General features: G+C 49.4%; 1 protein-coding gene across 1 annotated transcript; it reads right to left on the bottom strand.

Moving 5' to 3' along the window:
• Positions 1-7,420: 7,420 nt before the first annotated feature.
• Positions 7,421-40,084, bottom strand: TMEM72 (transmembrane protein 72). Its single transcript, XM_036908766.2, has 5 exons — positions 39,880-40,084; positions 22,310-22,376; positions 19,570-19,641; positions 18,187-18,326; positions 7,421-16,947 (listed from the first exon to the last, which is right to left on the bottom strand). Exons 1-5 carry the CDS (start codon positions 39,947-39,949, stop codon positions 16,475-16,477), a joined length of 822 nt encoding a protein of 273 aa, XP_036764661.2. The 5' UTR covers positions 39,950-40,084; the 3' UTR covers positions 7,421-16,474.
• Positions 40,085-66,335: the final 26,251 nt, after the last annotated feature.

Raw genomic sequence — 66,335 nt, 5'->3', positions numbered from 1 at the left:
CTGAGGCTCATTTTAGTAACAAGAAACCTTTTCTGCACCAGGCCACCTCTCTTCACTTCTCATTGGTCAGAATGGGATGTGGCATGCTGCCGAGGGTGGATCCTCTGCACAAAGGGGAGGAAGGCAGATTAGCTGTGAAAATTGAGGCCACTGGGACGAAGCCTAGCAATGCCCATCTACAGGCCCATCTAACTGCGGTCTGCAGATGAGGGGTTCCATTTCAAGGGGACAGAGCTGCTGCCTTGTGATGAGTGAGCAGGGTTTGAAAGAGAAGAAAGGGACCAGGCTGGAGAGAAGTTCAGGAGAGCAGCTTCTCTGTAAGAGGGGTGGAGGCTCTGGTAACCAGAAGAGGACCTTGGCTAGGGAAGAGTAGGGTGACCATAGGCACAGGGAGCCACCCAAGTCAGAGAAGTGGGAACTGAAAATGCTGGAGGAGAAATGAGACTCCTGGGACCTGAGACCAGAAAAGTCTCCACCAGCCTCTGCGGAGGAGGTGAGGGCGTGCTTAGCCAGCAGCTCTGTGGTTCTGGGAGCAAGGGGCCTTGGGGAGGCTGTGCTGGCTGGGCTGTCTCTGCTGACCTTTATAAACTCTAGGACTCGAATGCAGCAAGCAGTATCCCCTGGAAGGAAGCTGGAGAAATGGCATTTATGCTGTGCCCCTGAGTGTCGAAGTGAAGTCTGCTTAGCCACTTCTTACTTGCATGGAGCCGTAGAGACTCTGCTGAGGCTGGAATCATTGTCCTGGGCTTGGAGGCAAGCCATGTTGGGAGGGCTGGGCACAGATCCTAGGCTCTGCTGGGTCCATCAACCATCTAGGGAAACCCAAAAGGTGCTAGGCCCCTGGTAGTGTGAGCAACACGATGTTGATGTGCTGAGGGCAGAAGACCTGTCAGGTACTCTCCTTTTTTTTTTTTGAAACTATTTAACCATTTATTGATTACACAATGTAATGGATGATACATAACTTCAGTCCCATCTATAACTTTATCTGGCATCATAATTCAATTCAGATATATTGCATAGGATGTGCCAACAATCATGTCAACAACCAAATAGACCCCTGACTTTACTTGGGTGACCCTTTTGACAGTGTAGCTCCAGGCTACAGCACAGTGGCGTCAGCTCAACTACACCAAGGTTCCTAAAGACAACCCCTCTGCCCCCACCAGCAGGTTGTAAATGATCTCAAATGGAACCTGACATCATCCTGACGGAATTCCAACTTTACGCCTTTGGGGCAGTTTACCAGGATGGCCTCAGAGCAGACTAACTGTTGGGGTGGGATGCTTAGTGCTTAGAACAGTAACTGTTCCTGGGCATACAAACACAAGGGCAAAATAGGAGGCCAGTCATGACCCAAGTGGGAAGCTGGTCGTCTGCCTTGTTCCACCTGAGCTAGTTCTCCCCATTCTTATTTTCTTTATTCTTCCCTGTCCCTTTCCTCCTCTCTGCTACCCTAAGAAAAATTAGAGTTTCAGATGACTTAGTTGAAAGGGACCTTAGAGTCATCTGATCAGCGCCCTTCTCATTCAGAGGATGAGGGAAGAGAAGCCCAGAGGAAGGGGCATAGTCAAGGAGATGCGCCCTGAGGTCTGTGGCCAGTCTGAGATTTTGGTCTCCTGGCGGCATTGAGAATCCAGCTGTAGCACCTGGAATGCATCCTGGTTCTACTGTATCTTAGCTTCATGGCAGGGTGCATGTTTCTAAGTCCTCCATACCAGGAATTCCCGTCTACAGGTGATCACAGTCAGCCTTATTTATAAGTGTTTGGATTAAGGGTGTGGAGCCTGTGGAACATGGTGGGCCCGGCACATGCTCAGTATTGATGGTCAGTGCTCATTGTCACTGTGGTAGATGCTCCTGTCTGCCTTATACTCTTCCTGCCACAGAGACATCTTCTTTTGTTATGCATGGAAAATATATCTGCTGGCTTCACACTCTGGCAGACTTGTCCCAGGATAGACAATTACATAGCTGATAACATTCTAGTCCTCAACAAAGATCCACCTTCCTAGAGTTCCCTCTGAATCCACCTCTTAAGGCACGTTGTTTGCAATTTTTTTTGTAAACGTCTCTGCATCTTTATCTCTGCATCACGTCAGCAACACTCAGTGACCATCTTTGAGCTCAGTGCGCCCAACTCACTCCTTCAGCCCAGCTTCTTGCATGGCACCTAGACCATCAGTGGGCACTTAATATTTGTTGAGATAAATTAACTCTTGTCCCTAGTAACCAATGTTACTAGGATTTATACTAGTGCTGCTGGTTTAAAAGAAAGGGATGTGTTTCCCTGTGGAAAGAGGCACTCAAGACTTGGGGCCTGCAAACCTCTCACGGAGGTTCCTGGGAACTGGAAACTGGAAACTGAAATGATGGAGGACTGGTGGCACCTTTCCCCCCATCTGCGGCCATGCACAGCCTCAGACAGAAGCAACTGTTTAGGAACAAATGAGTCATCCATTCATCATCCATTCATTTAGTCATTGTCTTCTCTTTAAAGGGAAGTTGCTTTGAGATGGACAGAGGCTTTCAACATCCATTAGGAGGTAAATATTCCATTGAGTGGGCTCTTGTACCTGCCCCAGTATATTCCTAACATACTTCTCCAGTTTTAATGCTCTACACTTTTCTAGACCACTTTCCTAAGAGACTGTGCAAATTCCCCCAAAGCTTAAGCTGCAAAAAAATTACACAGCCTATCTTTAGGTGCAGTGGTGCATTCTCCTTGGGCCTGCTCTGAAGTCTGGGCAAATGCTCCTGTTAGTATGCAGAGCTGGGTGTCTCTCCCTGAGGCCTGGAGCTGGCAGCACCTGGAGAGAGAGCCTCCTTCCCTCAAGTTGTGTTTGAGGGAATGACCCGAAGTCCAGAATCTCAGCAGAGCCGAGGGGAACCGCACTAGGCCTCCTGGAGGCTTCTTCTCTCTATGAAGTTGTTTTCAACCTTGTCATAATGTGAAACTCGGGGCATAATAATTGACTTACCTGAAACTTGGTTTCTCTGAATTCCATTTCTATCGTGTGCAAAGGTCTTGACTTATCAGTTCTTCCTTCTTCTTGTAACAATGAAAGACAACAGCCAGGCAGATCCCATGGGAGTAGCCCCTAGCCAGCCAGCCAATGGGGACAGTCCTGTTTGTTTCCTAAAAGCATTAGATTTTCTCTTCTCTACAGGTGATCCTAGGGCTTTGAGAGGAAGACACAGGCTAAATGACTGATTAGTTTATGGAGAAAGCTGAAAATTTTGCCCAGGCAGGGAATGAAACAAGAAGCTTTGGACATAGCAAAGAATACTCTTCCTTTGAGAGGTTAGTAGCATGTGGGTCCAGGTAGAACCCCAGGAAAAGTGGCTCAAGTTTGTTCCTAGGACAGATATGCCACTGGCAAGGTATTGGCTCCAGGCTGAGCTGAAAGGAGCAGGTGGGACTTGTCAAGAGTAATATGCAGCCTACAGAGAAAGCTGCATCCCAGCAGAGCTGACCAAGGAGGGAGAAACAGATCCCAGAATGGCTGTAGGCACCCATGTTCCAGGAAAGGAGCATTTAAGAATCAGGAGGACCAGGGGGGCTGATGTTTGCTGAGTGCCTGTCAGCTACTAGTCAATTCTTGGAGGTAATTATTATTGCCTTTTCTTTACAAATGAGGAAGTGGAGCTCAGAGGAGTTACATAACCTCTGGCGATGTAGCTGGTGGAAATTGGATCAGGGTTCAAGCTTAGGTCTTGAACACTTGATGGTCAGTGTTCTCATCAGTGTGCTCCATTTCTTCATGGTCATGGCAAAAAAAAAGACTACATATATATGCATATATACACATACATATACATACATTAGGAGGAAGACTTCTTGGTTGACAATACAAGGAGCATGGGGAATGTTTTCCTCAACCAAATAGTGATTTAATGGGAGAAAATTATAAATAACAATTATTAAACATCTCTGGAAATTGTCCAAAGGCAAACAGTAAATGTGAGGTAGGGCAGGGACATGGAACAAGCAACATGATTAACTTTTCCTGCCTATGATGAAAAATGCCAAGATATAAACAGTATAGTAAGAACCAGAGGAGCTCTATCTTAAGGCTAAAATTCTATTTTAACAATCAAGGAGTTAGGAGGTAAGATTCCTAATGTATTCTTTGGTAATAAGCCAACAACCTATCTTAAGGCAGGGCAAGCAGTCCTAACTGATATGTTCCAGTGCTTGAGGGTAACCATTACCTTTGAGAAGAACAGGATCAATAAATTCCTTGTGTTAGGGTTATCTTACATAATTATCTGGAGGACTGACTGAGGTTGGTGATGTCTCTCACTAGAAAGAGACATCATGAGACCACATATCAACCCTACGCTCCCACCCCCACCCACTGCCCTTCACCCCATTCTTGAAAGCCTTAAAAGACAGAACCCTAAGCCCCTGAAGTGCTCCTCCTCTCTGAGGTTGCCTACATTCCTCTTTCTTTGAATGTGTACTTTTTGCCTTAAATAAAACTTCTTACTGCTCAACTTAACTGCATTTTGTCTCCACTCTTCCAGTGATAACCATCTTTGTTACTTGGATATTTCATTCAATTTTCTAGACTTAAGCACAAGTCTTCACTCTCTCTGTCCTACGTCAGAAATGTAGGGAGGGGCTACTGAGATCTCTGGATTGGGCTTGTAAATTTCCATCACCTGGGTGACTGGGACAGGACTGTAGCTCTACGGTCATGCTCTTTAGTAGCCTGCCCAAAAAGTCTTTCCTTGCCTTTGGGAAGTTCTCAGAACATAATCTCACTCTGTACAGTGTTCTGCAGCTCCCCCAAATCCTGGGCTGTTAGGGGCTTAGTTCTCAGGCCATGCTGATTCAAGCAGTCACTGGACACCAGGTGACTCTGGCTTCAAGGGATTTGCCCTGTGCTGAGCAGGAATTCCATGAACTTCCCTTTCCTCCCTCTGTCATTCCTTTCTGCTGCCTGCACGCCTGCTGCCATTTACTGCTACTCTTGCTTTAGTGAATTCCTCCCTTACCTACAGTCATCTCACCTTCTTGAGAATTCTTCCTTGTTCAGCGTCAAGAACCCTCCCCTGTCCAGCTTGAGGTTTCACCTGGTGTGCAGAGAAAGACATGCCCAGTGTGGGGAAGTGGGGTTCCTATGGCCAGGATCCTCACTGACCTAAACCACCTGATGATGTAACTGGCCTGTTGCTAGGTTACCGCTTCCACACCTTTAGGCAATAAACTATTATTGCACTGTAGAGAGAGCTTAGCCCAGAGCTCTGCGCAGACGCAGAGATGTGATTTCTCCCATGTGGCCAAGTCCTGGGCTACAAGTCCATGACAGATGATGGGGCTGTGGAGGTATCCTTGTGGAAGGATGCTTAAAGTTCATTGTCGTCCTTCCCACATGAAGGCAAACTGTTCCTGACTTTCCTGCACAATGTCAATGGAAAAGAAGGCATTAGCAAGATCTGCCACATAATGGTATGTTCCTAGTTCATGGCTGAGGGTATCCATCAAGCCTGAAATAGAGGGGATCGCAGCATGCATAGGGGGTGTGACTTTATTCAGTTCTCTGTAATCCACAGTCATACGCCAAGAGCCATCTGGCTTTTTTACTGGCCACACTGGGGAATTGAAAGGACTGTGGGTGGGTTTTATAATACCCACCTTAAAACCTGTGTCTTATTGGCCCTAAAGTCTTAGTGGATTGGGTACTTCCTCTGACTTCAGAATTATTATAATTTTTGTTAGGAACCTCCTCTGGCTTGAGGATTATTATAATTTTTGTATCAAAATCTTGCTGTATCTTAATTTTTATTATCTCTAAGTTGTTGTTATCCTCCGTTGCTATTGTGGAATCTGGTTACAGTGCTCCAGCTTTCTTTCACAGGGACCATTGCAGAAGATTGAGAGCATGTAGATTGTTTAAGGTGAGAATCCTGGAGGGGTGGAGTGTGGGGAAGTTGGGGTTCCTATGGCCAGGATCCTCACTGAACTTAAACCATCTGATGATGTATCTGGCCTGTTGCTAGGCTACTGCTTCCACACCTTTAGGCAATAAGCTATTATTGCACTGTGTAGAGAGCTCGGCCTAGTGCTCTGTGTGGAGGCAGAGATGCTAGCTAGTGCTTGACCTACCGCCAGGAGAACAAGCCAGGTAATAAACCCTTTCACCACAAAGAACTTTATGCTGTCCATTTCTTTGGTCACATTTAATCCATAGCAAACTTGCTGGGGCTGAAACCCATTGAAAAGACACCCAGACACAGCTGCCTGGCAACAAATGGAGAAACTCATTTAGAAAATCTAAATTTACTAAGAAGAGGTGGGGGTATGAGACATTTTCACCTTTACCCACCCCTCACTCTCACAGAAATGACTCCAAATGCTCTACCCTGGGCAGGTGCATGGACCTCACACCTGCTTCCTCCCTACGGTCTCCACAGGGCTCCTTATGCCTTTGACTCTCAGTAGAGGTTGCAGTTTTGCCTGAATGACAAAAAGTTGATGTTTGTCATCCTTGAATCCCTGTGTTACAGAAGTTCTATTTAGGGAGGCACAGCCAAGATGACTAAGGCCCTTCTCTCACTGAGCCCTCACTCATCCAGCAGAAGCTCTGCTCCAGATGCAGCAGGCTGAGAATACTAGGACCTCAATGGCCCCATTCCACTTCACTCTGAGGGGTGCCTCCATGCTGGGGGATGCAAGCCTAGAATACCAGCATATATCTCCCACCCCAGGATCTTCTTGTAAAGCAGGAATGTCCCTGCTGATATCTGTCCCCATCTGTGGCTTGAATGCAATGCCACAGATATTTTGCCTTGGGAGAAAGCAGACAGCAAGGAGGAAGGCTCACAGCTCTGCCTTAGGGGACTGACTTTATTTAGAAGAGAATGTGGAAAATTCCATGCATCAGGGAGTTATTGAAAACAATGGAGCTCTTGGTGGATAGCAATGAAAAGGGGGCTTATAACTCCAGGGCATTTGAACAACAAACAACAAGCAAAAGGACAGAACAACCAGAAGTTTACTTGAGAACTGAATAAGGGGACAGCCAAGAAGATCTCTCTAGGGATCCCAGTCAACTCTGGGAATCAGGAAGGCTGTGTGCAAATGCTAGGCTGCACCCACTCAGGACCACTAGCAGGATGTGCGGCAGACTTGAAAGCACTCCCCAACTCACACTGATCCATCAACAAATGGTAGATGGCTCCCTGGCACAAGGGACTTCAGCATACTCTCTAACCAAATACTGAGCCATGGCAACTCAGAAAGCCAGGCTTTACAATAAAATCACACGCATCTCTGACAGTCTGGCACTAGCTTTGTTTGCCCAAGGTTGTGCCCTTTCAGGAGTGATCAGAACATCCAAGCTACAAGTCCTTGGCTAAATTTGGGGGAAAATATAGATTCTTAGTGAAGGGGACTTAGTTTTTTCCCCCCTTAGAATAAGTGCTGCCATTTTAAGGATCCTACCTCAGCCAATCAGGACCTGGATCCTACCTCAGCCAATCAGGACCCGGATCCTACTCCAGCCAATTGGGGCCCGGATCCTATCTCAGCCAATCAGAGCTTGGGCTCTCTCCTCGCCGGTCAGCAAGAAGCCCACCAACCACCCTTAGACCCTGCCAATCAACCAGAGCCATGACCTCTCACCCCACCAACAGCCCCTAGATCCCCAATAAAACCTTTGTACTTTTGAAACTTGCTCACTTTCTCTGGCATCTTGCCACTGCGTTGGTGCAGATGAGAGATTGAACTCGAGATAGCTCGAATAAAGACTCTTTGCTTTTGCATCGGTGTTGGCTCCTTGGTGGTCTTCTGAGTTTTGCAACTTTGGGCACAACACTTAGAACTGTGATAGGAGCCTCCAAGTCACATACATGCACAATGGTGAAAGGTAAGTATCTTTGCGACCAAAGACGCTCAATCACAGCTTTTGAACAGTAAGTAGCTTATGCATTTCCCCTGACCCAAGGGAAACCCGTAAGGAGCAAGTCTGAAAGATTAAACAGGGAAAAAATCTGAGCAGGGACATAAGAGGCTGAACAGTGGAGCAAAACTAATTTCACAGAATTTGTCCATGCAACTCAGTTAACAAACAGTGACAAGAAGCCACACAAATGCATAAGCAGAAAACAACAAGAGACCTAAGTAGGGATAGGAGAGAAACTGTATCCAGAGTAGTTACCATATACTATCTAAAATGCCAGCTGCTATAAAAATATTTTGAGATACACACACAAAAAGAACATGTGATACACAAGAAGAAAAAGCAGGCAGTAGACACAGTGTGTGAGGGGACCCAGATGTGGGACTTAGCTGATGAAGACTTCAAGGCAGCTATTATAAATATGTTCAAAAGAAAACATATTTAAAGAATTAAAGGAAAGTATGGTATCTTACAAAACAGGGAATAAAAATAAATAAAGTCAATGTTTAAGTGAAATAAGAAAAAAAAAATACAGAGCGAGAAGGTACTTTAAAAGAGCCATGGAAATTATAGAGTGGAAAAGTACAATAAGTGAAATGAAAAATTCACTCAACTTAACAGTAGATTTAAGATAACAGGAAATAATCAGCAAACTTGAAGATAGATTGATAGAGATTATGCAATCTGAAAAACAGAGAAGAAAAAGGAAGAAAAATGAAGAGAGCTGCAGACTGACGTGGGACACCATTAAGCACACCAACATAAGCATAATAGGACTACCAAAAAAACTACTTTTTAGATTATTCTAAAAAATAATGGCTGAGAAATTCACAAATTGATGAAAAACACTAATGTACACACCCAAACAGTGCAATAAATTCTAAGTAGGATAAATTTGAAGAGACTTACATTCAGGCAAATTTCAGTGAAAATGACTTATTATATATAAATAAAGCCCAATAAGAATAACAACTGACTTCTCAACAGAAACAATGGAGGCAAGAAGGCAGTTTGAGGACATATTAGAAGTATAGAAAGTTAACCCCCAAATTGAAAAACTGTCAACCAAGAATATTATAACCAGTTAAATTATTTTTCCAAGATGATGGTAAAATAAAGATATTCTCAGAGAAAGAAAAATCTGAGCAAATTTGTTGCTAGCATATTTGTCTAACAAGAACTACTAAAGAAATTAGCAGGCAATGACAATAATGGCACAAAGGAGGAGGGGGAAATAAAACTATTTTGCCATAAGGAAATGACACCAGATGGTAACCTGAACTCAAAGGAGGAAATGAAGAGGACCAGAAATGGTAAACAAGGAGACTAACATAATGAATGATATACTTACTGTCCTTTCTTCTCTCAGCTTCTTTAAAAGACATATGATTGTAAAAGGTAGTGATTACAACAATGTATTGTTGGGTTTGTAGTATTTATAGAACCAATATATATAAAATGTTAGCACAAAAAATGGGACAGAATGGAGTTATATAGAAGTAAAGTTTCTGTATTTCAATGGAATTAAGTCTGAATACATTTAAACTAGATTTTAATATGTTAAAATGTGCATTTTATTCCCTAGAACAACCACTAAGAAAATAATTTAAAAATGTAATTTAAACAAATTATTAAAGGAATTAAATTTTACATTAGAAAATACATATTTACTATAAAAGACATCAGTAGAGGAGGAGTAGAGAACAAAACAATATATGAGACAGAAAACAAAAAGCAAAGTGGAAGCCATAAATCCTATCATATCAATAACATTAAATATAAATGAATTTAACAATATAATCAAAAGGTGGAGATTAACAGATTGGTTAACAAAAAAAGATTTATCTATATCCTGTCTATAGGAAAATACTTTGCTTCAAAGACACAAATAGGTTGAAAGAAAAAGATGAAAAATATATGCCATGCAAATAATCATAAGAAAGCTGGAGTGGATACAATAATATCAAACAAAATCTATTCTAAAACAAAAAATGTTACTAAAGATAAAGAGGGACATTTCATAATGATAAAGTTACTGCATCAAGAAGATATACAATTATAAACACATATGCATCTAACATCAGAACCCCAAACACATGAAGCAAAAACTGACAGAATTGACAGGAAAAATAGACAATTTAACCACAGCAGTTAAAGACTTCAAAACCACATTTTTAATAATGGATAGAACAACAGCCAGATGATTAACAAGGACTTAGAGGACATGAAGAACACTTAGACTCACTTAGACCTGCATAGTATACTCCAACCAACAACTGGAGAATACACATGCTCCTTAAGAGCATGTGGAATGTTGTCCAAGACAGACCATAGAACAAACTCAATACATTTAAAAGGATTGAAGTTTGTTCTCCAACCACAATGGAATTGAATTAGAATTTGTGTAAATTAAATAACATACTTCTAAATGGCCAATGGATCAAAAAAGAAATCAAAGGAAACTAGAAAAATCTTCCAGGTGAATGAAAACAAGAACTCAACATACCAAATCATATGGGATGCAGGTTGAGCAGTGGTCAGAGAGAAATTTATAGCTGTAAATATAAATATATATCAAAAAATAAAAATATCTTATTTCAATAACCTAAACTTTCACCTGAAGAAACCTCAAAAAGAAGAGTAAACTAAATGCAAAGTAAGCAGAAAGATTAAAGATTTGAACAGAAATTAATGAAATAGCAAATATAAAAAACAATGGAGAAAAATCAATGAAACTAAAAGTCCTTTGAAAAGGTCAACAAAACTGACAATCCTTTAGTTGACTTACTAAGAAAAAAAGAAAGAAGACTCATATTACTAAAACTGGTAATAAAAAGAGGGGAGATAACTACTGATCTTACAGAAATAAAAGGGAGTATAAGGTATTATTACAAACAACATTATGCCAACAAATTAGATAACTTGGATGAAATGGACAAATTCCTGGAAACACAAATTGCCAAAACTAATTCAAGAGGAAATTAAAAAAATTTTTAAGAGTTTGAAGTAGGTTCAGGCCCAAATAACGTTATTGCGAGATTATAATAAAATGTAAAGAAGCATTGATACCAGTCCTTCATAAATTCCTTCAAAAAGTAGAAAAAAGGGGTTAATTCCTAACACATTCTAGGAGGTCAGTATTATGCCGTCACAAGAATAGAAAACTACTGATTAACATCCTTTATGAATATGGACATAAAAATCCTCAACAAAATACAGCAACTAGAAAACCGTCCAACAACATATAAAAAGGATTATATACCATAAACAAATGGGATTTATCCCATGAGTACAAGGTTGGTTGAACATTTGAAAATCAATGATCATCTTTCAAGATGCAGAAAAAGCATTTCACAAAATGCAATAATGTTTTATAATAAAAACATCTAACAAACTGGAAATAGGAAACTTCCTCAACCTCATAAAGAGGGCATCTGCAAGAAACCTAGCTGACATAATACTCAGTGATGAAAGACTGAATGCTTTTTCTAGCATCAGGAGCAAGACAAAAATATCTACTCTTGTTCTACTCAATGTTGTGCTGGCAATTCTAGCCAGGGAAATTAGGCAAGAAAAGAAATAAAAGGCTTTCAAATCAGAAAGGAAGAAGTGAAGCTATTTCTATTTGTAGATGATGTGGTATTTTATGTTGATAATGATAAAGAATCCATTAAAAAACTATTGTAAAGTAGTGATTCTATAGCATCATACTATGCTGATGGACAGTGACTTTAATGGGGTATGTGGTGGGGACTCGATAATGGGGGGAATCTAGTAACTACAATGTTGTTCATGTAAGTGTATATTAATGATACCAAAATAAATAAATAAATAAACAAACACAATCTAATAAACTTTACCACATTAAAAAAATACTATTGTAACTAATAATTAGTTTAGAGGCATCACACTTCCTGATTCCCAGCTATATTACAAAGCTATATTAATTAAAATGGTGTGTACTGGCACAAAAACAGACACATAGGTCAGTGGAATAGAATAGAGAACCCAGAAATAAACTCATACATATATGGTCAATTACTTTAAACAAAGGGGCCAAGAATATGCAATGGAGAAAGGATATTCTCTTTAAAATATGGTATTGGGAAAATTGGACAGCCACATGCTAACACCATATACAAAAATCAAATGGATTAAAGACTTGAATGTAAGACTTAAAACGATAAAACTGTTAGAAGAAAACAAGTTCCTTGATGATGGTCTTGGTTATGATTTTTTTGGGGATTTGACAATTAAAATAAAGGCAACATAGGGAAAATAAACAAGTGGGACTACATCAAGCTGAAAAATCTTCTGCATAGAAAACTATCAACAAAATGAGAAGGAAACACACGGAATGGGAGAAATATTTGAAAATCATATCTGGAAAGGGGTTAATATAAAAAATACATAAAGAACTCATACAACTCAATAGCAAAACAAACAAAAATTTTCAAAAATTAACAAGTTGATCCTAAAATTCACATGGAAATAGGAGGGACCTGCTTAGCCAAACTACTTTGTAAAAGAAAAACAAAGTTGGAGGCTCACACTTTCTGGTCAAAACATACTACACAGTTATATAATCAGAACAGTGTAGTAATGGCATAAGAGTAGATACACAGATCAATAGAATAGACTATCAAGTGTAGAAATTTTTGACAAAGGTGCCAAAACAATTCAGCTCAGCAAATGATGCTGGACCAAGTGGATATGCACAAGTTAAAGAATTAAGTTAGACTCCACCTCACACCACATATAAAAGTTACCTCAAGATAGATATTTCTACACTGAAGGGCTAAAACTATCAAACTCTTAGAAGAAAATATATGAATAAATCTTTATGACTTTGGTTAGGCAATGGTTTCTTAGATTTGACCACAAGAGAATAAGAACAAAAGAAAAAAAGTAGATAAATTAGACTTCACCAAAATTAAATCTTTTGTGCTTCAAAGGACACTGTCAAGAAAGTGAAAAGGCAATCCACAGAATGAAATAAATATTTGCAAGTCATTTATCTGATAAGGGTTTCTAGTAACTGGAATATGTGAAAAACTCTTACAACTCAAAATAAAAATACAACCCAATGAAAATATAGGCAAAGCATTTGAATTGATATTTCTCAAAGAATATATACAAACATATGGTCAGCAGTTCTCTACACCATTAGTCATTAGGAAAATGCATATCAAAACCATGATGAATGGATGACTGTAATAAAAAAGACAGATAAGAACACGTGTTGTTGAGGATATGGAGAAATCAGAACCTCATATACTGTTGGTGGGAATGTGAAATTGTGTGGTGTCTTTGGAGCAGTTTGTCAGTCTCTCAAGGAGTTAAACATAAAGTTACTGTTTGACTCAGCAATTCTACCACTAGGTATATATCTAAGAAAAATGAAAATATAGGTCTACTCAAAAACTTGTGCATGCATGTTCATAGCAGCACTGTTCATAATTGGCACAAAGTAGAAACGGCCCAGATGTCCATCAGCAGATGAATGGATAAATACAATGTGGCATAGCTCTATGATGGAATATTATTCAGCCATGAAAAGGAATGAAATAAAGATAAATGCCATAACATGGATGAAACTTGAAAACGTTATGTGAACCAAGTAAGTCACAAAAGACCACATATGTGATTCCATTTATACGAAATGTCCAGAAAAGAATAAAGACAGAAAGTAGATCAGTGGTTTAGGGTGGGGGTGGTTGGAGGGTGATTGTTAAGGGGTATCCCTAGTGAGGGGGGTGGTGATAATGTTGTGAACTTAGATTATGGTGACCTTGGTTATGAATATACTAGAAACCATTGAATTGTGTACTTTAAATGGGTGAATTTTATGGTATGTGAATTACAACTAAACAAATATGTTTTAAAAACTAAAAAAAAAAATAAACCCATAAGACTGATGGGAGACTGAAAAGACATACTGGGTGACCCCTAGGGCATGGCTTTTCATGTTGGGGGTCCACTGTGGCTCTCTGTGAACCCTCCCCAGGCTCAAGCACTAGAATCTGGAGTTGAGCATGGAGCTTTTGGATCTGCACTGGCCATGTCCCAGAAACAAATCTTGGTGGTGTCTTCTCAGTGCCTGCTCACGCTGGGGCTTCTTCACTGTGACACCCCACAGTGACAGGAATGTGCCCTCGACCTGACCTGGGTGATTTGCAATTTCAAAAGCCCTTTCCCTAACTCCCTCTTTGAGTCATTGCCCCATCCTGAGAGAAGTGCATTATTCCCATTTAATGGGGGAACCGGAGACCAGAGGGGAGAAGGGGGTTGGCTAAGATCAATCAATGTATTACCAACAGACTTAATGATCACAGCCCATTGCTCTTCCTGCTTCCAAGTGGGCTGTCCCATGTCTAAAGACTATGGGACATTTTCTGCTGAGAAGGGGTAGGATGCTGGCCCTTATAGTCTTTCTGCAGGGATGAGGGTGGGTAACCATGTGTCTGTAGAGCATGGTGGGCTGAGGCTCAGATGGAACATGACCTTGGACAACAGGAGCTGCCAATTTTTTTGCCTGGTACACTAACAGGGGTGACAGTCCTGGTCTGTTTAATTTCAGCTCAGCTTCGTTTTTCTCCCCCAGCAATAAGAGTGTTTTAGAGCTTTACTTTGCTAACTTAGGATCATATCCCAAGCCCCTAATGCTTCAAACCCTGCAAACTGATGACAGGCATCAGAAAGCCTAGATGTCTTGGGATGGCAAGTGCGTCATGTCTCCTGAAACTCCGGACTTGCCTTCACAGCTAAGACACATCCCAAACTGCTCTTGTGCTCTGGCTCACACAACTGTCTGCTACACTGACGTCACACTTCCCGGTTTGCTCCTTGGTCCATCCTGCTCTGCTGGCTTGGGTCCTGAGAACAGAGCCGGAGTGCTGGGTGCCCCAGGGGCCGGCCACACTTGTGCTGTAAGGTGTCTGTGCCCATCACATCTCCCTGACACAACAGTGCGAGACCCCGGCTCCTCTCCATTGGGGTGCCTTCTGTGCACAGGGCCTGCCTGGGATTTCTGGCCCATTAGGACTTGAGTGCAATCCCCATCTACCCAAACCCATGTTCTATGTTAATTACTCTGCCCCAACTGTGGGCTCTCAGATTCTGGAGTCCCTCCTTGGGGACAGCTAGAGAAACAGCTAGCTCCACTGCTTCCAGCACTGAGGGCTTAGGGGGATGGGATTGTGCTTTCTCACTTGGTTGGACAGAAGAACTGGGATATTGCAGGAAGAGATCTGCTTACTTGGGGCACTGGCTGCATTTAGGCACCAAACTGATACCAGCTTCTGGTTGGTAATTATTCCCACACATTTGCAAAAGTAACTGGCAGGGAATGTTGGAAAGTATACAAGAATGAGCAGGTTTCTTATGTAGACCTAAAGTATGTTTTCTAAGGCTTTCTCTACAGAAACCCAGCCAACTAGAAAACAGCTCAACTGTTTCTTTAGATTTCTCATTTACTGAGATTGCTTACGAAGAACAGTGTGTCTGCTCTTCTTGGCAGCAATCCCAGGGACCAAAAGACACTTTTTAGAAATAAAAACTATATTGCAAATCCTCCAAGGAATATCTGGTTTGAATTTTTTGGTTCATTCTAGGTTAACTGTGACTTCTGTAGGCCTGTGGCAGAAAGCTGCCTGCCTGTCCACTTTCCTCCTATCCCCAGTCTTTCCTTCCCCTTACTTCTCTCCCATTTTGAACACACATATTTATTGGCCTTATTCTGCTAGCAGGTAGCTAAGCCTGCTGGAGCCACTTTTCTGTGCTGTGAGTCTCTGGGGCACCACCTCCATGGCCCCTGCCTATGCTGTGTCCTGTGCTGAGGCATTTACTGCTGAAGACTGCCATCGGCATTCAGGATCTTTAAGCTTCCATCATCTACTTGGAATCTGGGAGGAGTACGTGTATTGCAGGGAGGGCTCAGCGATACTTCTGGAACTAGTTTCACTCCTCTGGCCTGCTTTCCCTTGGTGAGCACAGAGTGGTGCTGTTCCTCCTGCTGCCCAGCACTGCAGACTGCCGCCCACTGCAGGGTGGTGCTCCACAGAGGGTGGGAGGAATGGAGTGTGTGTGTGGATTTTTCAGCCTTGCCTACCTCCCCATCCTGAGAAGTCCTTGGTTGGGGGTTGGACCCTAGGGCCACCTTCAACACCTGCCTTTGAGATGCCTAAGTCACCAACCATCATGGGCCTTCAGAGCTGGATGTCACAGAAGAGGTGGGCCATGAGTTCTTGCTGAGTACTGGGCCCGTGCCGGGCACAGAAGCCCAGTGGTTTCTCTCTGGGCTGAGGCAGCCATGTTCTCTGTGTCCAGAAGGGAGGAAGCTGTGCTGGCTTCAGGCAGCCTGAGTGCCATCTGTGCCTCCCTCAAGGCCTCTGTATGCCCTGCAAGCCCTTGATGGCCCCAGAGGCCTAGACACTCTGAGGATGTCTGGTCACCCCTCGGAGTTGACCTGTGGAGACCATGAGCTCCTGGACAGGAGACTCCAGGCAGGGGCACCAATCTATGCAGAACCCTGGCCCGGCATCCCTAAAGCTGGAGCACACCACTCAGAAGAGGCTGGTGTCTGCGAGAGAAGATAGGAAAATCGGGGCCTGGCGGGGAGGGATAATGGGGGTGGTGTCAGCAGTGGCCTCCTCCGGCTCACTGTCCCCATCATCCATGCTTTCCAGGGACAGGATGATTCTGACCGCACTGTCTTCAAAGTGCACCTCTTTCTTCTTGGCTGGTGAGCCCACTGGCTCCACAGTCAGCTCCGTCAGGGTATCTGGGTGCTGGGGGGCACTGGGCTTCTTGGCCCCCTTCAGGATGCTCTTCATGTGGATGAAGAGGGAGCCAGGCCCTTCCCTGAGTGCCCCCTGGAAGGTGTAGGTTTGCTCAGTGTCACCAGAGCTGGTGGTAGTCATGGTGCTGCTGGAGGCGTCTGTGTACTGCTCTGGGGGGACTGTAGCCTCAGGGGCAGCTTTGCTTTTCCGCTTGCTCAGGAGGAAGTAGGCCAGGCCAGTGATGATGAGCATGGAGCCTGGAAGAGACCTGGGATGTCAGGAAACTGGATGTGCCCCAGACAAGCCGAGGCTGGCCAAGGCCACTGTCCAGAGAGCCGTGGTGCCATCTGTGCAGCCACATTGGGGCCCCTGCATTCTAGCTGTCACAGCTGACTTGTGCTCAAACACCTACTTCAGATTTGGGGGCAGGCTTGTTGCCTGGCCCAGGGGTGTCAATGGGGCTGGTGCTGTGCTGAAGCCCCACCCTGATCTGTAGCCAGGGACCCTGGGCCTGACCCTTTCCTGCCTGCCCAGCTTCCCTCTCAGAAAGTTCCTGAGGAGCCCAGCTTTCCTCTCAGGAGCGCTGCCCATGGGCCTAGACTCTGTCACAGAGACAGAGCCTGGTCTCTTTCATTCTCAGGAGTGGGGAGGCCCCCCTGAACTTGCTTGATAGACTTGAGACTCTGGCAGACCCCTCTCTGTCCCCCCATCTCCAGGCCATTTCCAAGCCCGCATCCCCTGCTCTCCTGGGAGCGGGAGGTGGTGGCTCCGTCTGGCCCTGACATTGCTGAATCCTTCTCAGGAGTCCGGGAGGGCCAGATAGCATGGCCATGAGAGGCTGGGCAGGTAGGTTCAGAGAAGCCACCAGGAGGAAGAGGAGGCCCTGCCTCTCAGCTTTGCTCCCTGGGCATTTCCAATGGGTCATAGGAGGGACACAGTTTTGGCAGCTAGGGAGGAGGGAGCACAGGGTGCTAACAGAAGAGGCAGTGGACAAAGTCCAGGAGGTGGCGTTGAGTCCTGGCTCCTGGGATCAGAAGCTGGGCTGGCTAGTAAGGTCTGAGGTGGACTGGAAGGCGACGGTGAGCTCTGAGGGTCCACCGGGGGCCTGTCACGGTTTGCCTTCCCGGCCAGAATTAAGGGTTTGGACCTGAGTGGGTATGCACTGGGGAGACATGGAAGGCTTTGGACTGACAAGTGACTATCTCTCACCCTCTGAAAGCTTGTCCCTTACACCTGCATTGGAGGGAAGGCCAGTTTCCTTTTGTGGGGGCAACCTCTGGACACCTAATGGAGGATGTATTTCTTGAGACATTCCTACCACTAGATCAGCATGGGGGTGTCTGACTCTTCCTCACCCCATTATCTGGGCCAGGGAAGGCAGTGGGGCCAGTAGGGTCCTGGAGCCAGTAGTGCTGAAGGCCCTCAGGGGAGGCTTCAGCTCCTCCTGTCACATCTGGTAGGGACTGCCTGCCTCCCCTGCCACCTGGAGCTCCCACCTGGGATTGTTACGTGCCAGACCAGGACAGGGTGGAGGAAGCAGGCCACAGACAGCAGCATGTATGCCAGGAACTTCTGGAAGCAGCCCAGCCAGTGGGCCTTCTCCTTTGCTTTGTAGGCCAGGGACCCTGGCTGACACCTGGCGGAGGGAGTCCAGGATTAGCAGGAAGCAGGGAGTAACCCAGGGAAACCCGAGAAACATGCAAACCTGTTGGAGGCTGGGACTGGGTCCTGCCATGCCCATGTTCTCAATGGTGACCTCTGGATGAACACCCCCATGGGCTGGAGTCCTCACCAGGGATTCCACAGTTAGGGGTCTTGCCTGAGTCCCTCTGAGGATCCCCAATTTCTCTGAAAGGCTGCCCAGCCCTGACTTTCTGGTAAAGGGGGAAGAGAGGTAAATGATCTCAGAACTGTGCAAAGGTGGTGAGAAGGAGAGGAGACTTGGGCCCACTGGGAAGTCCACAGTGCAGTACAGAAGGCATGCAGTGCAGGGGACACCTGGCTGGGACAGTTGTGTGGATTGCGCACTGCACAAGGGCTCAGGCACTTGAGCGAGCAGTTGCACCCTACTCACTGAGCCTGACCTAGGCATGACATGGTACTGGACCAGAGGGGTTTCTCTCTTAAGTGGCGTACAGGGGTCACATATGGGCCTGGCAGAGGCCTGATACAGAGCAGGCTTCTTTCTTCTGGGATTCTGTCTCAGTTTCAAAGGAGGAAAATGCCTCAGGATGGGTCTGGAGCGGAACTCTGCTTCTGCCCAGGCTAGCTTTGGGGCAGTGGCAGTGAGGTGGGGATGGAGGATGTGCAGGCCCAGAGGGCAGCACCCTCAGATCTGCTGCTGGCTTGCTCATTGGTGCCCTCTGGTGGACATTCTTTTCTGATTTGCCCCTGGGCTGGGAGGAAGGATTCCAGAGCAGGTAAAATGGCTTTTAGTCCGGGCTCCTCCCTCACCTGCTCTCCCCAAATTGGAAGAATCTCCTGGCAGTTGCATTGAGTGGGACCTCACCAGGGCTGGTGGCGTGGGAGGCAGCTGGTCGTCTTGTAAAGTACCAGGACACCTGGATTTGAGGGCTGGCTTTTTCAATGACCACAGAGACCCAACTGTTTAGGTTCTGAGAGCCATGGTCCAGGGACAGCCCTTGACCACTCTGATGGAGCTTCTGCACACGGAGCACCTCTGGGTCTCTGTGGCCCTGAGGCTTCCCAAGATCCTATAAAGCCTGACTCCCGGCCCCCAGGCCCAGGGTCTGTGCTATCAGGGAAACCGTCCAATGCTGCCTCAGGAGCAGGCCATCACCTGGGCTGTGGCCTCAGAGATGGGGACTCCCGGGGGTCTAGGGCTGGGGGTGGTGGGATGCTACGTGGAAGCTACTTACTGGAAGCAGATGGCCAGCAGTTGAGCCACAAAGTAGGCCCCTTCGCACATGAAGACGGCGGCTCCTGTGAACCTATGGTGGAGACAGGTGAGGGATTCCCAGCGCCCTCTCTCCTCCTCGACTTCCCACAGCCTGTCTTCTCCCAGCAGTGGGGACCCCTGGCCACTGACAGCCACTGACTGGCCAGGGGTTTGCTAGCCTAACTCTGCCCCCAAGCCAGCATCCGCGGGGGCCGGCTCAGTACCAGAGCTGGGCTGTGCTGGGCCTTGGTGAAGACATGGGGCTGGGGAACAGAGGTGGCTGAGGGACCTGCAGGCCAGCAGGAGATCCTGACCCCCACACCCTGTGTGGACACTGCAGGCAAATCCCTCCACCTAGTGCCACCAGAGGGGCACCTACTGCTTGGTTGTGAGAAGCCTGGATTGGGTCAAGAGTGGAATGTGCTTGGCATGTAATGCTCATGGTATAGACAGTAGATATTATTGTTTCTCCTCTGTGACCATTTAGTACCTAATCTCTACTTCCTCCCACTCTCTCTATGCCTCCCACAGTCTCCCTAACTCTTCCTCTTCAGCTTTTAAATGGTGGCAACTAACACTTATATAGTGATCACTCTGTGCCAAGCATGTGCAAGGACTTTACGAATGTCAACTCATTTAGGCCTGTATCAGTTTTATTGTGGAAGCACTATAATCACCCTTAGCTTACAGCTAGGGAAACTGAGGTGCAGAGAGGTCAAACCCCGGCCACTAAGGTGAGGCAGTGAGTCTAAGTCTGAGAGCCCAGCCAGGTGTGTCCTTCACACCACCACCTCTGCCTAGGGCTCCACTCTGGCCACAGGGACCCTTCGGCCAATGGGTAGAGTGAGGAAGGCAGTGAGGGGCCTCACAAGAAGAGGAAGAGGGGAGCAGAAACAGGTGTGGCGAGAACTGGAGAAGAGCAAGAAGGCAGTGACAGCTCAGTTCCTACAGGTGCCAGCCCCTGGTGCAGGCCAGCCTGGACCTGGGGACAAAACAGGGAGGGACAGTCACATGGGGGCGTGCTATGCTGGTGGATGCTCTGAGTGAGTGTGCAGTGGCAGGAGTCTGAGATCTGCGTAGGGTAGACTGTATGTGTGCGGGAGATGAGGGAAAGTTGGAGGTGGGACGTTTGGGTGCCTTAGAGGGCCAAGTGGTATGAGGGCAGGAGGCATGGGCTGGGTGGCCGGGGGTGCAGATCCCACGGGGCAGGAAAGCAGAACATGAACTACTTGTCAGTGAGGAGCAGGAGGATTTGAGGCTGGGAAGACCATTTCCTAGGACTGGACCACGGGGAGACCAGAAGGACACAGCACCCCCTCAAGGCAGGGATGGAGTGTCAGGAGGATGCTGGGTCCTGGGCAGGGACAGGTATGCATTAACCAGCTGCTGCAGGAAGAAGCCTGACCTCCTTTGTGAGCTGTGCAAACCTGCCGAGGTGCGGAAGGCCCAGGCCTGCTTCTGGATCCCAGTGGGACAGTGCTGGTGGCTGGGGTGGGCTCAGTGAAATGTGGCAGGAGTTCAGACAGGAGAACCACTTCCAGCTGGGGGTGGGGGTAGGGGGCTTCAGGCTTGGGGTGGGCTTCCCAGGGCAGGGTGCCAGAAAGGAATGCCAGGCTTTGGGGATGCTGAGACAGCTTTGGGGGAAAGGCTCCCAGGTCTCAGCGGGATGGGCAATGGCTTACAGGTCAGGTGACTGGGCAAGTCTAGAAAGAGTCAGAAGCTCCTGGGGTATAAATTGAGTGACAGGATATGAGGGGTCAGAAGACGGCAAAGGAGTGACAGGGGCGGTGACAGCTGTCGGAGGTTGCTAGAGAGGCCTGTGCCTCTAGCGGCTGATTCTGTGGCTGTGTGATGGACTTGGAGGGCGGGCCATGGCTGGGAGGTGGTGGGTGTGAGCCACCTAGCAAACCACAGAGCTGCCCTGTGGAGGGAGGGCTCCCCAGGGTGCAGGCAAGGCCCCAGTGGATGTGGGGGAGGAGAACAAGTGGAGGACATACCTGTGACCTCACAGGCTCCCTCAGGATGGGGCTGCTGAGAAGCTGGGTGGCCAGAGATGGCTGGGGCCTAGGCTGTGTGATCGCTACACAGCAATCCCCTTCCCACCAGAGGCGGCTGGCAGAGAAGAAAGGACAGAGGCTGGGGGACCAAATGGACCCAACACTGAATCTGGACCTTGCTTCTCCTGAGCTTGGTGATGTGGGCTGAGCACCCTACTCTTTCTTAATTTTCTCATCTGCAAACTAAGAAACTATGACCTTCTATGGTGCTATCAGAGCTAAGGGACATGATGAAAATCATTTAACTGTGGTTGGCATGTATGTAAAAGGGCTCAAATATGTAGTCCTTTGAGCTGATTCCCCTCTCTCTAAAACTAGAGCTCAGTTAATGTTTGCTGAATAAAGAAATTATTCAAAAGATGGGTGGGTGGAGAGATGGATGGAGAAATGAGTGGATGGATGGATGGATGGATGATGGATGGATGGGTGGATAGATAGACGGATGAATAGATAGATGGGTAGATGTGTGAGTGAGTGGGTCGTTGGATAGGTGTGTAGATGGATGGATGGAGGGGTGGGTGGATAGATACCTGGTTAATTTAAGGGATGGTCTGACTAAACCCCTTCCCCAACCAGGGAATATCCTGGAAGGCCCCTGTACTCCTTCCACTTCTGGGATAGGATAGAATTAGTAGGGAAAAGGGGATATACACACATACTCACAGTAGATAGAAAGCCAGGCTTTTGAACTGCCCCTGGAGGAAGGTCTCAGCACCCACGCCGATCAACACTAGCAGGGGAAGAGGAGAGGGGAGAGTGGGCCAGGTGTTCCAGCGTCAGCCCTGAGCTGGTCTTTGGCTGTGGAGCAAGCCTTCTCCCTGTGGATGGAGGGCCGAGGCAGGCTCTCCACAGGACCTGGGGATTGGTGGATGAGAAGATGGAGAGGACAGAGAGCCTTCTGGATGGGTCTCTGGAAACCAGAGGGGTTTCAGGCAGAACCCCAGCGGTTTGCTAGTTCAGCCTCCTCAGAGCACAGATGCCCATCCTTCTCTGCCCACAGTGGTGGTGTGCCACCCCTTAGAGCACGCAGACAGTCCACGCTGACGGGCCACACCCCTCTGCTGCCCTAGCTGTCTGCCGTGGGTTGCCAACCCACAGGCCTAGGCCCATGTGGGCTGTGCGTCTGGGCTCCAGGTCTTGGCGGTGGGTGGGACCTGCTCCTCCTGGCCCCGCCCCTGCCCCGTTCACCTGCCCCTGTCACAGTTCTTGCTGTTCCCATGACCTCAGCTCCACTTGCTAGCTCGCACTCTTGGCTCATTGCTTTGAACCCAGGGCTGATTAAGTTCCTGGGGGTTTGCCCTGCTCAAGATGCTGCCCAGCTTCGTGTCTCTTCCTGCCCTTTCTTAACAGTTGGTATTCATGCCCAAACACCGGACCTTCCATTCGTCCTGGGTGAACCCCATTTCAGGCCCGCTCCCAGCCTTACTGGCTCCCGGCTGCCTCCTTACGGAGATCCCCAAGCTCTCAGGGCTTTGCGGGAGCAGCGGGGCACTGACCCCAGGCCACACCCACTCTGTGCTGGAAACATTCTGCAGGCAGCACTGTGGGGACCTTCTCCCAGTGCCCTAATCAGAACTCTTCTTGGCCCCAACCAGTCACATTCCCCGTGCCCACCTTTCTCTCTGGGCTCGGGTGACACATGCCTGTGTTTGTGGCTCCAGCTTGTCTCTCTCCCAGAAAGTCCAAGAGGGCTGGGCTAGGCTGTTGTGTTTGGCTGCCTGTGTGTGGCCCCTCATCTTTGTCACTTGGGGCTGGTCCCTGGCCCAGTACTGCCTCTCTTCCCGGGCAGACACTGTACAAGATCCACCCTCAGGTGCCTGTGCAGAACCACTGCCTCCAGAAAGGCAGTGAGGAGCTCCAAGGGGCCAGGTCCCATCCTTTACTGCCCGATGGTGGAGCATCTCGGAGAGGGGGACAGAGTGCCTCTGTCATGGGGAGGGAGGTGCCTATGAGCTCTTGGTGAGGGATGCCCCCCCCAGCCCCCTCCCCTCTCCCGATGCTTCAGGTCCAGAGCGGTAGCGGCACCGGTGCCTATTCTCTCCAGGTCCTAGGGGCTCACCGGCTTGTCCCAGCTGAAGGGCAGGGACACCAGTGAGCCACCCACCCCACCTCAGGGGCAGCACACCCTGCAGAGCACTTAATGGCCGCGTGCCCCAGCTCCTCACAGCAGCCCTGCCATACAGGGAAGAATTGAGGCTCCATGACCTTGTGAAGTTCTCCCAAGGACACGTGCCAGCAAGTGAAGGACCTGCAGAACAGACGGGAGACTCTGGCTCCAGGTGCCTAGTTTCCACGGTCTACCTGCGTGTGTATGTTTATGATGCACGTGTATTATGTGTATGGTGTATATAGTGTGTGTGTTTATGATGCATGTGTGTGATGTTTGTGAGTGTGTGTTTGACGCGTGTGTGTGACATGTGTGTCTTGTGTAAATACCCATTTATTTAGCCTTTATTGTTCATCCTGTCCTATTCTCAGCACTTAGAGTTTATGAACAGAGTCATCACAACCATACATGTGAAGGTGCTGCACTACCCTCATTTTACAGAAGAGGAAATGGAGACACAAAGAGTGTAAGCGAACTGCGGAGCTGGTCAGACCCTCAAGTTTGCCAGCTAGTGGCCTCACTCCATGTCCGTCCTGGCTTCCTCACTGTCCTGGGACGTGATAGTCAGGAGGACTCAACAAGCTGGCCGGTGACAAGCATGGCCATCGCTCAGGGAGATCACTTGCCAATTTGGGCAGGAGCTTCATTCACTTTGGGGGTGGCCAATTTTCCCTGGCCTGTGGGGGACGCCAGCGGAGGGGCTTGGGCACTCAGTCCCACCCTGATGGGCACCATCTGGCCAGTGGAGAGCTGCCTTGATGCCTTGATGGGAACACAGGGTCCATGGGCAAAGGGGCGTCGAGCAATGCTGTAGAGGCAGCACTGCAGTTAAAACACAAAGTGGCAACTGAGGACAGAGTGCTGGGCTGGAGTCACAGTTGTGTGTTATTACCTTGGTAACCATGGGGAAGCACTAGCTCATCTGAGTGGGTCTCCCATCTGTGGATGGGGAGGGTAAGTTATACCTCAGAGCTGTTGCTTGGACTGGAGAAAATTAGGAGTCTGAAGAGGGTTTGTGCCAATGTTCATGAGCTTCTTCCTCCCCCAAACTTGGGCCTTGGCCACTTTCCCAGTCTCCAGCTAGCCTATTTCATACCAATGGAAGTGGGGTCACCGTCCCCAAGCTCTCAGGTAACCACAGCCATGATGGGTTCTGCAAGCCCAGGGACAGAGGACATCCTTGGGCTGGAGGAAGAGAGCAGGGGTGAGCCAGGAGTGTGGGTCCTCAGGCCAGGAGGTCTGTGAATATCCATGGGGATTCTCATGGGAGGACTAAGGTCCTTTGACCCTGGGGCCAGGGGTTCACCTTCTTCCTGTTTGGTCCCTCATTTCTGAACAGGGGCTCGTGTTCACAGAGGCAGACTGTGTGAGGCTGACAATGTTGAATAGCATGAAGGCCTTCCTTCTGTCCCCTGCATCTGTTTGTCTGCCTGAGGCCTGGACTCAGGGCCCTGCTTCTGCCCTGGAGCTACCTGGATGGGCTCTGTCCTGTCTTGTGGCCACCCTTCCTGGGCTGCGCTTCTACCTCATCGCCTGTGGTTTCCTCTTGGGGTGACTGTGCATCAGGCCCACCCGTGGGCTCTTGTCTAGGTGTGCTTGGTCCAGCAGGGATGTGATCCAGACCAAGCCCGGCTGCAAAGGAGCCTTGCCTAGGTGCTCTGGGAGCCAGAAGAGGGGAGGCCCATCCTGAGGACTATCAGGGAAGACTTTATAAGGAGCATTAAGCCCAGGTGGACTGGGAAGGTAGGGGAGATGGACATGTGTGAGTGGAGGGGCACTACAGGGAGACCCCCGCCCACAATAATAGATTTATTTATTTTGCATGGGAGAATAGAAAGGGGGTGGTGGGCAGTCTGTGGTCCTAGGCCCAAGAATGTTCTTTAAATACTAGACTCCACAGGTTGGGCAGGGGACCTGGCGTGTTTTGGAGCAGCTGAGGAGAGACATGTTCAGATTAGCCTTTCAGAATGTCTCCTGACCTCAGGCAGACGGAGTGAGAGGCTTTGGTGACAAGTGACTGAGACTGCCCAGCAGATGTGAGTGGTGGATGAGGAACAGTGTCCTGCTCTGGGTGCTTGTGGCCTCCCCTCTCCCAGCACACCTGGAACTGCCAGTTCCTTTGCTGGCCCGGCGTGAAGTGAAGTTCTGGTGTGCTCCTGCTGGTGTGCCTGGATGACCATGCTCACATGTCTGCAGGCAGGGCACTTGGCAAAGGAGCCCAGGAGAGGGGAGTGCTGGCTCTGTCTGGGGGCTCAGATGAGAAGGCCCCTCCAGTCACAGGAGAAGGGCATGCCCTGCTGATGCATGCTGGCCTTTGGCTTTTTCTGGGCAGTGGAAGGCAGGGATCCATAGGTGAGCAGAAGGCATCTGTGTTTGGTGGCTCTTTGGGCATGCCAGCCTAGCTGTCGCACTGGAAGTCCAAGTGCATATCAGGCACCTAGTAGGTCCTATACATGCATCTTGTTTCATCTGCCCAACATCCCTTGAGGTGGGAATTGTCAGTCGGGTATTATTTATGGAGAAGTCCCAGCAGGCTTTCTGCAGAGCACTTTGTGCTTTGCCAAGGCACGCTGTGGTAAAGGGCAGAGGAAGCAGCATCAGGATCAGTTCCTGGTGGCTCCAGGACCCTCTCAGAAGGACACTGGTGAGAACAGTGTTGGTGGGAGACACTTCTTGGGGTCCTTTATGAGCATGGGGGTGTCATGTGGATAAAGCCCATGTGGCCAGGCCATGAACCACTGTGTCTCCCAAGCCCAGCTATGGATTTTTGTAATGTCTGCATTACAGTGAGGCAGAAAACTACCCATTTACAGCCTCAATGACTCTCCTGGTACCCAAGCTGTGGGTCAGTGTGGGGACTGTCCTTCACCCTGGGCATCTGCCTGGGCAGAGTCTCCTCTGAGAGCCAGAAGCAGCCATAGCCAGAATCCCTAAGCCCAGGCAGTTCTGCCCCACATCCCAAGGGGTGCCCAGGCTGGGCAGGGTCCAGAGCCCCCTGTGGCCAGCCCACACCCTTATTCACAGCACATCCTTTGAGCCTGGCACCAGATAAGCACAGGGGGCAATATGCATCACGGCCTGGGCAGATAGTCCTGGACCCAGGGAGCAACGAGATACTGAGGTGGGGACTGGCTGCAGTGCTCTGGGTGCAGGGCAAGCTGGCCCCATTCTGCCCGAGACTAAGGACAGCCTTGCACAGAAGGAAGGCAGGGAGCTGCTGGGAGCATGGAGCCCTGTGAACACAGCCTGGAGCCTCCCTGGCCGTGGTTCTGTGTGCCGAGAAAGGGCGCGTCTCTGTGCAGCTCCTGGGGCTGGGCGAGGTCACAGGGCCACACTGGGGCAGCAATGGTGTGGCTTCCTGGCCCACACCCTCAAGTCCTCATTTACCTTGCTACTTCCTCCTGCCCTCCCACGGGAGCCAAACCCACCAAGAAAGCTATACCTGGGGTCCTGGGAAAACCCCCTTGTGCAGTCTGGGTGCAGCCCCATACGCCGGGCATGGGGCCTGCTTCTGCAAGGACTTACTCTCATCTCAAACACATCTCATCAAAGGCCCCCTAGGCTTCTCAAGTTCGGGCCAGTTGCCATTTCTAGGGTAAACAAGCCAGGAACGGTCTCCTGGTGAAGATGTTCCTGCTGGTCCCTAGGGCGGCGACACTCCCAGGGATCTGGGGGTTAACTGCTGGGCTCTGTGGCAGAAAACGGGTGCTGACCCCTATGTGCTTTCGACCATTAGCTGAAAGATACTCCTAATTATAACAATGCCACCTGGGGTTTCTTTGTTTCAGCAGATGGGTTACATTGAAGCTGGCCACACATTTTTTGCAACTCCTCTCATTGAGGGGTGGAGTCTAGGTCACTCACTTTGAGTGTAGGCTGGCCCAGGGACTCTTTTGTCCAATAGAACAATCTGCAAGGAAAGTTTGGGGCTTGCACAGATAATTTGCAAAGACATTCCACCCAGTCCTCTTAAAATGTTTGTTTTGGGAGAAGCCCCCACCACATGAGAAATTGGATGGTCTGGGGGCCAGCTGCCACATGTGAAGAAACCCAAGCTTGCCATGCAGAGGCCTGCCGAGAGGGACAGAGACAGATGCCCAGCTCTCGCAGCCAGGCGCAGGACACGAGGTGAGGAAGTTATCTCAGGCATCCCAGCTCCAGGCGGCACAAAGTAGGAAACTGATGAGCCAAGCCAAGAATCAGAACCAAAGTTCCAGCATGTGGCCCTGGACAAACCATTCCAGTTACTCCACCTGAGACCCCAGCCTTCAGAGACAAGCTGCCTCCACTGTGCTCTGCCCAATTCCCGAGTCATACAATTTCTAGCACAATAAAATGGGTGCAATCTTAAGCCACTGTTCTGGAGTGGCTTTATTAGGTAGCCCTCGAAAATGGGAAAAGCAGCTTCATCCATCTTCTAACTGTGAGATTTCCAGACAGAAGTCTCAGGGCTGGTCGGTACTCTATTCTGACTTCAGTTGTGAGCCTTCCTCTGTGGCCCTACAGGCCTCGGGCTCCCAGTCCTCAGCTTGGCCATCAGCAAGCCACCTTCTGGGCTCATAGGCCCTGCAGCACCCTGTCTCCTGCCCAGACATGTGCATGGCCCTGGAGACGCAGTCTGCTAGGAGTGGGGTGGTATCTGGGGACTTCTTTGTGGCCACAGAATCCTGTCAGTGTTTTATATCTTAGGATTTTACAGAGGACCTAGAGGCTATACCTCATCCAAAGAAGGTCTCCTCAACAGCTTCATTTTCAAAGAATCCCAGGGAAAAAGGGAGGGAAGAAAAAATTGAGGTCCCCTTTGCAGGAGAATTTTGTGAACTGTACCCATCACTCTCTGCAGACAGACACATTAGCAATGCCCTGGGAGCCCTGGGCCTGGTGTGGGCACTGAAAGAAACCGGGAACAGGCTCTTTGGAAGGCACCACAGTTCTGTGTGGCACAGATATATGACTCCAAAACTGCTTTGACTAGGGGCCTGGAGTTTCCTGAATATTTTTCAGGGGACAGTCTTCAGAACTGGGCATTTCAGAAGCCAGGAAGTGAACATGAAGCATGGACTTAAATTGTTGAGTGAGGAAGGGGATTGGTGTGTGAGAACGGGCTTGGCCACCTACCTCCTGAGTTTCTGTCTCCCCAAGACTGTGCAGGTGGGCTGCCTGCTCCCCCATGTCAACCCTATGGATGATGATAAAAACAGTGCAAACTGGACCTAGGAATCCTCCAGGGTTCCTCTGCAGGCAGGGCTGTCTGCAGAACACGGACAAGTTACGCATCTAACATGGCCAGGAGTAGGGAGGGGTCGGCAAGGTCCCTGGGCACAAAACTTAAAGAGATGCTTCTCTCAGGGCTGTGCAGCACCAGTGTGGCTCCCCGCCTGACCCTAGCAGAGGGTGCCTCCAGCCCCGGTATCCAGAGATGTGACCCAGGGTTCAGGGGCTTGTAGCTGCTCATGGAGCATGGCCCATGCTTGTGGTTCCCCTTCTTCCTCATGCGGCAGCCTGGCTGGCACCTTGTAATCTCTCCCTCCCAGGGCGGTCTAGTTCAGTACATCAGCAATTCACCCCAGCAAATGGCCCCGAATGGGGCATGGGGAAAGCGAGTGTGTCCTTGTTCGGGCTTAGCAGGGTCCAGACAGTCTGGACCAGGAAACCTGTGATGCAGTCTGGGGCCAGGCAGCCACCTTCTGAGTGTCCATCTTCTGAGTGGCATCCTGGAGCTCTGGTCCCAGAGTGTGGGTGGATGGGAGCTCTGAGGATGCTGCAGCAGAGGGGGTCTGAGGATTGATCGCCCAGGCCAGGTCCCGGCTCCTCAAGCACATCATGACTCACTTGTTCCTCTTCCCGAAAATGGACTAATAAAAGCATGCATAACTGGCAATGAGGATTCCATCTATAGTGCTGTGCAAATGTAGATGATGGCTAAGACTATTATTAGGAGAGGTGGGCTGTTCCTATCAATACTCTCAAGGGTAAGGAGAGGGTTTATTTTCATCCTTTCCTTCCATTAATATACTTGTTTATGCAACTAAAGAGCTCTTCTCCATGCATTGATGTTGCTCATTGATTTTCCTGTCTCAGGTTCCCTTTGCAGCCATGACTGGGATGGAAGTCATCCAAGGCCCCATCTGCCTTGAGGTATCTTGTGCAATGTCCTCTGTGCAGTGTGCTAAGGGCCCTCAGGGCTCAGGGCCAGAGTGCTCCTGAGGGTGGGGTCCATGCGGTTCTTGCTGACTGCTGAGGGCCCCGTTCCTGTGGCTTCTGGCCCTAGGCTGCTTTCTGCCTCCGGACTGACCTTAGGGCTGGCTATAGATCATTCTGAATCCATTGCTGGGTTGAGTTTTGACACCTGTCTTGCATTCAGTGCAGTGCCCTGGTGGCAAAGTAGGACACTTCAAAGAGGTCACACTGACTAGCCTCCCATGCCCGGCTGTGGTGTTGGCCCTGGATGCCTGGGGAGTGGGACGAGTCATGCTCACCACTGCTGAGGGCAGCCCCGTAACTCGCCACCTCAGACGTACTCCTTCTCTCCATCCTCAGGCATGCATATCTCCTGCTGGCCTTAGGGTATTTCAGGGAGGGACACACCTGCTTGTGACCATGGCTGGGGATGGCTTAGGCTCTAAGGGGACGTAGCTGGATGTGGTGGTAAAAGCTGGATTTTCACCATTTCTAAGAACATGAATATGTTGGAACCAGTTGCTGAGAATCCACTGAGACAATAGGGGACAGAGCCAGGCCTCTCCGCTCAGGAGGTGTGTGGCAAGCCCAGCATGGCAGAGAGGTGTGCCTGTGTGTTGAGAGCTGTTCAGCTGGCCCAGACGAGCCAGGGTTCAGAGATGCTGAGGAAATGCTAAGATTTTATAGCAGAAAATTCTAGATATTCAGTTAGAAGATATTCAGGGGAGACTGTGGCTCTCAGTTCCCTCTGATGTCCCCCCTGATCCCATGTGGGGAGGAGTTCCCGAAGGCAAGAAAGCAAGCATGCTCCCAACTACAGTCTCCAAACGCGAGCTGTGGACTAAAGCTGGCCACCAGGAGGTCTGCTCGGTTTGTCCTTGTAGGTGCCGCTGTGTACACTGCAGTGGTGCCCCCAAACCTTTGCCTCTCTTGGTGCTCACATCCCTTGCTATGTGCCCATATATTCCCTCGCACTAAAGTGAAGTCTGTTTTCCCACCCCTTGAATCTGGGCTCAACAATGTGACTTGCTTTGGGCAACAGGTGTTATCAGGCACTGTGCAAGCAAAGGTGTGGACTGGGCCCATGAACCAGGCTCGTTCTCTTGTGCCTTCCATCATCATGGCACATTCCTGAGCCAGCAGGACGGAGCATGACAGGCGCAGGGGGCATGGTGGTCCTTGCCATTCTAGCCATGGCCAGTCTAGGCAGACCAGCAGCCCCCACAGAGGTAAGAACACCCAGGCAAAATCAGCAGAACCACCTAGCCTGCCCAACCAGATGGGTGAGCAATGAAAGCTTGCTGCGGTGTGCCACTGAGGTTTCTACAGGTGTTACACAGCATTACTCTGGCAATAGGTACGTTGTTAAAACAGCTGTACTGAGGTGTAACTGACCTCCAACAAACTGCATATAAAGTGTTCAATTTGATAAGTATTGACATATATATGTACCCAGGAAACAATCACTACAATCAAGATAAGGAGCCTATCTACCTCTCCAGAAGTTTCTTTTACCCTTGTAATCCTCCCCTCTCATCTTTCTAACCTCCAGGCAACCATTAATCCACTTGCTGTCACTAGGGATTAGTCTGCATTTTCTAAAGGTTTATATGAATAGAATCATGCAACATGTACCTTTTTGGCTGCCCTCATTCATTCAGTATAACTATTCTGGGATTCATCCATGTGGTAGCGTGCGCCCATAGTTCATGCCTTTCTATGGCTGAATCGTATGGCTGTAACTTGGTTAGTTAATAACCCATTTGTTTATGGGCACTTGGATCATTTCTAGTTTTTAGGTATTACAAATAAAGATGGTCTGAACATTTATGCACAGTTTTTGTATGGACATATGCCCTCTCTTGGGTAAATAGCAGTGGAATGGTTGGGTCATAGAGTGGGTGTCTGTTTAGTTTTTTAAGAGATCGCCAAACCTTTCCTGAAGTACGTATGCCATTTTACATACCTGTCAGTAGTGTATGAGAGTTCCACTTCCTTGCTAACACTTCAACACCTGGCATTGTGAGTCTTTTTATTTTTAGACATTCTAATAGGTGTGTAGTGGTGTCTCATTGTGGTTTTGCTTCGCATTTCCCTAATGACTAGTGACATGGAACATCTTCTCATGCTTATTTGCCATCATATCTCTTTGTTGAATTGTTTATTCATTCTCTTAATTATATTTTGAAGAGTGACATTTTTAATTTTGATGACATGAAATTTATAAATTTGTTTTTTTGTGGATTAAACTTTTGATATTGTAATTAAGAAATCTCTGCCTAACCTATTATTAAGGTTTTATCCTATTGTTTATAAGTTTTATACTTTTAGGTTTTACACTTAAGTTTATACTCCATTTTGAATCATCTTTTATATATGATACAAATTATAGAGGTTCATTTTTGGTAAATGGATATTCAATTGTCCAGTATCACTTGTTGAAAAAGTTATCATTTCCACAGTAAATTGCTTTTATATGTTTGTCAAAACTCTGTTCACATATGTATGGGTTTATTTCTGGATTCTCTTCTGTTCCTACTATCTTACTTTGTGTCAATAATGCTGTATCTTGACTTCTGTAGATTTGTATTAAGTCTCAAAATCAGGTAGTGTTAATAGTCTAACTTTGCTCTTTGCTTACACGGTTGTTTTGGCTACATAAGTACTTTCGCATTTACATATGAATTTTAGAAAAAGCCCATTGAATTAAAAAAAAACATAAATTTTGACTGGAATTGCATTTAAACTGTAGAGTAATTTTAGGGGAGAATTGACATCTTAACAATAGTGATTCTTCTGACTCATGAACAAGATGTATCTCTCATTTACTTAGATCTTCTTTACTGTCTCAGTGTACTTAGTTTACAGTGTATGTATGAATTTTTATTTACATTTTTGTCAGATTTATTGTTATTTCATATATTTGAGGCTGTTATGAATTATATTTAAAAATCCCATTTTTAATTGTTACTAGTACACAGAAATATAACTGGTTGTCTTCTGTAACCTTGCTAAACCCTTTATTAGTTATAGTAGCATTTCTGGTAGATTCCATCTGATTTTCCATAGATGATCATGTCATCTGTGAATAACAAATTTTTCTTCTTCTTTGCCAATATGTTTGCATTTTATTTCTATTTCTTGCCTTATCATACTGGTTAGAATCTCTAGTACAATGTTAAGTAGAAGTCATGAGTGTGGACATCCTTGTTACCAGTCCTAGGAGAAAAAACATTTGATCTTTTACTTTTAAATAGGTGTAGGCTTTTGCAGATGCCTTTTTTAGGCTGAGAAAGTTTTCTTCTATTACTAGTTTGATGATAGTTTTTGTCATGAAAAGATGTTGCATTTTGTCAAGTGTTTTCTCTGTATCTCTCTAGATAATAGTATGGCTTTTCTTTATTAGTTTTCTAATGGGGTCAGTTATATTAGTTGATTTTCAAAGATTAAAGCAGCTTTACATTTTTGGGATAAACTCTACTCGGTTATGTTATATAATCCTATTTTATATTTTTATTTGACTTGCTGCAAACATTATTTAGAATTTTTACGTCTATGTTGATGGATATTAGTCTGTAGTTTTCTTGTGATGTCTTTGTCTAGTTTTGGTATTGGAGTAATTGGTATCTATAGAATTAGGTGGGAAGCATTCCCTCTCTTTCAAATTTCTGGAAGAGATGTGTAGAATAGATATTATTCTTCCCTTAATATTGTAGAATTCACCTGTGAAGCAAGCCGTCTGGGCCCATATACCACTTTTTGGTGATGACATTGTTTGCATGGAGAGATTCTGCTGACCTGATACTGTTGAGGATATTGCCTCTAATGAAGAATAATGACTTGATTTCAAGTCAAGGTATTGCCTGAAGAATTTGCTCTTTTTCTTTCTTGCATTCGGAGAGAATGCATCTGCTCACTTATCCACATGGAAGCTTTGTGGTGCCAGAAAATAATGACCATGCCTCCAGGCGCTCTCTATCCATGCCACACATGCCATATTTCCTCATAGTACCTTTACCTGGATGTACTGCAACCTAGGAGGGTGAGTCCCCAGAAACCTCTCTCTCCTTAGTGTTAGTCAATTGACCTAACTATATTCCATGTTGGTAACAGCCCTTTTCAGACGGTTGTTCAGAACTAAGGAAAATCTTAAAAGAGCTGTCAGCCCATGAAAAACCAAGCGAGGCTACCCTTTTCCTTCTGGTTTGACAATTGCATGTGGTGTAGAAATAACCAGTTTCCCATGTGCTGATCTTCATGACCCAAGCTCAAATGTGGGAAAATGTTACTCAGTGTAAGACCTTGCATAGTCAAGCCCTTTCCTCCCTTTCCAACTTCAGGGCCATATATTGCCTCTTCCTTTCCTCAGATCTTCCTTCTTTTTCCATCCTGCAAGAAGAGCCCATCACTCACACTATATGGTCCCCGTGTCCTGCATAATCATCTAAAAATAACCAGCACTGAGTGGGAATCTATATGCCAAGCAGTTTACTGCTTAAGTCATTGTTTCATTGAATGCCCACAACCCCAGAGGGCAGATACACTTATTGCTCCCATTTTGTTGATGAGAAAACTGATGTTTACAGTTGTTAGGTAACCTATCTAAGATCACATATCTAGTAAGTGGTAGGGAATGACACAAATACACCCTTCTAAATACCTAAACACTACACTGCAGTGGTTGGTGCTTGGATGTGTATTTACTAGCTTCTCTCCCTGGATGGACCATGTACTTCTCAAGGATAGTAGTCATGCATCCTAATCTGTGTGGCTACATTGCATGTGTATTCAGCAAACGTTTTCTGAATAAGTGAATTCTAAGTGGAGTTCCAGATTTTTTTGTTTTAAATCTAAGAAGGAGGACACAAAGAAGTAAAGAAAGAAGTGCTAGAACCAAGTCATATTATCTTTCAGTAATAGGAGGGTGGAACAGAAGTAGGGATATTTCATTTATTCATTGGGACAATCAGATCAGGAAAGGAAAACAGTCAACATTCACTTGGAGGATCTGAAAACAACGTGGTCTTGTTTGGGTAATAAAGCTACCCATGGACACGAAGCACATGGAGCTTCTTTAGATGGCAGGGGGTGATCATGGGTATATACATTAAAGAAGAGTAGAAATAAGCATGGAGAGCCCAAGGTGGTTGTTCAGAAGCATTTGCTTTTTAGCTTTTTTGTTTTTGAAGGATTTGATAGGGCTATGGTCAAACTAAGCAGTTATTATGGATGTATAAAGATACGAAATAGTGAAAACAGCTGGGTTTGAATGCTCCTTTTGTCTTAGTCCTTATTAATAAGCCAAGTCTCCAATTTGAATGGAGGGTGGCAGGGAATGGGGCTCTGTCCTCTATGTGGCAAAGAGGTCAGTGGTCCAAATACCTGAACAAAACAGAACCCCTAAGTGACCCCAGGTTGATCCAAAGTAGTTGATTTGTGAGAAAGAGCACATTAGCCTGAGAAGAGGGACTGCTCAGTGGCCCTGTCCCAGTGCAGATCATTTTTTGGTTGACTGTGTGGTGCCTTCTCCTTCTTCGGAGCCTTGTGCTGACACTATATCCTGTGAGTGGGCAGACTGGAGCCCCGGTGCCAGGTCTGCTGCCTGCTGGCTGTGAGATGTCTGCCAAGCTACACAGACATTCCGGGCCTTGGTTTCCTCACTGGTAAAATGGGACTGAGCTCAGCATTTGGCTCTCAAAGACACTGGTGGAACTTCAGCAAGATAGAGACTTTATAGCATTCTGTTCATCATGCCCTTCTGGACACAAAGATGGAAGGTCCCATTGCAGTAGCTGCTTCCGGAAATGTGAGCAGATTTGTCTGTCCCTGGATGGGGTACAGGAGCAGGTTTGGAAGGAGGGCTGTGGTAGTACCAGTAGAGACAGTGCCGGTTGAGGCAGGCCTGGCAGCCATTCAGACAGAGAATGAGATCTGGATCTGATGTCAGGGTCTTTAGATTCAGTGGATGATTGGTCTCACTGTGCTTCAGTGTAAGCCTGTCTGTTTGCACCAGGAATCCACCTCCCCCAGCTGTGCCTGGCCAGGACTGACTGATGGTGGGGCCTGGGGTGGATGGCCTCAATCAGACCCTTTCCATGCCCTCTGTGTGTTTTGCATCCTGCATTATGGGGCTGCCAAGACATAGACAGACATGTCCTTCAGCCTGATATAGGTGGATAGGTGGAGGCCACACTGATGTGACATCAGGGTCCCAGGTGTAGACCACCGTCAGCTAGAATCTTGCTTCTCTGCTTTCTGGTTGTGAGGACTGAGCAAGGCTTCACCCTACCAACCCTCGGTTTCCCCCTACATACACTGGGGATGAGGAGGAGCATGGTGGCACTCAAAGGGTAGTTATGAGGACAAAACTAAATACTAATTTAAGACAGGTGCTCAGAGCTTGGAAATGCTCAAACAGCAATGCTCATCATCAGCTATTACACCAACGCAGGGGCAGCAAGAGGGATAAACAGCCCTTGAATGTTGGCAGTGAGAAACCTCAAGCCCCAGAGAGTGACCCTTGTTCTGAGGTTGGTTGAGAGACCTCACCAAAGGGCCCAGGGACATTTTCTAGGCTTTTCCCCTTTGGGGAGGCGTATGCCCCTCCATGTACAAGGACACAGAGGTGCAGAGGGCTTGCTCTCCAGTGACCAGGGCCTCGGGAAATGAGTCCCTCTTACCTCCACACTCCACCTAGGTCTGCAGGGCCCTTGAGGTATATCCTTCCCCAACACAGGGGCCTCTTCCCAATCTTTCCTCCACAGGCTTGGGGCAGGAGCTGAGTAGCTGTGTGGAAGTGCATGGAGACTCACCCTGAAGATTAAGGGGCCTGAAGAAGTTCAAAGGGAAGCCAATTCTGCCTTCCCAGAATGGGGGTGGGCCCAACCTGTGGACAGGCCATCTTCTCATTTTATGGAGGAGGAGCACCATGAGCCTCTGTGCTCCCACCCCAGGCCCACCTTCCTGACAGCTGGTCTTCAGTGGGAATAAATCACGGGGTTGAGTCTCCTGGGGCCTGGGCCTCTAATTCAAGATGTCACGGCCTGCCTTCAGGCAGACACAGTGAGTATCTGCTTTGAGGGATGGACAGTTAAGTGTCCAGTTTCTGCCCAGGGAGATGTGGAGTGCTCACAGTCTGTGTGCTGTTCCCCACTTGTGTCTGCTTCTTTGGGTCTCCTGAGACCACATCTCAGTAGCAGAGGCACTCAGAGGTCACACGTGTGTACACACACTGCCTTCCAGGCTGGGGAGGTGATGCAAACAAGCAAAGCCTGCCAGTCAAGTGTAAGACAAACTGGGGACTGTGTGGCTCTGTGATGACCTGGAAACCTATGACTGGTCCAAAGGAATAGAATTTTCTAATTTTTGAAACACTTCCGGCTGGGTGGAGTCTGTCCATGGCCTGTCTACACCTGCTGGTGGCAGCTATGCTGTCTGTGCCCCTGGTGTTGGAGCACAGACCTGGGGTGGGTAGCAAAGGCCATGGAATCACTGGACATCCTAACCAAGCTTTACCCACAGGAACTGGGTGGAGCAGAAGGAAGAGGCTCAGCCCACCAGCACCTGTGCAGGGCATGCTGGCCATAGCTACTGGACTTACTGTCCTGGTGGAGTCTTCTGGGCCTAGTACACTTGGAATCTCTGAGCCCCAGATCCCATCTACAGAAGGGACGGGGACCCTGGTTCCTGCTGGTGACACTTGGGAGACCTTGAGTCTTTCCCTAGATTCTGGAGAGCCCACAGTCCTCCCACAAAGCCAGGGGCCACCTTAAGTCTCTGGGGGAGGTGACAGCCTTTTTCTCAAACAGCAACACCCCTACAAATGAGGCCTAGACTTCTCAACAGAGATTTCAACAAAAAAGAAGCTTAAGGGAATAAGGAATTTTCAAATCTTATGCACTGGAAACAGGCCAGGAGCTCACTGACACTGGAAGAAATGTGAGTGTGCCCAAGAGTGCAAAACCTCCGTCTCTAGCCTCCCGCTGGCCTCCGGCACTCTAGAAAGCTCAAACGAGATTATGGGAAAGCCTGGCCATTAGAAGGCAACTCATGGCCTCTCTTTAGCCTGGATCTAGAGGCCCATCCTCAGCACTGACAGCAGCCTCTGTGCAAAGAATCAGGGAGCAGTATGTACGTGAGTGTGTGAGTGTGTGTGAGTGTGTGTGTGGGTGTGTGGCTGCAAACCCCTCCCACTGGCTGAGATAAATCAGAGTTTAAACTGTCTTTTGATAATCTATTAGAAGAATAGATATATATTAAAATAGCTTCCAGACAGGAGGCAAGCCTCAGGCCTGGGCAGCATGTGGTGGGGGAACTGACTCTGATGCCTGGCAGCTGAAAAGGGTATGTTTAAAACATTTGGAAACCACCGCCTAAAGGAGGGCAGAGTAGACTCAAGAACAATAGAGGCAGACCAGGACTTGAACCCCAGACATGAAAGCCCTGTTTAGAGTTACTTCCCCTGCCCCAGGATGGACCTAGGTGCCCTTCTCTTATGTGTAGGTGACAGTATGGCTCTGATGGAGGCTGGAAGTGGTTCCCCCACCAGCTCATCTGCTCTGGGTCCTCAGAAGAGAGATGCTAGACCATCTCTGGTGTCTGCTGGGTGGCGCTTCCTACTTTGGCAACAAGGGAGCTCTGTGGCCAGAGTCCAGGCCTTTTCAAAAGTTGAGACCCAGGCTGTAGGCTAGCTGTCCCTCTGGTCTGCAGTGTGACCTTGGGCAAGGTCACTGCTCTTATATGAGCTGAGGTGCCCAATCTTGTATCAGGAAGGGTGAGGTTAGACCTCTTCCAACAGCTTGTCCTGTACTAACTCCAGGCCCAGATGCTAGAAGAGCTCACAGGACAGCCTACCACCCGGGAATGACAGAGACCCCCACAGAGCTCTGAGTCACTGGGGCTTCTCCCAAGAGCTTTATGACCTCAGTTCACTTAGCTGTGCTTGATTCGTGCATCCTTGATGCTCCAGAACACCAGCAGGCCCAGTTATCTCAGTCCTAAGGATCAGAACACGCAACCCTGGAGGGGCTGGGTGGTTCTCCAGAGGTCACACATCAGCAAGTGGCAGGGCTGGGGCCAGAACCAGCCCTGTTTGAATCTGAGCCAGGGGACATTTCCCATTCACCAAGACCCATGCTTAAGTGGCTGGGAAGGACTTGATGAGCAGTGGTGTCTTTGCTTGTCCCCAAGGGACAGTGGGGCCAGAGCTGAGGGCTCAGAAGGATGCCGGCTCACTCCCTCTGTGTTGGGGCAGTGCGCAGGCAGAAGGCAGGACTGTCCTGCTCTTTCTGTCCTGGCAGGTTGAGCTGTGTTGTGACCAGGCTGGGTACAGAGAGGAAACATTTCCATCCCAAATGCATGCTGCATTCTGCAGGCAGGCCATAGAGAGGGGCCTGGGTTCTACAGGGCTTTCCGTTAACTGGGTTGGGGTAGGCCAAGGGAAACCCGATCGCCATGCCCATCCTCTGGCTCAGACTGTCCCCAGTACTGGGAATTCTCTCTCCATGAAATGGGGCTATGGTGTGAGGAAAGAAAACACGACAAGCTTCCGTGACCATTTCCATAACCACACAGTGGAGCGCTGGATTCACTTTTGCCCTGTCCTTTACACCTTCCCCTGTCAGCCCTTGCCTGCATCCGACAGCCCCCGGGGAAGGTGGCATGAATCCCCAGCCTCATTTTGTGGATGAGGATGCTGAGGGCTCCCGAGGTCACCCGGATAGTGGCTGCCAACAGAAACTCAACACAGGCCCTCTGGCTACCAGCCCCAGACGCACCCCACCTGCCTGCCACTGCCCTGCAGGAGCGTTTCTGGAGGAACAGGGAGGAAAACAAGGGGCAGATGTGACCCAATGTGTTGTTGGGCCCCAGCCGGCTGGCTCGCACCCTTGGCAGCCCTGTCTGTTGGGCCCAGTGTGGGGGCTGCAGCTGGGAGGCAGGCTCTTACCTGTAGCCGTGGCAATGCCCAGGAGCCGGCAGGTGTATTCCAGCCCTGTCCAGAACGCCTGCAGCTCCATGGTTCAGGGTGGAGGGCTGGGTTGCAGCAGGGCAGGCAGCAGGCGCTCCAGCTGAGGTGCTCCTGAACCCTGTGGGCAGGGGAAGGCTGTGGCTGCTGGATGGCTGGTGCTGCAGAGCCCTGCCTCCCTAAACCAGTCCTGGCCACCACCGCCCGGCTGAGGTGTGAACAGGGCTCACCTTCCCAGCTCAGCCCCCATGCCCTTGCCAGGCGCTCAGCTTAATCATTACCTTGGAAGAATGCCCTTGCAACCGGGCCTGGCCTGGAGCTCCTGCAACTCAGGCTGCCTGAGATGAGGCCAATTAGGGCTGGGCTGGAGGCAGCCTGGAGCTGGCAGTTAACCATTTCTGGCTGGGAGGAGGGAGCCAAAGAGCCAGCCCAGGCCCTCCCTACTGGAGCTCTTAGAAAGCAACATCTGGACCTCAGGCCTGTGTGGTCCCAGAGACTCCAGGCCTAGAGGTGATGGGGTGCGTGCAGGTATGTGTTTGTGTGAGTGCCCAGGACAGGCATGTGTCTTTAAACCACCAGCAGAAAGAACTTCTACAATGAGTTCCAAGCTTCTATTCTTTTGCATCTAGGTGGATTTAGAAAGCTTTCCAGTCTGTGGCAGATTTGGACTCCAACCAGACATTAGCTACACATGGACTTTCCTTTATCCCAGACATACATCCCTGATGTGTGATGTGGGAAATGACCATGATTCTTTGGGAGGGGAGTTGCTATGTCAATAATTAATCGAGTGACCTTGGGAAACCTGAAGATATTTGTCAGCCTTAGAAACTTTTGCAGAAAATAAATGAGAGTGTTTGGCTGGACTGTTGGTTCTCAAAGTATATTGTTCTGAGAGTTGTACCAGGAAGTCCATCCTTTAAAATTTGGCAATCATGGGATTTTACTAATTCTTAATTTACTAATTGACATGAGGGATTGAATGATATCAGACTTCTAGTTTTCCTTCCAGGCATTGTTCTGAAATCCTTTCCCCTTGCTCATATGGGATAGAAAACAAAACAACCAAATTGGGGGAAAAAACCCAAATTCTAATAATAAAGAAAAACTCAGGCATGGTCTGTCTTAGTTTTTGCTTTGGTGAGGATGCATACATACACTGTCATATAATGAATATATATTTTTTGGCTACTGAAATTATTCTGATTTGATTAATTTGATCAAGATTCCATAGCATTTCATAAAAACTATCTTTTTTTCCATCACCCTGCCCCTTTGAATGAGTTTAAGAACCTCTGTGCTCGTGTGACCTTTAAGATCATGTTTACAAATGTATTATTAGACATATTTATTTATTGGGTTAGCTGACTGTGTTTAGTAATCAACTCCAAACTTTTCAACTCTCCATGGGTATTGACACTGGTACCTCCTCCCCCAGATCCTGGATCTGGCTCTCTGTGGGACACACGAGTGGCAGGGCTGTTGATACTGGGGGCCTGTGCAGGAACTTGCTTTGAGTTCCTTGGGATCACTGGCTCCCCCACAGCATCCCTTGCTTCTTCCTTGCTAACAGCAGCTAATTTTGTGGCATGTCCAATGCCTGCCTGCTCAGAAGACAGGGAGTCCTTCCAGGTCTTGGTTGGCTGGGTCTGTTCAGTCCACCAGCCCTGTTTACAGCCTCCCCTTCCTGGTGACTTTGGTTTAGGAATGAGCATGTGACCCAACTCTGGTCAAATGGCTCGGGAGGGGGATGTGCTGATGCAAACATTCAGCTCTCCTTTAACAGGGCCCAGGGTGGCTGTGCCCCCTCCCTTTGGGCACATCTGCACTGGGATGGGCATCTGCCTCCTGACAGGGGTGTCAGGCTAAGGGCATACCCAGAACCCAGGGTTTGTCCAGTGAGATGGTGGGCAGCCCCAGCACTGGCTGTGGTTTGGAGCAAAGAGATATGTTCTTTGCTGTTAAGCCAGTTGACTGCCTGACATGGTGGGAAGTGCCCAGCAAGTTCTCCCCAAGCCTTTCTCTCAGGAAGCTCTCTCCTGGGCACTGGACTCAGGTTAGAGACTGAGCACTAAAGAGGCTGAGGTAGGGGTGTTGCTCCACTGCTGAGGGCACCCTTGATTCACCACGCTGCCTGCTCAGATGGATGGAGGAAGGGATGTGGGGCTGATGGTGGACAGAGACTAGGGCCTGTTGCTAAAGCCAAATGTGGAAGAACCTCAGAGGAGACTCCTCCCGAAGGAACTGCAAAGGAGATGCTGGCAGAGTTTCTGACCCTCTCGCTCCTGTGAAGCCATTTGTGGAGCTCCATGGGGAAGGGAGAGAATGGCTGGGCAGACAAGTCCCGTAGACTTTCCTGAGTCCGGAGAGAAGATTTCCAGGAACTGGGGCCAGAGACCTTAAAAAAGAAGCTGACTGAGAAGGTGGTGAAGCTCCTGGACATCTATGGCTGACCTTGTTGCCACTATGGGAAAAGAGAAGGGGTGTTTCCTGGAGAAGCCAGTGGACTGCCCAGGGAGTTCTGCTTCCAAGAGGCTGCTGAGAGGCAGAGTGGAGGGAAGGTCGTGAACTGGATTGCTGTGAGGATCCTGCATGGGTGTGGAAAAGGGGCACGAAGAGGGCGCTTGTATTACAGCGGCACAGGGAGCAGCATGCCTGGGGCACTGCTGCTCTGGACATGGCCCTGCATGCATAGCACACAGAGAAAGCATGATGTCTGCTTGTACTGCATCTCAAGGAGTCCAAACTCACACCAGTGGGTGGAAGTTGTTGGGAGGAGATTTTAACTCAAAGCAGGCAAAGGTGTTCTGACCATCATTCCCCCTGACAGGATGGGTGGTTGTGGGACGTCTTGAGGTCCCTGGAGCCTGTCCAAGTATGGGGCGGGGTGTGACCCTGGGCAGTTCTCAAGCACCAGTTGGATACATCTGACCTGGGAGTCTGTGATTCTAGATGGTGTGATTCGCAAAAGAATCTAAACAGGGGCTCTGAGCAGGCACAGGGATGCTGCTTAGAAGACAAAGGAAGAGAGCAAGGGTTTCCTGCCTTCCCTCCTATCCACCTGCTCAGGGTCACTGGCTGCCTGGAGTGGGAGGGGAGAGGAGGCTGCGGAGCTCAGCTCTGCAGGTAACGGCTGTGTGGCCCGCATGCTCACTTTCCCTCTCCGTCCTAATCTTATCTGTAAACTGGGTCTATAAGGTGACTAACCAGGTTAAAGGACTATGTCAAAAGTGCCTGTTTAAAGCAGATGCCAGGAAATGGGAGCTAATATTTTAAGTAAACAAAGAAAACTGACCCCACTGGGACCAAACCTATGTAGGTTTTATTACCACAGGGTTTCCCCCACTGAGCCAACAATACCCCAAACTGGGGGACACAGCCTGGCCTTGGCCTCATGGACACCTGGGGTAAAGGCAGTGTCTGTTCTTTGGGATCGCGGGGCCCTCCCAGCACCCATTCGCCCACTGCCAATGAAGGTTACGCTGTACACCAACCAGAGTCTCTGTCACGGCAGCCAGAGGAGGACAGGCTGGCTCAACACACCAACAACAATCTGATGTCCTGCCTCCAGGACTGGGGAAACTACTGATGATGTCAGTGACAGTTGTGTTTGCTCCACGTTAGTTAACCCCATTCCAGGTGCTAAGCGCCATGTACGCACCCTTTCTTCTTCTTCACATTTTACAGGTGAGGGAGCAGAGGCATGTGAGGTTAGGTACACTTGCTCATGATCACACCAAATAGAAATGAGGGGACAATGACTCCAGTGGTTTCAGCCCAGCCTCCTCCGCTGGTCCTCCAGTTTCACGGGGCCGTCTGTCATAAAGCTGCTCAGTGAGAGGACACCATCTAGGGGCAGTGGGCTAGGCCCTTCGGGAGGGCTTTAGGGGGACTGGGTGGTGATTGCCTCACTGATCTTGGATCAGAGACAGCAATGGTGGGCTTGGTGAGGCTCCCCACCGTCCTCTCTGGATGGAAGTCCATGGGGCCGGCATGCCACCAGTCCTGGGGCTGCAGCCTTCTCTGGCCTTGTCCAGAGCTTCTGTGTATTGCTGTAAATGGATGCTTCATAGATACTCCCTGCCATATGGGATGACCATAAATCGTGCCCCTTTCATAACAGCACAAACATTCCAGATGCTGGGTTGGCTCTGGGGAGCGTGAGAAGCCAGGACAAGATGAATGTGGGTAGATGTTAACTTCCTCCACTGCTGGTGAGGAAGCCTGCACAGAATAATAGGAAGCTCATGGGCATAACTCAAAGTGAGTGTCTGGCCATGGAGATAAATCTCTGGAGCTGGTCTAAGCATTTGACCTCTTCAGAGTCCCCTAGCCCCTCAACCCTCATCTCAGTGTCTGCAGAACAAAATAGAGTGAGACCTGCGTTCTCCAAACCCTTTGCATTCCTCCCAACTGACCTTCCCTCTCACCTGACCTTTCCTTCCTCACACCTGTGTCTGCAATCACCATCCTTGCATGTCCTCTAGGGCCTCAGACCCATGTCTTCTAACATTTTCTTCCACCTCCTCCCTACTTCTCATGGCCAAGAACAAAGCTTTCCTGCAAGACACTGATTTCCCCCGCAGACCACATGTAGTCTGTCCACACTTTACCACCTAGACTTTTGAAAGTGGTCTAAATTCACCACTCCCTCCCATTATTGCTTCATTTTCTATTTACTTGTCCATCTACTAAAATGTAGTTTCCACTTGCTTCCAAGTCACTGTGACCATGCTGGCCTTGTAGCCAACCACCAGGTCCAGTGGCTTAATTTCTGTGCTCATTGGGCTCTACCTCTTGGACTTCCTGCATTTGAACCCATTAACTGTTCTTTCTTTCTGGAAAATCCCTATGATGTTATCCTTTGGGAATGGTCCTACATGCATTAAGGCAGTAAGTGGCCTTTCCTTTTCCCACATGTCCTTTCCTGGCACTGCCTTCTTTGCTGTTTCTCTGGTGGTGATCTGTGGTTGGACCTCCACATGGTCCCGAGGGCCCTCTGCTGGTGTTCCCACCTTTATGTGGTCTCCTACATTGAACCAGGGTTGGCTTGTGTGACTGAATATAGTCTGAAGTTAGGTTACAAAGAACACCGCCTTGGGGAAGTGCCTCAGAGGATGCCTGTTGCCACGTCTGGAACCTGAAGAGAGACTTGCATCCTGAGGAACTGGTGTTTCCTGCCAACAGCAGCCATGTGAGAGAGCTTGACAGTGTCCCCAGCCCTGGCTGAGCCTTCAAATGGCTGGGGCCTCGGCTGGCAGCTTGACTATAAGCTTAGGAGAGACCCTGAGCCAGACCCACCCAGCCATGTTTGCTGTCTCATGTTGCTGAGTTTTAGGGTAATCTGTTACTCAGCGACAGCTACCTGATACATCTTTGGAAATCTCTTTACTCTCATCCACCCTCCACTCTCCTTCTGGTTATTTTCTAATTCCAGGGTTTGAGAGTTTCTAGTAGAGAATAACTCCCACCATGGGCATCTCACCCCAGCCCCTTTCCTTAGCTATGGAGCTAAATTTGAACTATTGATCGCCTCTGTGTCAAAATCAATACGTCCCAAGTTAAGCTTAGTATTTCCGCTCAGTCCTATTCTCTTTTCCTTGGATTTTCCATCCTGGCTTTATATGACCTAATCACCAAAGGTAGAAACATCAGAATCAGTTGGCAACCCCCCTTCTTCTTTCCCCATTCTGCCGATTCTACCTTGAATCGCTTCTCACCTGCCTCCTCCAGGCTGCTACCCCTCCTTATCCTGGCCCCGCCTTTCCGACCGCCCTGTCCCAGCCCTGTTTGCACTTAGCCCCTTATGTCTCGCTTAGATCACCGCCACGCCTGAGTCTTTCAGCTTCCAATTACACCCCTGTCCAATCAGCCCTCTGGCCTGGGCCTGAGTTGTTTGTGGAGATTACACATCTTCACAAGTTTCATCCCTGCTTAATATTTTCATGGGTTTTCCACTGCCTGGAGGATAAAGTCTGGATTCTTTAGTCCAGAGTCCCAGGCCTCCTGCGAGCTCCCCTGTGCCAGCTCTCCACCTCTCCTCTCTGTCCCCTCAGTGTCCTCTTCCTCTAGACTGTCCGGGCTCACAGACTCAGCCCCACCAGGCACATTCCTGGTGCCTTCACTCGTGTCGTTCTCTCTGTGATACCTCGTTATCTTCTTCTGCAATGTTCTCTTCTCCTTGCTGCCGTCACACTCATCATGTGAAGTCCCGGGAGCAGCACCTCCTTGGAGAGCTGTTTTAAGCCACAGTTATTCTCTGCCCAGTGTTACTCACGTTGTATTTCAATTCCCGGTTAGCGTTGGCCTCTCCCTGCAGGTGGTGAGATTTATGGACTCAGAGATGGAGGATGCTTGAAAAAATGAAGGAAGCATGTTCAAAGTATTTTTATATAAAAAACTATTTTTAAATATAAAAATATTCCAACCTAACTTTAAAGGTCAGTGTGGCTTGGACAGATCACACTTTTTGGGCATTGGTTTTTCTGTGTTTATGAGGAAGTTGGACCCTTCAGATCCTTCTGAGTCACTGAGGTTGAGGTCTTTACAGCCCAGCCCCCCTGATCTCCATTTCAATTAAGTCATCTTAGAAGAGAAGACTGACAGGGGTGGGATTGCCATGGCTGGTGGGGCCTGACATGGGACCGCCTACTTTGCTGAGTGAGCCTCACTGGACAGGGCCAGGCCCCACTGTGCAGCTCAGCTTCTGGGATGATCTCTCAAGACACATTTATGGTGTGCAGCCGCAGGAGGTTTAAATCATTCTATGGGCTTGGCCCCCTCAATGACCACAGATTTCTGGAAATTGGTCTCTGACATTAGTCCTCCCAGGGGACCCAGTGAGAGAAATACCTGTCTACGTTTGCAGCATTTAGGGCTTTACTTCCCGATGCTCCCAGGAGCAGGCACATGGAGGAAACAATATTGCAGCCAATGGCACCAAGCCACCATTGGCAGGGCCCCCTCTGCTATAGTTGGGAAGAGAGGCTTCCTCACCAGCCAGATCCCCAAAGGAGGCTCAGGAGGAAAAGCACAGCCTCCCTCATGAGGATCTGGGCTCTGCTCCCCCAAACACATGTGCCCTGAAATATAGGGGCTGAGATGAAACTGAAGGGGGACCATGATTTCCCATTTGGTGCCATGCTTATAATGACAGTGTGTCTGGGCATTTTGATGTTTTTGGTTTAAATTAATTCTCAAAAGATGTCTAAGGCTGTGGCAGGGAAAAGGAGATTCCTGTGGTGAACTTTGTTTACAAGTCAACCCAAATCACCTGTAAGCGTCCTAAGTGCTAAAAGCATGTTCTATTCATTTGGTTCTGCCCATTCCCCCACCATCATCCAATTCTCAGTGCACACACCAAAAACATATTTTTTCTAACTGAAAAAAAAAACAGGTTTATTGTTGAAAACAGAGGGGCTTCCAGATGCATGTGGCTCTCGATCAATAAACATTTGGCTCCTCCCAACCAAAACGGAGCGTGAAAATTTAAAGTGTTCACACCAAGGACACAAAAGCAGACAGGGGAATTCAGTGAAGGAGGCGGAGGAATGGCAACTGATGTCACAGACATGGGAAGGTTAGAGCTTCTTGCCTACAGTGAGATTTGCTGTGAGCTGTATTTCACCCTGCAAATCCTTGAGGTGCTTGGTGCTGGGGGCACCAGAACCAAGGAGCAGGGGTCACTCTTGGGGCTAAAAGTGAGGGGTAGGGAAAGTCTGTACATAGAGGAGTTGGACCCCCAGGTCCTTGCCCTACCAGTGTCAGGGGTACCTCCGCCTTCCTCTCTGCCCTGCCCTTCTCCTGCTCCCCCATCAAATGGAGACCAAGTGTCATTCCCCAGATGAATGGGCAGTGGAGGCTACAAGCAGCAGATGGAAGAAGCCACGGACTGAAGCCAGACGGGGGCTGAACCGGCTCATCCTTCCCCTGCCCCGACTGCAGCAGCAGCAGGTGGCTGTGGGACTCCTCCCAGCGGGTGGATGGCCCCAGAGAAGGCCCGCGTGCTAACGAGTGAGGGCCAAAAATGTGTGGAGCTGGCAGAACCTGCAAGTCCTTGGAATTTCCATGTAACACTTCCAATCAGTTCTTCAGTAGTTTGTTCTTGGTATAAGGACACTCAAGGCACATGCAGTATTTGAGGAAAGGCTCTCACATGACAGAGAGCCCAGAGAGGAGGCACAGATGATGTACAACACACAGGAAACTTAAAAATGATAAGCCCCATAATTACTATCTTGGAGGGATGGGCCCACATCTGTCCTGTTTGTAGCCCAGGTAGAGGGGGACAGGGAACTCCCCACTTGGTTACAGGAAGCACTGTCTCTGGCTGCGAAGGAGGGAGAGGGAGGCCAGGCGCCTTCCTCATCTCAGTGAAGACTTCCATTCACTTCTTTCTTTCCTTGCAGGGAAGTTTCCAGCAGCTCTCCCACTGTGAGCCGCTTCCTGATGAGCCGAGCAGCCTTGAATGAGGGGCATCACTGCAGGCTTCCAGAGAGCGGCTGCATCGGGTAGTGGAGATGCCCAGATAATCTTCCGCTTGGGATGAAGTCCCTCACATGACTGCCTCCTCTGTCAGCTCCTCACCTGTAGGTTCTCTGCTTTAAAAGCCAGTCTGACTTGTCCTGGGATCCCTCACCCCTCTGCTCCTCCCACCTACAGAGTCTGCCTATATAATTCCCACATGTTTTACCTGGTCCAAAAGACTACCTTAGAATGGGGGCTGGAAACTTTGGGACCGAGGGGACTGCACCAGGACACAAACACAAGACAGGGATAATGGGCAGTACATGGGGACACAGAACCATAGGGCTCTGGGCTGCAGTGGAGCCTGATTGCTGAGAACATGTGGGGAACCCACACACATGGTCCTCCTTACTGACCCCAGCGAGAGGCATCATGGAAACTGAATTGCATGCAACAAATGTTGGTTCCAGTTATTGCTCTCATCTCTTCCACACAAATTTCCTATTGCTGCTGTAACAAATTACCACACATTTTGGGGCTTAAAATAACACACATTAATTATCTCACAGTTTTCACCCCACACAGGTCTCACTGGGCAAAAATCAAGGGGTTTCCAGGAATTGTGTTCCTCTGTAGGACAACACTCTTCCTTGCTCATCCAGGATGTTGACAGAGTTCAGTTTGTTGTGGCTTTAGGGCCAGAGCCCTGTTTCCTTGCTGGCTGTCAGCTGAGGTGTGTTCCCGGCTTCTGAAGTGTGCCTACATCCCTTATTTGTGGCCCCCCTTCTCTATCACCAAAGCCATCAAATGTGGTCAAGTCCCTTTCACCTTTGAATCTCTTCTTTCGTCTAAGGTCAGTTGGGAAAGCAGCTCCACTGTGATGGTGAAGCCGCACGAGCAGTATGGGGCCCACCTGGAAAATTCCTGCTCATCTATTTTAAGGTTGGCTTATTAGCATATTTATTCCATCTGCAACCTTACATCCCCTTTCCCTATAACACAACGAACATTCACAGGTCCCAGGGATTAGTACACGACATTGTTGGGGGCATTATTCTGCCTGCCACGCCCTCCACCCTTCCTCTGCAGATGCTGCCTCCTGCAGGAGACTAGGGCAGGGAACCTAAGCACAAGAAACTGGGCATTTTATGTAGATTTCTGAGAATCCTCACGGTGGAGTGACTTGCTAATGAGTTTTCAGCTCCAGTTTACTTTTGATTTGGTGAGACAATCTCGGAGTGGAAGGATTTATACCTAACTTTATTCCCATGGTGGCAGGTTAATCACCAGAATCCCATCTACTCAGAGCAAGTCTGCATGCAGCAAGCTGGCCTCTGCCTCCAGGCCTCTCTGCCCCCACAGCCCCCTCAGTCTCTGTCTTCAGCACTGCCTCTGCTCACCTGTAGCCATGCTGCCCAGAGCACTGGGTAGAACTCTTTATATAGAGTCAATAATAATGTATTGCCTACATGTGTGCAGTGAGCAAGCTGACCAGTGTCAAGTAAGAATCCTGGTCATAGTAATTTTCATTTTCTCTACATGGAGGGAAAACTGAAGTTGTGGAAAGGGGGAAAGAAGGGGCCTTCAGATCAGTGGTTCTCAAAGGAAACTCTCCAGTCCAGCAGCATCCGTATCACCTGGAGATTTGTTAGAGATGTAAATTCTGGGGGTCCCACCCAGACCTACTGAATTAGGAACTCTAGGGGGCAGGGAGCTTGTGATCTGGGGCTTAACAAGTCCTGCAGGTATCTCTGATAAGAACCACTGCTCACAGGAGTCAGGCTGGCCTGTCAGGGTGGCATTGGGCAGAGCCTTCTCCTTTGCACTGTGCTCAGCTGCTGAGGGCTCCTTAGGCTGCCAGTGCCTCCCAGCCACCCTGGGGTCTCCCTGGAGGACTGGGAACTCAATTTCCTCAAAAGTCAGAAAGTCAGGCTGCTAATGCCCTGCAAAGGTAACATGACCCAGAAAATTGACCAGGCAGAACTAAGAAGCCTCTACAGGGTTTTGGGGAAGCCAGCTGGGCTCACAGTTCAGAAAGGCATTCAGAAGTCAGGACTACAGGAGACGCACCTCAGAAAGTGCTCTGAGGAAGCTATCATGCCACTTTGGGGTTCCCTGCATGTGGGTTGTTTGAGGACCCAGTGGAGCCAGAGATGACCTTGGAGGAGAGTGTGGGTGGAAACCCGTAGGGTTAAGCACCCAGGTGATGGGGTTTTTGACCTTTCTGAGAAACCGAGACTCACTCTTTCCCTAAGTGGCTCCTAACACGCGGGTCTTACACTTGACTGCTCGTGGGAATCACCTGGGGAGGTTTGAAAACTCCTGATGTCACGTCACACTTGTGAGTCATCGGAACGTCTGCTGGAACGCAGGCTTAGCACTGTTCTTACAGCTCTCCAGGTAATCTCGATGTGCTGGGAATGTTGGGAGCCTCTGGTTTCCCATTCCTGACTGGACATTGGGAAACAAAGAGCAGGGTGCCCATCATCACAAACCAGTCTCTGGAGAGGCCAGCCTGGGCATCGTGTGTGGAACTCCCCGGCGAGGCACTCCCCGGGCAGGGCCCTGGGTGGATGGGAGCTGTCCTGTCTCACAGTGGTTGTGTGTGGTCTCAAGGTCCAGCTCCACCTGCCGTCTCTGAGGTGGTGTCCTCACCATTCAGTTCCAAGTGTGAAGCTGGCCCCTAAGTGCACACCAGTGCTGGGTGAAGTCTTCTTCATCCTCTGTTAAACTGGATCTTACTTATGTCCAGCAAGGGCACTTGTAGCAGAAGAACGGTTTGGGCCCTACATACGAGACCCGGGAGGTATCCCTGTGGTGACCCATATAGACCCGAGGATGGCTTTGGTCAGAGCCCCCTTTTGTTAATGAAGACCTAGTACTCGTATTTTGGTGGATCACAGAATTAGTTCCTCCATTTTCCCTTCTCTGCCTTTCTGCTCTGGTAGTTCTGTAAATTCACAGAAAAACCAGGCCAGGGATCAAAAAGGCTGGCGACACCCCAGTACCACTGGTGTGACAGCACAGTGGCCACGCACCCTCCCGGTCCCTGTCTGGGGAAAGAGGGGAGGCAGCAGTGGCTGGAAGCCTGGTTCCCGGCTCCTCTTTTCTGGACAGGCATCTGGGACATCTCCTAAGCTGTCCTCTCTGCAGCTCCTGGGGTTCATTTTATAGCTGCCAAAGTGAGGGGACCATTTCCTTCAGTGACGTCATGTTGTGTGGTTGACAAATGCAGGGCCAGTGGGCTATTCAGGTTCAGCTGCTTACTAGCTGTGTGACTATAGGCAAGCTACTCAGTCTCTCTGAGCCTTGGTCACTGACTTCATCTCTTTTTAGTGGTTACAGATCTTAGTCCATAACACTCAAGTAGAGGAACTGTCACATTTGCCCAAAGTAGGCAATATGCACTAGCTTCTAATGACTAAGCTGGGGGATGACCATTCAGCTCAGTGGGAAGACCCCTTTCTCCACAGAGGTGAGCAAGAATGCCATTAAGTGGCCCAAAAGCCCAGAAGAGGCCCTCTGGTATCCACCCCACAGTGGCCACCACTGATATTCTCTGTTCGAATCCACAGGCTCCTCGAAGGCAAGTGGTTCTGAATCAGGCCCACTGTGTTGTGGAGGTGGGAGCAGAGGGTAAGAGTGGCCACACGCTCACCTTTCCAGTATCCACTCTGCAATGTGCCTTTGTAACTCCTTTCCCTGCCCTTGAACTTGGGCTTTGGCCAATAAAATTCGGTGGACATGAAGGTGAGCCAGCCCGGCCTCAGGGCCTCCCATGCTTCTATGCTCTTTCTCTCTCATCCTCTGAACTCACAGTCCAGCCATCCCAGTCCAGCCACCTGCAGCTGACCCAGCCACAGGAGAGGAAGCCGTGTCGCGAGTCCCAGCTCAAGCTGCCAACCTGCAGAATTGTGAGATGACAAGGGGAAGCATTTAAGTCACGTAGTTGTGTGATGTTTGCCAGTCAAAGCTGACATAGAGGCCTTCATGCTCTGGGGCCACAGAGTGACATATAGCTGCTGGTTGAAAGAAATCTGACTCACACGCAGACCAGTAGATGCTTCCCTGCCACTCTCCACAGCTTCCCCCTTTCCCCTCAGCCTGCGCTGCCTCTAGCTACTAAAGGTTGTGAGGTGATGTCTTTCCTCTGGGCTCTGGGCAGCTTTGGCTATAGTCCCTGGAACATGAGTACCAGTCACAACTCCCAGCGAGGGGCACCTGGGTCAGAACACACAGTGTGGCCGCTCTCTCAGGATGAGGGGCATCATATCACTGCGTTCTCATGGCCCTTAAAGCAAGGAAGGTGAAGCTCCTCCTCTTAGATGAAGCTCCATCTCTATGGACCAAGCTCCATGTCTGTAGATGATCGGGACTGGAACCTGGCAGGACCTAACAAGTAGGGATTAAATAATGTGTGTGGGGTGTGTAGCACAGTGCTGGCACCCAGTTACAGTGGAATGGTGGTGGGGCTGTCAGTGGGACCACTGCTGCTCTGCCTGCACTGAGACTGTCTTGGCTTCCCACCTGGTGCCTGTCCAGCGTTGCTACTGCAGAGATGGCAGGATTGTCTCTCACAGGTGCGTGGCAGTGAATGAGCTGGAATCATAATTTCAGCTCTCCCCCAGCGTAAGGGGCTGTGTCCAAACTCACCTCCTTCGGGAGGGGCCCCAAGCTCTCTGGATGCAGACCATTTGCCGTTTCCCAGCACTCACCTAAGCCGCTGGCACCTGTGCTCAAAATATTCCCCCCTTGCAAAGCTTCTCTCCCCCTTGGCCTGTCAAAGGGAGAGTAACTGGGGCAGGCTGGTCCTTGGTGCACCCCAGCCCAAGCCCATTGTTCTGTAGGATGTCCTGGGATCATGAATAACCTTTGCCTCTGCTCACTCTTCTGCCCACAATGTGCAGCCTGTACTAAGTGACAGCATCGGTCTACCTGAGCCCATGGACTCCACAGTCCTCCCAGGGCCTCTCTGGGTCTTGGTGCCCTGGATGTTGGAAGGGCCTGGAGTGACAGGAGCACAGAGGACTCATACAGCAGATGGGGAGTGCCACTAAGGATGGCTCTGGGTCCTCAGCAGTGGGGTCATTCCACTCTCCTGTCCTAGGAGCATGGTGTTGGCACGTGCTCCTAGGAGCTGGCCAGGACTTCCCGGGAAGTTTCTCACACCTCCAAGGGGGCAGTTCAGCTTCTCATCCTGCCTGACTTACCTTTTTAATGAGCCTGTGGCTTTCCTCCCTTGGGACACCGTGGCATAAGGGTATATATACTTCATACTCTTGAAGGGAGTCTCATGTCGAATAGACCCACTGGTCTGCAAACGTTTTGCTCGTGTTAAAGGAATCAGTCGGGACTCAAATGTCAATTTCTTTGCCAACGATGACCTCAAAATAAAGTTGCCCTTTTGAGGAACAGCTGGGACTGCCCCTGATGGAAGTTGGTGGGCATTTCAGGGCTGAAAGCCAGGCTTGGGGCCTGCTTACCTTGTATAAACTCCAGGCCTGGATATTCTCATCTGTGTGATGAGGTGAGAGGGTCTGAGGATCACAAACCTCCTTCTAGCTCTGATACTCTGGGACTGCAAAATGAGGTGAAAACTTGCTGGCCAGCAGAGATTATCCCCAGCCAAAGACACAGGCACCTTTCCTCCAATCTCAGCTTAGCCCTAATGTCCCTAAAGGTGCTCAAGTTCAAGATCTGACCATGTGCAATTCTTAGCTAGGAAATCACCTTCTTGCTCATTGTTTTTTTCTGACCATGGAGTGGCAGCCTATGCCACTGAGCTGAGATTTATGTCCATTGTGTTGGCTGCTGTCTGATGCCCGCTTGAATTTTCAGATGTAAATAACACCTGTGTGTTCTGCTCCAGAAAATGTGTTATTTATTGTTTGATGTTAAGATACATAGAGGATCAGATAGGGGAGGCCAGGCAAGTCTGGCCAGGGATGGTTTCCAGACCCTGTCTTAGTTTCCCTGCTCTTTATCTCACATTGGCTCCAGGCATACTGAGAATGATCAATGGTGCATAAATAGGAGAGTGAAGCCTGGCAGAGTTGCCCTTGGTCCTGCTGGCACTGGCTTATGGGGTGTGCAGGGGTGGCGGGGTGAATAGGGAAGGGGAGCTCTGGGTCTGACTCTCAGCATCCCTAGACTGATGGTGAAACTTTACCAAGGTTTCCAGACAGGCTGCCACCTCCATTTCTATGGAAAGACACATACAGTCACAAATTTGTCGAGATGACCTCTGATGATGCCTCGAGTTACTGTAAGGTACAGAGGGGTTGCTATGAATGATCCTACACCAGGCTGGGCACTGCAGGTGAACAGTGTACAAGGCAGCAAAGACATGCAATGGGCACACATAGGAGGCAACCTGTCCATGAACCATACCTCACTTGATTACTTAAACCAGAGCGAAGGTCACTTCACACCCACTGGGGTGGCTGTTTCTGGAGAATGGGAAATAGCAGGTGTTGGCTGGGTGTGGGAAAACTGGCACCCTGTGCATTGCTCGTAGGAGTAGAAGATGCTGCACCCTGGGAAATAGTCTGGCATCCCCTCAAAAAGCCACCCATAGAGTTACTGTATGACCCAGCATCCGCCGCTAGGTGAAGCTAAGTGAAGTAAGTCAGACTCAGGATGAATACTGTACAGTTTCATGTACATGAGGTGCATGGAATAGGCAAGTCCATAGACAAAGTGGGAGAGGGTGCGGGGCTGTGGCAGGGCAGCGGGAGCTGTTGTTTAGTGCCACAGAGTGTCAGTTTGGGAAGATGGCCAAGTTCTGGGGATTTTGGTGGTGGTGTTTGCACACCATTGCAAATGTATTCATGCCACTTAAAAATGGTTACAATAGTCAACTTTTGTGTTTCCTCTTTTTCAACTACAACTAAAAATAAAAAAGAGGACAAAGCATCTGTGGTTGAATTCTTGTTTACCTGCTGGGCAGTGGACATCACCAGATGGGGGAGGCCCACAGTGTCATCCATCTTCCTTTATGGCGAGCACACCAGGGTGCAGGGCATGGGGGACCAGCCTGGGATCTGTTCTCCTTGGTCTCTCCACAGTGTGCCTTATCTAACCTCATTCATATTCCTGCTTACTGGTTATCTTCCTGCCACTAGGATGTGTGTTTCTCAGGGCAGGGACGTCGTGGGGCTGCTTACCCAGTGCCTTCAGTTCCTGGAGAATGCCAGGCACACAAAAGGCATTTATACCAAATAAAACAGCAAATGACACTTCATCTGAGGCTGGTCTTCAAGCCGGCAGGGAGCAGATGAAACAGGCATCTCGCCCTCTGGCTCCTCTTCCCCATGTTCTCCAATATCTCAGCCTGTCTGGATGGGTGAATGGGGACCCCATAAATGTGAAGGCTTTTCATACTCCAAACCAGCACCCATGTCTGCTGAAAAGCTGTACTTTGCCCAACAGCATCCCCTTGGTGGTTATGTGGCCTCCCCTTGAGTCACCCCATTTTCTCTGCTGAAATCTTCCTAGTCTCCTGCCCTGATCACCCCAGTCTGTGCAGATCCCTCCTCCTTGGCTTCCACTGCAGGTAGGCTCACTGCCTCCCCAGCCCTGGGCCAGAGAGCAAAGTTCTCCTTGGGTTTCCCAGGGCCACACACATTTGGAGAGGAGATGAGAGCTGCCTCCAGGGTCAGCCCTCGGGCCCCTTGCATCAGCCCCCTCCTCCCTTTGGTGCTCCCCCACCCCTGGGGCAACCTTTTCACCTTTGCTTCCCATCCCCAGCCCCAGCACAATGTGCCTGTCCTGCCATGCTGACCCCAAATCAAGTCACCCCTTCCCAGAACAGACCCTGGTCCCATGCCTGACCCATGCTTATCAGGGATGTGGGCCACCTGGAGGGCCAGGTTTGGGGCCCGATTCCCTCAGGTGAACCCTTAGCCCTGGTGATCTCATGTGCACAGTGAGGTGAGAGGGTCAGAGGTTCTCAAACCTCCTTCCAGCCCTGATGCTCTGGGATTGCCTGGCACATGGCTTCTTTGCTGGTTTCTGATGAGCAAGTCCTGCTTTGCTGGCCATGTCCTACTCTGGCTGCCTGCTCAGGACTCCAGGCCCTGCATAAAGTGTCCCTGTCTTGCAGTTCCCTCATTTCCCTTCCACCTTCAACCATCTATGCCTGGTTGTGTTTGTGATGTATTTTCAGCAGTCAGTGTGGGGTGTGGGGCATGCAGTGCAGGGAAATCTGGGGTTGGGGGGGTTCTTAGCTGCCTAGCCCTCAGCTTCTTTTGCACCAACATTCTTGTCCATCATGAAGGCAGGAACTCTGTCTTGTGGCTGACATGATGGGGCAGGTGTCTGGTGTGGCAGAGTGGCTGGGACAGCAAATGGCCCAGGCTCTGTGTCTCACAGACCGCTCACTGTGCAGCGTGCATGTTGTTCAGTGTCACTTGACAGCTTCCCAGAAGGAGACAGGGCTGCAAGAGGAGAGCACACTAAAAATAAGCACAAAAACCAAGCAAAGGGAAGAAGTCCTGAGCACTTTGGGGTGATGCACACATCAGGGTACACTGCCCTCCAGGAGGGTGGGCAGTTGGAAGAGGCCAGGGAGCTCACGAGGCGAAGGAAAGAGGAAGAGGGAGAGGGCTGCCCCTCCTCTTCCCTCCCACCATGAGGTCAGCCTCCCAAGGATGTGCTCTGCTCACAGAGATAGAATGGGTGCCAGGCACCCTCACAGCCCCTAAGGAGCCCAAGCAGATAGGTGCTCCAAGCACAGATCACTTCTTATCTCACAAGGAAGGTCTTGCGCACACTTGGGAAGGCTGCACTCTGATTTAGAAGTGAGTGTGGGAGGCATATTCCAGCGTTTGAGAACCTGATTGTTGGCCACCCCAGGATATCAGGATGGAGAAAGCTATCTGTGGAGTCAAAAAACAAAGCATGCCCAACATTCCATCTTTAACCCGTGCATCCTTTCATTATGGAAAACAAAGTGCAGACGGCTTTGGAAAGCCCCTGGAATCTGATAAAATGTCATTTGAAGTCTGTCTGTGGTTTTCCATTATGAGAAGTCCAAGATTTATGGTTGGCACTATAAGGATCCCTGTAGAAGAATTTTTCACTTCAATCATTTCACGTAATTTTTTCCTTTACAACTCCTCACGCAAAGGCTCTGGTGTAGCCTTGGGTGTGCGCTGCCTGCACTTTGGGCCAGGATTCTGGGTTGTGGGCCCAGCCCTCAGTCCTCCACGGGGGGCTCTGACACCCCAGGTGTCCTTGCAGGCCCTTTGCAGGTGGCCCTGATGTTCTCTAGATCCTCTGCAACCAGCTTAAGCTCCCTTCATCCCATGGGCCCTTCCGTGACCGTGGGGAGGAACTAGGTCATCCATTTTCTGTGCTTACAGAAAACCTCACCCCACATCCATGTTGCCCTTATCTCACTGTGGTCGTCATCACCATCCTCCTTATAGCCCCTAATATTTCGGGATACTTACAAGGTGCTGAGCATAGAGCTGAGCAGTTTGAGTTCTTTGCGTGTCCTGCCCGCTGCCTCCTGTTCTCTGGGCTCCTGGGAGGCAGGGACATGTTTCACACACCTTAGGCCCCTTGGTTCAGTGGCTAACACACTGCTGGATTTGTAGTAGGTGCCTTACCAGTATTTGTTAAAGGAACCTGCATGGACTGATTTGTTACCTTGACCTTGACAAAATCAACCTCATTTCTATTTAATATTCTAATAAAATCGCTTTAGCTATTCGTCTTTTGCACAGAGTCCCCTGTCTTCTCTCAAGGGGTGCCCTCCATAGTAAATACAATACATTCAGGGGAGGCTGACTCAGGTCCACAAGCCCTGCACAGCTTCTCCTCCCGTCCTGCAGGGCTGAGGTCAGAGAGACCAGAGCTGCCTCCTGTGAAGTGGTCACAGTCATGCTGATCCCATTCCTGCTGCTGTGAGTCTTCCTCATGTGCCTGAGGGATTGAAGCTGGATAATCAAAATCCAATGTATGCCACATAGGTGGATGTCACAGGATGTCAGCATTAACAGGTACTCCAAACTGCCGAGCCCCAATCCAATAGCAGATCTGTGAACGGTTGCTTCTATACATCCCCATCACCCCAGAGGATGGTGCGACCTTTTACTAAAACCATCCCTCCTTCCCACCCTTGAAACCTGGCTCGCTCTACCCCAGCACCTGCATTGCTTCCCAGCCGTGGAGATGTTTCCATGGTGATGCTGGGGGAGGTGCTGTGACTTCCATCTGCCCTGCCCAAGGGACTTACCTGGGAGTATCTCTTGGGGCCAGTGGGTCTGAAGGAGAAGTTATAAATACTCTTTCTGGCTCCTCCCTGCTCTTCAGAGCAAAAGAAAGTTGGAGAAAGCGGAAGCGTGACAGATGAAGGAGGACCTCTTCTGGCCCTTTTCTTTACCCTACTGAATCACTTCACAAAGTACATGCATGACTGTTCCCATCAGCATGGCCACATTCTAGAATTCCTTGCAGAGAGAGAGAGAGAGAGAGAGAGAGAGTCATTGTCCCCTTAGAACACACTTCTTAGCAAGTGGGCTGCGTTTGCTGTCTCAGGTGTGTGGCATGAGGAGAAAGCTGTCTTGCCCCATCACTAGTGAGCTGTGGAAATTATATATTTACACGGTAATATGGTCAAGCATGTTGGCAAGCTGGCTATGTTGACATCTAAGATAGGGTTTCTAGGTCATCCATAGCCAGCCTTGGTACTTAGCATTGTAGTAAATTCAATGTTTATAGAATCGGCCTGCTTGCGTCTGCAGGTATGGGGGATACAGAGATGCATGACACACCTCTCCATGTCCCAGGGGTCTGGTTTGGGAGCCCAGAACTGGGGAAGGCAGGCAAGGATCGTGACTCAGGAGACACATTTCACAGACTTCGCCTCTGTAGGAGTCAGGGAGAGGCGAGGTCAGACCAGTGTCCATAGGCATTGGAACCCTCCGTGGCAGGGCCATGGTGACTGATTTAACTCGGGAATGCAGGGCTGGGCCTGCAGGATTAGACTGGATTTGACCTTACAGCCCAGGACCCGTCTTCTCACCCAGAGAGAGAGGCTCAGTACATGAGCCCCACTTAGAGGGCTTTACATTTTCAAGGGAGGTACAACCAATATACAGTAAAAGGGAAGATTTTAAGCTTTTAGCTTGGAGAATTTTGATAATCATGTTTGACTGCATAACCACCACTCAAAACAACATATGGAGCATTTTCAGTGACTAAGAGGCCACCTCACCCCTTTCCAGTCAACCAGCCAATAACCATGTTATTGCTTTCATTTCTCCAGATTACTTTTGACTAAATTCTAATTTAATAAAAATGGAATCAGAAAGTATGTATCCTTTTGTGTCTAACTTCTTAAAATTTTAAGGCTCATCCAGTTGGGTTTTGTATTAGCAGTTCATTCCTTTCTGGGGCTCCTCAATTCATCTCTCCATTCACCCGCGGTTCCTGGGTGCTTTTCGACTACTGTGTAGAAAGCTGCTATGAACAGAAGTACGATTCTCTTGTGCAGACATGGGGTTTATTTCTCATAGTAAATACGCTTGAGTGGGATTGCTGAGTCATAGGGCAGATGTGCATTCGGCTTTACAGAGCCGAGCACACACTACTGCTCCGTGGGTGTGTCGGTCACACTGCCCCCGGCCTGAAGGAAAGCTCCTGGCTGGCTCTCATTTTAGCAGCACTACTGGTGTGAAATTGTATCTCATCGTGGAGTTTCAACTCACCCTTGTCTGGCACCCTCCGTCCTACCCTGCATGCGCACAGCCTGCCTGCTGGGTAGACTCGCGGGCATCTTGGGATGCTTACACACGGGGAACTGATGCTCACAGCCATCCAGGTGATGCGCAGTGGTCCTGTGTTCCAGCCCAGCTACAGCTGTGTGGTGTAACAGAAAAAATGCATATTTGATCTTTGTCTCTGTTCCCTGGCACAGAGCTCCTAAAACCCTTGGAATTCCCTGAGTGGTAGGTGTGTCTTTTATTACCCATAACACAGCGCCTGCACATTTCACAGGGCTCAGAGGCACCAGCCCCTTTTGACCTGACCTGAGTTTATGCTAATGAGGTAACTATTGTCAGGTCCTTAGAAAGCCTCAGTGTGTGTGTGTGTGTGTGTGTGTGTGTGTGTGTGGTGGGGGGGTGGTTGTCAGAGGAACTAACCAAGGGTTGAAGGATTAGAACTTTGATCTCCAAGCCCCTGACCTTCAGGCAGGACTGGGCTGGAGACTGACTTCAGTCGCCAATGGCCATGATTTCATTAGTCAGGCCTACATTCAAAAGCACCAACAAGACACAACTGGGATAAAAACGGCCAAGGAGGCCAAAAGAGCTTCCGGGCAGGTGAATGCATCAGGTTCAGGGAAGGTGGCGCACCTGGAGAGGGCAGGGACCCTCTGCACACCCCACCCATGCCTTGCCTACACAGCTCTGCCATTTGGCTGTTCCTGTGTATCCTTTATAATAAAACTGTAATTACAGGTGGCATTGCTTCCTGTTTTTGTGACTCTTTCTGGCCAGTTATCCTATCTAAGGAGGGGTGGTGGGAACCTTGAGTTTACAGTTGGCACACAGAGTTGCAGGTGGCCTGGGGACTCCCTCTGCAGCCACCATCTGTATGTGGGACTTATGGGACAGATCCCACAACCTGCAGGTCAAGAGCTCTGGGTAGTTAATGTCAGACTGAGTTGAACTGTCTGACCCCTCGTTAGTGCGGGAGAATCAAGAAATGTATCAGACTGAATATGTGATGTCAGCAAAAACCACGCTGATCTGTAGCTGCCTCCCCCACTGTCGCCATTTTCTGTGGGCACGAGATATTTGGCTGCCCTTCAGATGGCGGGGACTGCCAGGGCTAGGACTGGAGAGTGACAAGAGGCCCCTCGTCTGAGCTGTGTGACGGGTGTGGGTGCTGTGTTAAGACCAGAGGCGAGTGACTTCTCCATGGGGTTACCGGACACCAACCATCAAGCTTCCTGGGACGGACTCTCATGAAGGATGATTTCCAGAGTGTGTGACGGAACCCGGGGCGGAGCAGACAGCATGAGGGCTGACTGTGAGTCGAGGGAGATGACATGGACGGGTCTTGGGGAATCCTGGAATGGAGATGGGACTGTCACCAGTGAACGTGGCTAGAGGAGGTAGGTGGTACTTGGGGATGTTTCATGAGTTTTGTTATGTTTTATGCATCTTAAAATACTAATGACAGGAATGGAGGGACACTCATAATTTTTGCCTTACATTATTATTTATACATTGTAAAACTATCCATTAATGTTATCTGGACTACTTGGTAATTTTATATTTTTCCAGAAATAGTGTTTCCCCAGAGGGCCTCAACTTCATCTCTCAAGCTGGGTTGTTGAGTCTTGAGTCTGTTGCAGGTTAGACTCTAAAGCTGGCCTTGACACAGGGATGCCCCGGTAGTGACAGCCAGCTTCTAAGGCAGCCCTTGCTGCCATCTGTGCATGGAAGCTGCTGGGGAGCTCCTGGAACACTGAGCCGATGACGTGGTCGGTGTCATCTGAGCCCACAGCAGCCAAGCACAAAATGCTGGACTTTCAGTTCTGGAGACTTTTGCAGGGAGTGGCCCTACACATTGTGTTTCCAGCACTTGGTGGTGGATGAGAAGCTAGGCCCTGGAGATGCAAAATACTTGCACAAGTCCCACTGGTCTCCAGCAGAGGTGGGAGGGGGACCCCATCTCCATGGGCTTACTTTCTGTGTGGGATGCAGGCTGGACAAAGCCTCTCCACTAGAGAAAGGAAGGGAGCAGATGCCTTAGTAAAGCCGGAATCAATTGAGCTCGTACCACGAGGCAGAGATCTGTCAATGTTGTACTCATTCCCAGCCTGACAGGGAGAAGAAAGCAGGCCTGGGGAAGGCAAGTGGGCTCTCCAAGGTCACAGGTCAGGCACGTGGAGTCTGCAGCCCTGTGTAGGAAACACTGCCCTCTGGGTCATTTGGTCTCTCCCTCATTGTCCAAGAGATGATGAGATTTGGGGTCTCCAGGTTCTGCCTTCCAGAACCCACTGGTAGCTCTGATGACCCGACAACCACTCCCCACTGGCCTGTGGGATGTGCCAGGTGGCCGTGAGTTCTGGGCCTCCATCTCTTCTGGCCTCTGGCTCTGGCACACTCCCATTCCGGGGCAGCAGTATCCAGCCTTGTCCTGCTGGAGTGTCTGCAGGTTCATCTGCGTCTGGCCCATAGCTCTGTTTTCCAGTGCCTGGGGGGATGGGTGGCACCTGCTTTACTGCACATCCTGTGTGTTCCCCAGAACACCTGTGCCACATGTGGGCCTGGGAACTGTGGAGTCCCCCAGACTTGAAAGCCTTTCAGCCTCCAGCAGCCAGCCTTGGGGGGAATGGCCCCGGCTGTCCATGAGAACTCCCAGTTTTCAGTCCCAGGAATGAGAGCAATCCTGCCATTAATAAGACTTCCCTCAGCTTGGACTGAAATCTGAAAATTCTGGAGAGGAAAATAGTGGCCCCACAAGGACTCAGAGCCCAGAGCCAGGTGTTTGTTGAGGTTTCCACATGTGGTCGAAACAAGAAAGAAGTAGTCTAACGTGCCCAAGGTGGGCCACTTTCAACAAGTGGAAGGCAGCGCCCTGCATCAGGGCCCTCTGTCTCCCCTTATGACCCCTGCAGCCCGGCCTTGGTCTGCAGGGGTCCGTCCTCACCTGAGACCAGCCTGGTCTACAGGACCCATCTCTGCTCCGTGGCCCATGTGCCCTCTCATGCTCACATTCACCCACCCTTCAAATGGGCAGACTGACCTCAAAGCAGAGGTTGGCTTGGCTTTGAGGACATGTGGTGGGGGAGGCTGACCTGAGTCCTCAGACTCCCCACCTCATTCCAGCTCCTGGTCCAGCCTCAGCCCTGCTCTGCACTGGGAGATCAGGTGGGTTGTCTCCTTACTGTCCTGGGGAAATAATCTGCTCTACAGGGGATTTCCTTAATTCTACAATCCACTGGCCCCTGGGGGTCCTGCCTGGTGCTCCACATGTCTGAGTCCTTCTGAAACTTAAGCAGATCCCATCACCTCCCCTTGCCATAACCGCTCCCTTTGTAAAAGCCCCACCTTCCACCCAACACCCCACCAGGAGCCTGGTGGTGGGCTCGCCTGCCACACCTAGTCCTGGTGCCTTTGTCTTCTCAGGGGCTCTTCAATGCAACCCTTTCTCAGCACACCCACTGCTCCTGCCTCAGCTGGTGCACTGACCTCTCACCATGACAACTGGAAGAGTCTCAGATGAGGTTCCCCTGGGGCAATGCCCCTCACTCCATGTTGTCCCGAGAGCTCTGCTCACATGGTGAAAGCTCTTTGTTGGAAGCAACAGGAACCTAGTCCAGTAACTTAAACAGAAGGGGTGGAAGGGGTCTGGAGCAGGCAGATAGGATGGTCTCCTGGGGAGGGTCAAGCTTTCTCCCCACTTGGCCTTTGTAAATCAAATGTCCACTGTGGTGGCCCACTGTATAGTGTGCCTGCAGGTAAGGGAGGGGGGCCTGGCCAGGGCATGGTGTCCCGGGGCTCTGCATGAAGAATCTGGGAGTAGGGGACTGAAAAAAAGTGTCTTTGGGCGTAAAATGAAATCAAGGCCTGCAAACAGTAACCACCTGGAGGCAGCAAGGCAGCAGAAGGGAGGGAGGGAGGATGCAAGGAAGAAAAGAAGGTAAGGGCAAGAGGAAGGGAAGCAGGGAAGTGGGAGAGAGACTTGGGATGATGGTTGACACCTAGGAATCCAGATGGGGTCAGGTGTGAAGCAAAAGGTGGGAGGCTGCTCCTGGGGAGCCCTGGGCCCCTCGGAGTGGCCCCTGGAACTTCATGTGGGGCATCTGTGGACGGGAGGAGTTCTCTAAGGATGCCCACCCAGAGCCAGCTGGGCAGGAAGAGGGGAGAGGAGGGGGTCACAGGCCTGTCCTCAGTGCCCACAGGGAGAGCAGCAGGGCGGGGAGGGACTGCAAATGGCTAAGCTATTGAGTGCAAGTTGTTCAAGGTTGTCTGTAAGGCAGATGTCACTGTTCCCCACAGATGAACAGTCAGACCCAGGGAGACTGAGAGGTTCACCAACATCAGAGCTAGAAGCAGCTCTGAAGTATCTGATTGCAGGGCTGTCTGCCTCCAAAGCTCCGTGCCTTTCTCCAGGTGACATATGGATGCAGAATCGGAGGCTCAGGGAGGTGGGGGAGCAGGCTTGGAACTCTAGGGCACAGGGCATTTGCACTGGACAGAATGCCATGCAGCATGGTGCCTCTTTCCCCTGGTCCAGGCCCCTCATTGGACACCCCAAGTCTGCAGGGGGTGGGCAGCATAGGGGCCTGGTTCACCTCCCCCAGCTGGCTTTTCAATGTCATCAGGCTGCTCCTCCAGGTGCCCAGCACATTCCCAGGTGCCTATTGCTCCGGGGCCAGCAGTAACAGGTCCTGTGACCTGGCTGTTTTCTCAGCCTGGCTTGGTCACTAGGGACTGTCTTGTTTCCACCACTGCAATTAACTCAAACCTTGCCGCACAGCATCTAGTTTTGACCTTCAAGTGCCCTTGTTTTATCCAAATCCCAGGCCTGTCTTTCTTTGTCGTATCTTTCTATATACCATCTGGAAATTTTGTAACTCTTTGAAAGACAAACAAGCTTGTTACCTGGAATTCTCTGCTTGTCTCCTGATTAGCAGTTGGTGGGTTGAATCCAAATAAGCCACTAGATCAGCTGAAAATGCCAGGTTCAGGTGGATTTGAGTGAGATGCTTTCTCAATCTTGGCCCAGCCTTAGAGAGACATGAACATTTGGAAATCGTTCAGTGCCTTTGTCTGCTATGATCTAGAATACGGCCTCCCACAGATGATAGTGTCAGCCTCGGTGTGGTTTCGGTGAGCGCTCTGGTCTGCGTATTGCTATGATTAATGAAAGATCTGCCGGCTTTTGCTTCCTTGTTGGAGAGCCTGGGAAATGCCATCTTACCCCCCTGAATGCAACAGCGAAACTGGTCCTGTGGCCCAGAACGTTGTCACGCCCACTGCTGGAGAGGGACATTTCTCCCAGGGTCCCTGCTGCACAGACGGGTGCTGCAGTTCTGGGGACCAGAGTGGGGAGCAGTGCCCCGCAGTGTCATACCCTCCTTGGGGTGGTGATTCAGAGCAGAAGCCTTTCCACAGGAAGTGACTGAGCCACAGTGGGCGGGGTAGGGCCTGGGCTCTGGGACCCTTGCCCTGGGGTTGGGGGACACAGGGGAGCATAGGATGGTGCCCTGCTAAGAGGCTGTGGGGAGCTGTGGCTCAAGTCTGATCCAGTAGATTGCTCAGTCTACCATCCAGACCGTGGCGGCATCTCCACAGATGCAGACAGCGTACTTGTGTTTTATGCTCATTGACGTTTTGTACATGGTTCCACTCCCACTTAATTCTCTTGCTATTGTTTCACCATCCCCCTACTTAAGGGAGTGACAAGCACTGGCCACAAATGGTGGCCCTTTTCAGGAGCCATCCTGGCCAGGACGATGGGCCCCCTTCACATCGGTGGGATTTTAGGGTCATTTCCAGCCCCAGCCCCAGTCTGTCACCCACTGTCTCCGCCATCCCCTCCTGACCCTCCTCGGGGATCATGACTCACTCGCCAGGTCAAGGCCCACACCCCACAGCTGGTGTTGCTGGCTTCTGACCCCCTTCTGCATCCCAAACCGTTTCCTCTCCCCTCACTGTAACCATATTGTCTTTATGGACACTGGCCTCTGCTGCTCTGCTTTCTCAGGTCATGGTAGGGAATCTGTGGGACCCCTAGAAAGTTAGCTTGACATAACTTACTCCATTTTGCAAGCTTAGCCTAACTAACTCCATTTTGTGTTAAAACCCTAGTCCTAAGCAAAATCAGTAAAATCACAGTCCTAAGCAAAATAAGAGGGAGGAAGTACCCCATCTCTGGAAAAGCTACAAGCTAGAAATACCGAGGGAAAACCACAATAAGTAAATGTCCATTTTGCTGAAACT

Source organism: Manis pentadactyla, chromosome 8 (assembly GCF_030020395.1).
Source record: "Manis pentadactyla isolate mManPen7 chromosome 8, mManPen7.hap1, whole genome shotgun sequence".
Lineage (NCBI taxonomy): Eukaryota > Metazoa > Chordata > Mammalia > Pholidota > Manidae > Manis > Manis pentadactyla.
The sequence above is the reverse complement of the archived record's forward strand: the minus strand, read 5'-3'. Positions and strand labels throughout refer to the sequence as shown.

Coding starts and splice junctions, on each gene's coding strand:
- TMEM72 (XM_036908766.2), bottom strand. CDS start 39,949: ATGGAGCTGCAGGCGTTCTGGACAGGGCTGGAATACACCTGCCGGCTC. Junction 19,642..22,309: donor AGCCTGGCTTTCTATCTACT/GTGAGTATGTGT, acceptor TCTCCACCATAG/GTTCACAGGAGCCGCCGTCT. Junction 16,948..18,186: donor CTGGCACGTAACAATCCCAG/GTGGGAGCTCCA, acceptor GGTCTCTTCCAG/GCTCCATGCTCATCATCACT.